This window comes from Petromyzon marinus, chromosome 9 (genome assembly GCF_048934315.1).
Source record: "Petromyzon marinus isolate PM22_M1 ecotype Great Lakes invasive population chromosome 9, UKy_Petmar_22M1.pri1.0, whole genome shotgun sequence".
Lineage (NCBI taxonomy): Eukaryota > Metazoa > Chordata > Hyperoartia > Petromyzontiformes > Petromyzontidae > Petromyzon > Petromyzon marinus.
The window spans coordinates 634,588-705,332 of NC_133675.1; the positions used below are offsets into that span (position 1 = coordinate 634,588).

The 70,745-nt window shown below is 53.9% G+C and overlaps 1 protein-coding gene across 1 annotated transcript; it reads left to right on the top strand.

The window, feature by feature from the left end:
• Positions 1-25,157: 25,157 nt before the first annotated feature.
• LOC142924132 (uncharacterized) lies at positions 25,158-48,296 on the top strand. Its single transcript, XM_076065777.1, has 12 exons — positions 25,158-29,550; positions 30,655-30,754; positions 32,365-32,522; positions 34,059-34,195; positions 35,436-35,582; positions 36,620-36,758; positions 41,250-41,331; positions 43,086-43,258; positions 44,187-44,247; positions 45,355-45,472; positions 45,868-47,241; positions 47,540-48,296. The coding sequence occupies exons 1-12, from the start codon at positions 29,548-29,550 to the stop codon at positions 47,886-47,888; spliced, it is 2,841 nt and encodes a 946-aa protein (XP_075921892.1). The 5' UTR covers positions 25,158-29,547; the 3' UTR covers positions 47,889-48,296.
• The last annotated feature ends 22,449 nt before the right edge of the window (positions 48,297-70,745 follow it).

The following is a 70,745-nucleotide window of genomic DNA, read 5'->3' on the forward strand; positions in this document are numbered from 1 at the left end:
CCTCCTCACCCATCACCTCACCTCGTCTGCCTTCTCACCCATCACCTCACTTCGTCTCTCCTCACCCATCAGCTCATCTCGTCTCTCCTCAACCATCACCTCACCTCGTCTGCCTTCTCACCCATCACCTGACCTCGTCTCTCCTCACCTATCACCTCACCTCTTCTGCCTCCTAATCACCCATAACCTCACCTCGTCTCTCCTCACCCATCAACTCACCTCGTATGCCTCCTCACCCCTCACTTCACCTCTTCTCCCTCCCATCAACTCACCTTGTCTCTCCTCACCCATCACCTCACCTCGTCTCTCCTCACCTATGAACTCACCTCTTCTGCCTCCTAATCACCCATCGCCACTCCTCAACTCTCCTCACCCATCACCTCACCTCCTCTACCTCACTCATCACCTCACCTCGTCCCCTTCTTCACCCACCAACTCACCTCGTCTGCCTCCTCACCCCTCACTTCACCTCGTCTCCCTCCCATCAACTCACCTTGTATCTCCTCGCCTATCAACTCATCACCTCACCTCGTCCCCTTCCTCACCCATCACCTCAGCTCATCTGCCTTCTCACCCATCACCTCACCTCGTCTCTCCACAGCCACCACCTCACCTCGTCTCCCTCCTCACCCATCACCTTACCTAGTCTCTCCTCACCCATTATTTCTTCTCCCACATCACCCATCACCTCACCTTGTCTCCCTCCTAACCCATCAACGTACCTCGTCCCCCCCCCAACCCATAAACGCCAACCCTTAAACACCAACCCTTAAACGCCAACCTTAAACACCAACCCATAAACGCCAACCTTAAACACCAACCCATAAACGCCAACCCTAAACACTAACCGTTAAAAGCCAACCCTTAAACGTCAACCTTCATTAAACGCCAACCCTTACACACCAACCCATAAACGCCAACCCTTATTAAACGCCAACTCTAAAAAGCCAACCCTTAAACCCCAACCCCTAAACATCAACCCTTAAACACCAACCCTTAAACGCCAACCCTTAAACACCAACCCTTAAACGCCAACCCTTAAACCCCAACACTTAAACATCATCCCATAAACACCAACCAATAAACACCAACCCTTAAACACCAACACTTAAACGCCGAAGCTTAAACGGCCAACCCAAAAAACACCATACCTTAAACGCAAACTCTAAAACGCCAACCCTTAAAGCCCAACCCTTAAACACCATCCGATAAACATCAACCCGTAAACGCCAACCATTAAACACCAACCCTGAAACGCGAACCTTTAAATAGCATCCCTTGAACGCCAACCCTGAAATACCAATCCTTTAACGCCAAAGATTAAACAACCAGGTAAAAACTTAACTGTTTAATGGTTCATCTTCTTTGGTTCTTTCGGTAAAGTCACGTAGAATGAGAATAAAATAATACATTGATAAAATAAAATAACACAATAATATTCTCACGACGTTTCGGCCACAACACAAGCGGCCTTCATAAGGTGAAGGGGGCGAGACTGTCTGGTAGGACAGCGCTGGAGCTTGTGTTGTGGCCGAAACGTCGTGAGAATATTATTGTGTTATTTTATTTTATCAATTTATTATTTTATTCTCATTCTACGTGACTTTACCGAAAGAACCAAAGAAGATGAATCATTGCAGTCACGAAAGCTTTAAATCGAAATGTTTAATGGTTATTCCATCATATCTGCCGGGTACTAGTCTATTTTTCCGAGTTAATTTCCCCCCGGATCCCCAGCGTTTGGCATTGTTGCTGCATTGGCATTGTTGCTGCATTGGCAGTGTTGCTGCATTGGCATTGCTGCTGCATTGGAATTGTTGCTGCATTGGCGTTGTTGCTGCATTGGCGTTGTTGCTGCATTGGCGTTGTTGCTGCATTGGCATTGTTGCTGCATTGGCGTTGTTGCTGCATTGGCGTTGTTGCTGCATTGGCATTGTTGCTGCATTGGCGTTGTTGCTGCATTGGCATTGTTGCTGCATTGGCGTTGTTGCTGCATTGGCGTTGTTGCTGCATTGGCGTTGTTGCTGCATTGGCATTGTTGCTGCATTGGCGTTGTTGCTGCATTGGCGTTGTTGCTGCATTGGCATTGTTGCTGCATTGGCGTTGTTGCTGCATTGGCGTTGTTGCTGCATTGGCATTGTTGCTGCATTGGCGTTGTTGCTGCATTGGCATTGTTGCTGCATTGGCGTTGTTGCTGCATTGGCGTTGCTGCTGCATTGGCATTGTTGCTGCATTGCACCGCTCGTGTGTCCCAGTTAACTTCCCCCCCGCATCCCAGCTCTCTCGCCCTCCCACTTCCAGCCCCACCTATTTCCTCCCTGTCCAGCTTCACGTCCCTCTCCGAGCGTCCACGCAACGCCCCCCCCTACCCCCCCCCCTCTCTCTCCCCTTGCCCCTCCCCAGTCTCTTACCTATATAACCTCTTACCACGGCATCTCTCTCCCACTTCAGCAAAAAAATTTCTTGCTGTGGTTTTTCCCACCTGATGATGATTGCTTGTGTTGCAATCGAAACGTCGCGATTTGTTTTATTTGATTTTGTTTCTAACTACGTGACTTTACCGAAAGAACCAAAGAGTATGGATTCCTGCAGTCACGAAAGCTTTAAATGAAGATTTAACCTTACCTTTATTATTTTTCTATCGACGCGACTCTACCAAAATAACCAAATAATTATTTCCGGCAGTCACGAAAGTCTAAGTCAAAACTTAGCCAGATCTTCAAACCTCAAGATATCAAAATACAACTCGTAAATAAAAAGCACGGATCACTGGATACAGACGGGGAACAAAGATTAATAAAACCCTAGGAATACATGTGGTAACAACTATGTCATCACAAAACCTTGGTTAAACATAGACCAAATAATACTTAGTAAGCATTAGACCGAGGGCCATCTAGAAGAAATACAATGCAAAACAGGTCAATCACACACAACCAAGATAATATGTATTCCATAGAATCAGTCTCCCAACCGCCTTTGTCTTCCAAACCACGACGGACGCACTGTAACACTGCTCAAAACATACCTTGAGTCACTTAAAGAGTCAACACCGCAAAAAGGGACACATTCTAAGATAAGGGGTGGAAAATCATGTTTATTGTTCTCGCAACTCACAACCCATCAGAGTGAACGGAAAACATGGTAACGGGAGGTCAAACTTCAAGAGACGGCGCCCCTCTTCGTGAGAGACAAGAAAATGTAACACCTCCAACCGGGAGGGAAGAGGAGGAGGTAGAACGCAGCCTGACAAAAGGAACCCCTCCTCCTTCCAGATTAATTATTGCAGAAAGTTGAAAAACTAGAAAAACACACTTAGGGGCAATTTGGAGCATCTGTTTCCATTGATCGCGGGGTGGATTGCGGAGGGGGACGGGAACCAGGCCTTGATGAGACTTAACAGTTACTTCAATAAATTAAAACAGACACACACACGTACACCGGACAAACAACTGCCCCCAAAAGCTGAGAGCGAAATCAAAGGAATTCCGGTCCTTTCTGAGAAGGCGAGCCGAGGGGAGGGAATTTCAGATATAAGCAGAGACACAACACACACAATTCAGTTCTGCAAGTGGCAGGCTCCGGCAATCTGTCTCTGTAACAGGCACATCGATAGGGAGCTGCATCGGCGCTAACCACTGCACCACCGCTCCCCCAACAGACACACACAGAGTGCGCTAACCAAAGAGTATGGATTCCTGCAGTCACGAAAGTTTCAAATGAAGATTTAACCTTACCTTGATTATTATTTTTCTATCGACGCGACTCCACCGCTCGCCACACACAGTGCGCTAACCACTGCACCACCGTTCCCCACACACAGCACGCTAACCACTGCACCACCGCTCCGCACACACACAGCGCACTAACCACTCCACTACCGCTCCCCACACACACAGTGCGCTAACCACTGCATCACCGCTCCCCACACACACAGTGCGCAAACCACTACACCACCGCTCCCCACACACACAGTGCGCTAACCACTGCACTACCGCTCTCCACACACACAGTGCGCTAACTACTACACCACCGTTCCCCACACACACAGCACGCTAACCACTGCACCACCACTCCCAACACACAGCGCACTAACCACTCCACTACTGCTCCCCACACACACACAGCACGCTAACCACTGCACCACCGCTCCCCACACACAGTGCGCTAACCACTGCACTACCGCTCCCCACACACACAGCGCACTAACCACTGCACCACCTCTCCCACACACACAGCACACTAACCACTGCACCACCACACAGAGACCCACAGACTCACCACAGAGACACACAGACTCACCACACAGACTCACCACACAGAGACTCACCACACAGAGACCCACAAACTCACCACAGAGACCCACAAACTCACCACACAGAGACCCACAGCCTCACCACACAGAGACTCACCACACAAAGTTCCACAGACTCACCACACACAAAAACCTACACTCACCACACAGATCCACAAACCACACAGAAACCCACAGACTCGCCACACAGAGACTCACCACACTGAGACACACAAACTCATCACATAGACCCACAGACTCACCACACATAGACCCACAGACTCGCCACAGAGATCCACAGACACGCCACACAGACTCACCACACAGAGACCCACAAACTCACCACAGAGACCCATAAACTCACCACACAGAGACCCACAGACTCACCACACAGAGACCCACAGACTCGCCACACAAACTCACCACAGAGACCCATAAACCACACAGAGGCCCACAGAGACCCACAGACTCATCACACTGAGACCCACACTCATCACACTGAGACCCACAGATTCACCACAGAGACCCACAGACTCACCACACAGAGACTCACCACACAAAGTTCCACAGACTCACCACACACAAAAACCTACTCTCACCACACAGAGATCCACAAACCACACAGAAACCCACAGACTCGCCACACAGAGACTCACCACACTGAGACCCACAAACTCATCACATAGACCCACAGACTCACCACACATAGACCCACAGACTCACCACAGAGACCCACAAACTCACCACAGAGACCCATAAACTCACCACACAGAGACCCACAGACTCATCACACTGAGTCCCGTGTAGGCACCTTCAGGCTGCGTCGACCTAGAGGAGGCCCAGATAGGGTTCAGATTTTCCCGCCGCCGCCTCCAATCTCCATAACCCGGAAGTAGACGCGGGGGTGGTGGGTGGTGCCCAGGGGAGGAGCTGTCGGTGGGCGTGGTCGCGTTGTAAGACGTCACTCGACGGGGCGTGGCTGCTATAACGTCTTTTCAGAATTTTAGACGGATGTGAAGGAGGCGGCTGCTGCTGGATCTACGGCTGCTTCATTTTCATCATCGACTTTCGAGCAGGTTCTGTCGAAGCCATCCACTCGAAAATCTTTACGAGGTGAGCTGTGTGTGTCCGTGTTGTGGATTCGTGGTGAGTGTGTGGGTCCGTGTTGTGGGTTCGTGGTGAGTGTATGGGTCCGTGTTGTGGGTTCGTGGTGAGTGTGTGGGTCCGTGTTGTGGGTTCGTGGTGAGTGTGTGGGTCCGTGTTGTGGTAAGAGTGTGTGGGTCCGTGTTGTGGGTTCGTGGTGAGTGTGTGGATCCATGTTGTGGGTTCGTGGTGAGTGTGTGGGTCCGTGGTGAGTGTGTGGGTCCGTGTTGTGGGTTCGTGGTGAGTGTGTGGGTCCGTGTTGTGGGTTCGTGGTGAATGTATTGGTCTGTGTTGTGGGTTCTTGATGAGTGGGTAGATCCGTGTTGTGGGTTCTGGTGAGTGTGGGTTTGTATTGTGGGTTCGTGGGGAGTGTGTGGGTCCATGTTGTGGGTTCGTGGTGAGTGTGTGGGTCCGTGTTGTGGGTTCGTGGTGAGTGTGTGGGCCCATGTTGCAGGTTCGTGGTGAGTGTGTGGGTCCGTGTTGTGGGTTCGTGGTGAGTGTGTGGGTCCGTGTTGTGGGTTCGTGGGAAGAGTGTGGGTCCGTGTTGTGGGTTCGTGTTGAGTGTGTGGGTCCGTGTTGTGGGTTCGTGGTGAGTGTGTTGGTCTGTGTTGTGGGTTCGTGGTGAGTGTGTGGGTCCGTGTTGTGGGTTCGTGTTGAGTGTGTGGGTCCATGTTGTGGGTTCGTGGTGAGTGTGTGGGTCCGTGTTGTGGGTTCGTGGTAAGTGTGTGGGTCCGTGTTGTGGGTTCGTGGTGAGCGTGTGGGTCCGTGTTGTGGGTTCGTGGTGAGAGTGTGGGTCCGTGTTGTGGGTTCGTGGTGAGTGTGTGGGTCCGTGTTGTGGGTTCGTGGTGAGTGTGTGGGTCCGTGTTGTGGGTTCGTGGTGAGTGTGTGGGTCCGTGTTGTGGGTTCGTGGTGAGTGTGTGGGTCCGTGTTGTTGGTTCGTGGTGAGTGTGTGGGCCCATGTTGCAGGTTCGTGGTGAGTGTGTGGGTCCGTGTTGTGGGTTCGTGGTGAGTGTGTGGGTCCGTGTTGTGGGTTCGTGGGAAGAGTGTGGGTCCGTGTTGTGGGTTCGTGTTGAGTGTGTGGGTCCGTGTTGTGGGTTCGTGGTGAGTGTGTTGGTCTGTGTTGTGGGTTCGTGGTGAGTGTGTGGGTCCGTGTTGTGGGTTCGTGTTGAGTGTGTGGGTCCGTGTTGTGGGTTCGTGGTGAGTGTGTGGGTCCGTGTTGTGGGTTCGTGGTAAGTGTGTGGGTCCGTGTTGTGGGTTCGTGGTGAGCGTGTGGGTCCGTGTTGTGGGTTCGTGGTGAGAGTGTGGGTCCGTGTTGTGGGTTCGTGGTGAGTGTGTGGGTCCGTGTTGTGGGTTCGTGGTGAGTGTGTGGGTCCGTGTTGTGGGTTCGTGGTGAGTGTGTGGGTCCGTGTTGTGGGTTCGTGGTGAGTGTGTGGGTCCGTGTTGTTGGTTCGTGGTGAGTGTGTGGGTCCGTGTTGTGGGTTCGTGGTGAGTGTGTGAGTCCATGTTGTGGGTTCGGGGTGAGTGTGTGGGTCCGTGTTGTGGGTTCGTGGTGAGTGTGTGGGTCCGTGTTGTGGGTTCGTGGTAAGAGTGTGTGGGTCCGTGTTGTGGGTTCGTGGTCTAGTGTGTGGGTCCGTGTTGTGGGTTCGTGGTGAGTGTGTGGGTCCGTGTTGTGGGTTCGTGGTGAGTGTGTGGGTCCGTGTTGTGGGTTCGTGGTGAGTGTGTGGGTCCGTGTTGTGGTAAGAGTGTGTGGGTCCATGTTGTGGGTTCGTGGTGTGTGTGTGGATCCGTGTTGTGGGTTCGTGGTGAGTGTATGGGTCCGTGTTGTGGGTTCGTGGTGAGTGTGTGGGTCCGTGTTGTGGGTTCGTGGTGAGTGTGTGGGTCCGTGTTGTGGGTTCGTGGTGAGTGTGTGCGTCCGTGTTGTGGTAAGAGTGTGTGGGTCCGTGTTGTGGGTTCGTGGTGAGTGTGTGGATCCATGTTGTGGGTTCGTGGTGAGTGTGTGGGTCCGTGGTGAGTGTGTGGGTCCGTGTTGTGGGTTCGTGGTGAGTGTGTGGGTCCGTGTTGTGGGTTCGTGGTGAATGTATTGGTCTGTGTTGTGGGTTCTTGATGAGTGGGTGGATCCGTGTTGTGGGTTCTGGTGAGTGTGGGTTTGTATTGTGGGTTCGTGGTGAGTGTGTGGGTCCATGTTGTGGGTTCGTGGTGAGTGTATGAGTCCGTGTTGTGGGTTTGTGGTGAGTGTGTGGGCCCATGTTGCAGGTTCGTGGTGAGTATGTGGGTCCGTGTTGTGGGTTCGTGGTGTGTGGGTCCGTGTTGTGGGTTCGTGGGAAGAGTGTGGGTCCGTGTTGTGGGTTCGTGTTGAGTGTGTGGGTCCGTGTTGTGGGTTCGTGGTGAGTGTGTTGGTCTGTGTTGTGGGTTCGTGGTGAGTGTGTGGGTCCGTGTTGTGGGTTCGTGTTGAGTGTGTGGGTCCGTGTTGTGGGTTCGTGGTGAGTGTGTGGGTCCGTGTTTTGGGTTCGTGGTAAGTGTGTGGGTCCGTGTTTTGGGTTCGTGGTGAGCGTGTGGGTCCGTGTTGTGGGTTCGTGGTGAGAGTGTGGGTCCGTGTTGTGGGTTCGTGGTGAGTGTGTGGGTCCGCGTTGTGGGTTCGTGGTGAGTGTGTGGGTCCGTGTTATGGGTTCGTGGTGAGTGTGTGGGTCCGTGTTCTGGGTTCGTGGTGAGTGTGTGGGTCCATGTTGTGGGTTCGTGGTGAGTGTGTGGGTCCGTGTTGTGGGTTCGTGGTGAGTGTGTGGGTCCGTGTTGTGGGTTCGTGGTGAGTGTGTGGGTCCGTGTTGTGGGTTCGTGGTGAGTGTGTGGGTCCGTGTTGTGGGTTCGTGGTGAGTGTGTGAGTCCATGTTGTGGGTTCGGGGTGAGTGTGTGGGTCCGTGTTGTGGGTTCGTGGTGAGTGTGTGGGTCCGTGTTGTGGGTTCGTGGTGAGTGTGTGGGTCCGTGTTGTGGGTTCGTGGTAAGAGTGTGTGGGTCCGTGTTGTGGGTTCGTGGTCTAGTGTGTGGGTCCGTGTTGTGGGTTCGTGGTGAGTGTGTGGGTCCGTGTTGTGGGTTCGTGGTAAGTGTGTGGGTCCGTGTTGTGGGTTCGTGGTGAGTGTGTGGGTCCATGTTGTGGGTTCGTGGTGAGTGTGTGGGTCCGTGGTGAGTGTGTGGGTCCGTGTTGTGGGTTCGTGGTGAGTGTGTGGGTCCGTGTTGTGGGTTCATGGTGAATGTATTGGTCTGTGTTGTGGGTTCTTGATGAGTGGGTGGATCCGTGTTGTGGGTTCTGGTGAGTGTGGGTTTGTATTGTGGGTTCGTGGTGAGTGTGTGGGTCCATGTTGTGGGTTCGTGGTGAGTGTATGAGTCCGTGTTGTGGGTTCGTGGTGAGTGTGTGGGCCCATCTTGCAGGTTCGTGGTGAGTATGTGGGTCCGTGTTGTGGGTTCGTGGTGAGTGTGTGGGTCCGTGTTGTGGGTTCGTGGGAAGAGTGTGGGTCCGTGTTGTGGGTTCGTGTTGAGTGTGTGGGTCCGTGTTGTGGGTTCGTGGTGAGTGTGTTGGTCTGTGTTGTGGGTTCGTGGTGAGTGTGCGGGTCCGTGTTGTGGGTTCGTGTTGAGTGTGTGGGTCCGTGTTGTGGGTTCGTGGTGAGTGTGTGGGTCCGTGTTGTGGGTTCGTGTTGAGTGTGTGGGTCCGTGTTGTGGGTTCGTGGTGAGTGTGTGGGTCCGTGTTGTGGTAAGAGTGTGTGGGTCCGTGTTGTGGGTTCGTGGTGAGTGTGTGGATCCGTGTTGTGGGTTCGCGGTGAGTGTATGGGTCCGTGTTGTGGGTTCGTGGTGAGTGTGTGGGTCCGTGTTGTGGGTTCGTGGTGAGTGTGTGGGTCCGTGTTGTGGGTTCGTGGTGAGTGTGTGCGTCCGTGTTGTGGTAAGAGTGTGTGGGTCCGTGTTGTGGGTTCGTGGTGAGTATGTGGATCCATGTTGTGGGTTCGTGGTGAGTGTGTGGGTCCGTGGTGAGTGTGTGGGTCCGTGTTGTGGGTTCGTGGTGAGTGTGTGGGTCCGTGTTGTGGGTTCGTGGTGAATGTATTGGTCTGTGTTGTGGGTTCTTGATGAGTGGGTGGATCCGTGTTGTGGGTTCTGGTGAGTGTGGGTTTGTATTGTGGGTTCGTGGTGAGTGTGTGGGTCCATGTTGTGGGTTCGTGGTGAGTGTATGAGTCCGTGTTGTGGGTTTGTGGTGAGTGTGTGGGCCCATGTTGCAGGTTCGTGGTGAGTATGTGGGTCCGTGTTGTGGGTTCGTGGTGTGTGGGTCCGTGTTGTGGGTTCGTGGGAAGAGTGTGGGTCCGTGTTGTGGGTTCGTGTTGAGTGTGTGGGTCCGTGTTGTGGGTTCGTGGTGAGTGTGTTGGTCTGTGTTGTGGGTTCGTGGTGAGTGTGTGGGTCCGTGTTGTGGGTTCGTGTTGAGTGTGTGGGTCCGTGTTGTGGGTTCGTGGTCAGTGTGTGGGTCCGTGTTGTGGGTTCGTGGTGAGTGTGTGGGTCCGTGTTGTGGGTTCGTGGTGAGCGTGTCGGTCCGTGTTGTGGGTTCGTGATGAGAGTGTGGGTCCGTGTTGTGGGTTCGTGGTGAGTGTGTGGGTCCGTGTTGTGGGTTCGTGGTGAGTGTGTGGGTCCGTGTTGTGGGTTCGTGGTGAGTGTGTGGGTCCGTGTTCTGGGTTCGTGGTGAGTGTGTGGGTCCATGTTGTGGGTTCGTGGTGAGTGTGTGGGTCCATGTTGTGGGTTCGTGGTGAGTGTGTGGGTCCGTGTTGTGGGTTCGTGGTGAGTGTGTGGGTCCGTGTTGTGGGTTCGTGGTGAGTGTGTGGGTCCGTGTTGTGGGTTCGTGGTGAGTGTGTGAGTCCATGTTGTGGGTTCGGGGTGAGTGTGTGGGTCCGTGTTGTGGGTACGTGGTGAGTGTGTGGGTCCGTGTTGTGGGTTCGTGGTAAGAGTGTGTGGGTCCGTGTTGTGGGTTCGTGGTCTAGTGTGTGGGTCCGTGTTGTGGGTTCGTGGTGAGTGTGTGGGTCCGTGTTGTGGGTTCGTGGTGAGTGTGTGGGTCCGTGTTGTGGGTTCGTGGTGAGTGTGTGGGTCCATGTTGTGGGTTCGTGGTGAGTGTGTGGGTCCGTGGTGAGTGTGTGGGTCCGTGTTGTGGGTTCGTGGTGAGTGTGTGGGTCCGTGTTGTGGGTTCGTGGTGAATGTATTGGTCTGTGTTGTGGGTTCTTGATGAGTGGGTGGATCCGTGTTGTGGGTTCTGGTGAGTGTGGGTTTGTATTGTGGGTTCGTGGTGAGTGTGTGGGTCCGTGTTGTGGGTTCGTGGGAAGAGTGTGGGTCCGTGTTGTGGGTTCGTGTTGAGTGTGTGGGTCCGTGTTGTGGGTTCGTGGTGAGTGTGTGGGTCCGTGTTCTGGGTTCGTGGTGAGTGTGTGGGTCCATGTTGTGGGTTCGTGGTGAGTGTGTGGGTCCATGTTGTGGGTTCGTGGTGAGTGTGTGGGTCCGTGTTGTGGGTTCGTGGTGAGTGTGTGGGTCCGTGTTGTGGGTTCGTGGTGAGTGTGTGGGTCCGTGTTGTGGGTTCGTGGTGAGTGTGTGAGTCCATGTTGTGGGTTCGGGGTGAGTGTGTGGGTCCGTGTTGTGGGTTCGTGGTGAGTGTGTGGGTCCGTGTTGTGGGTTCGTGGTGAGTGTGTGGGTCCGTGTTGTGGGTTCGTGGTAAGAGTGTGTGGGTCCGTGTTGTGGGTTCGTGGTCTAGTGTGTGGGTCCGTGTTGTGGGTTCGTGGTGAGTGTGTGGGTCCGTGTTGTGGGTTCGTGGTGAGTGTGTGGGTCCGTGTTGTGGGTTCGTGGTGAGTGTGTGGGTCCATGTTGTGGCTTCGTGGTGAGTGTGTGGGTCCGTGGTGAGTGTGTGGGTCCGTGTTGTGGGTTCGTGGTGAGTGTATGAGTCCGTGTTGTGGGTTTGTGGTGAGTGTGTGGGCCCATGTTGCAGGTTCGTGGTGAGTATGTGGGTCCGTGTTGTGGGTTCGTGGTGTGTGGGTCCGTGTTGTGGGTTCGTGGGAAGAGTGTGGGTCCGTGTTGTGGGTTCGTGTTGAGTGTGTGGGTCCGTGTTGTGGGTTCGTGGTGAGTGTGTTGGTCTGTGTTGTGGGTTCGTGGTGAGTGTGTGGGTCCGTGTTGTGGGTTCGTGTTGAGTGTGTGGGTCCGTGTTGTGGGTTCGTGGTGAGTGTGTGGGTCCGTGTTTTGGGTTCGTGGTAAGTGTGTGGGTCCGTGTTGTGGGTTCGTGGTGAGCGTGTGGGTCCGTGTTGTGGGTTCGTGGTGAGAGTGTGGGTCCGTGTTGTGGGTTCGTGGTGAGTGTGTGGGTCCGCGTTGTGGGTTCGTGGTGAGTGTGTGGGTCCGTGTTGTGGGTTCGTGGTGAGTGTGTGGGTCCGTGTTCTGGGTTCGTGGTGAGTGTGTGGGTCCATGTTGTGGGTTCGTGGTGAGTGTGTGGGTCCGTGTTGTGGGTTCGTGGTGAGTGTGTGGGTCCGTGTTGTGGGTTCGTGGTGAGTGTGTGGGTCCGTGTTGTGGGTTCGTGGTGAGTGTGTGGGTCCGTGTTGTGGGTTCGTGGTGAGTGTGTGAGTCCATGTTGTGGGTTCGGGGTGAGTGTGTGGGTCCGTGTTGTGGGTTCGTGGTGAGTGTGTGGGTCCGTGTTGTGGGTTCGTGGTGAGTGTGTGGGTCCGTGTTGTGGGTTCGTGGTAAGAGTGTGTGGGTCCGTGTTGTGGGTTCGTGGTCTAGTGTGTGGGTCCGTGTTGTGGGTTCGTGGTGAGTGTGTGGGTCCGTGTTGTGGGTTCGTGGTAAGTGTGTGGGTCCGTGTTGTGGGTTCGTGGTGAGTGTGTGGGTCCATGGTGTGGGTTCGTGGTGAGTGTGTGGGTCCGTGGTGAGTGTGTGGGTCCGTGTTGTGGGTTCGTGGTGAGTGTGTGGGTCCGTGTTGTGGGTTCATGGTGAATGTATTGGTCTGTGTTGTGGGTTCTTGATGAGTGGGTGGATCCGTGTTGTGGGTTCTGGTGAGTGTGGGTTTGTATTGTGGGTTCGTGGTGAGTGTGTGGGTCCATGTTGTGGGTTCGTGGTGAGTGTATGAGTCCGTGTTGTGGGTTCGTGGTGAGTGTGTGGGCCCATCTTGCAGGTTCGTGGTGAGTATGTGGGTCCGTGTTGTGGGTTCGTGGTGAGTGTGTGGGTCCGTGTTGTGGGTTCGTGGGAAGAGTGTGGGTCCGTGTTGTGGGTTCGTGTTGAGTGTGTGGGTCCGTGTTGTGGGTTCGTGGTGAGTGTGTTGGTCTGTGTTGTGGGTTCGTGGTGAGTGTGCGGGTCCGTGTTGTGGGTTCGTGTTGAGTGTGTGGGTCCGTGTTGTGGGTTCGTGGTGAGTGTGTGGGTCCGTGTTGTGGGTTCGTGGTGAGTGTGTGGGTCCGTGTTGTGGGTTCGTGGTGAGTGTGTGGGTCCGTGTTGTGGTAAGAGTGTGTGGGTCCGTGTTGTGGGTTCGTGGTGAGTGTGTGGATCCGTGTTGTGGGTTCGCGGTGAGTGTATGGGTCCGTGTTGTGGGTTCGTGGTGAGTGTGTGGGTCCGTGTTGTGGGTTCGTGGTGAGTGTGTGCGTCCGTGTTGTGGTAAGAGTGTGTGGGTCCGTGTTGTGGGTTCGTGGTGAGTATGTGGATCCATGTTGTGGGTTCGTGGTGAGTGTGTGGGTCTGTGGTGAGTGTGTGGGTCCGTGTTGTGGGTTCGTGGTGAGTGTGTGGGTCCGTGTTGTGGGTTCGTGGTGAATGTATTGGTCTGTGTTGTGGGTTCTTGATGAGTGGGTGGATCCGTGTTGTGGGTTCTGGTGAGTGTGGGTTTGTATTGTGGGTTCGTGGTGAGTGTGTGGGTCCATGTTGTGGGTTCGTGGTGAGTGTATGAGTCCGTGTTGTGGGTTTGTGGTGAGTGTGTGGGCCCATGTTGCAGGTTCGTGGTGAGTATGTGGGTCCGTGTTGTGGGTTCGTGGTGTGTGGGTCCGTGTTGTGGGTTCGTGGGAAGAGTGTGGGTCCGTGTTGTGGGTTCGTGTTGAGTGTGTGGGTCCGTGTTGTGGGTTCGTGGTGAGTGTGTTGGTCTGTGTTGTGGGTTCGTGGTGAGTGTGTGGGTCCGTGTTGTGGGTTCGTGTTGAGTGTGTGGGTCCGTGTTGTGGGTTCGTGGTGAGTGTGTGGGTCCGTGTTGTGGGTTCGTGGTGAGTGTGTGGGTCCGTGTTGTGGGTTCGTGGTGAGCGTGTGGGTCCGTGTTGTGGGTTCGTGGTGAGAGTGTGGGTCCGTGTTGTGGGTTCGTGGTGAGTGTGTGGGTCCGTGTTGTGGGTTCGTGGTGAGTGTGTGGGTCCGTGTTGTGGGTTCGTGGTGAGTGTGTGGGTCCGTGTTCTGGGTTCGTGGTGAGTGTGTGGGTCCATGTTGTGGGTTCGTGGTGAGTGTGTGGGTCCATGTTGTGGGTTCGTGGTGAGTGTGTGGGTCCGTGTTGTGGGTTCGTGGTGAGTGTGTGGGTCCGTGTTGTGGGTTCGTGGTGAGTGTGTGGGTCCGTGTTGTGGGTTCGTGGTGAGTGTGTGAGTCCATGTTGTGGGTTCGGGGTGAGTGTGTGGGTCCGTGTTGTGGGTACGTGGTGAGTGTGTGGGTCCGTGTTGTGGGTTCGTGGTGAGTGTGTGGGTCCGTGTTGTGGGTTCGTGGTAAGAGTGTGTGGGTCCGTGTTGTGGGTTCGTGGTCTAGTGTGTGGGTCCGTGTTGTGGGTTCGTGGTGAGTGTGTGGGTCCGTGTTGTGGGTTCGTGGTGAGTGTGTGGGTCCGTGTTGTGGGTTCGTGGTGAGTGTGTGGGTCCATGTTGTGGGTTCGTGGTGAGTGTGTGGGTCCGTGGTGAGTGTGTGGGTCCGTGTTGTGGGTTCGTGGTGAGTGTGTGGGTCCGTGTTGTGGGTTCGTGGTGAATGTATTGGTCTGTGTTGTGGGTTCTTGATGAGTGGGTGGATCCGTGTTGTGGGTTCTGGTGAGTGTGGGTTTGTATTGTGGGTTCGTGGTGAGTGTGTGGGTCCATGTTGTGGGTTCGTGGTGAGTGTATGAGTCCGTGTTGTGGGTTCGTGGTGAGTGTGTGGGCCCATCTTGCAGGTTCGTGGTGAGTATGTGGGTCCGTGTTGTGGGTTCGTGGTGAGTGTGTGGGTCCGTGTTGTGGGTTCGTGGGAAGAGTGTGGGTCCGTGTTGTGGGTTCGTGTTGAGTGTGTGGGTCCGTGTTGTGGGTTCGTGGTGAGTGTGTGGGTCCGTGTTCTGGGTTCGTGGTGAGTGTGTGGGTCCATGTTGTGGGTTCGTGGTGAGTGTGTGGGTCCATGTTGTGGGTTCGTGGTGAGTGTGTGGGTCCGTGTTGTGGGTTCGTGGTGAGTGTGTGGGTCCGTGTTGTGGGTTCGTGGTGAGTGTGTGGGTCCGTGTTGTGGGTTCGTGGTGAGTGTGTGGGTCCGTGTTGTGGGTTCGTGGTAAGAGTGTGTGGGTCCGTGTTGTGGGTTCGTGGTCTAGTGTGTGGGTCCGTGTTGTGGGTTCGTGGTGAGTGTGTGGGTCCGTGTTGTGGGTTCGTGGTGAGTGTGTGGGTCCGTGTTGTGGGTTCGTGGTGAGTGTGTGGGTCCATGTTGTGGCTTCGTGGTGAGTGTGTGGGTCCGTGGTGAGTGTGTGGGTCCGTGTTGTGGGTTCGTGGTGAGTGTGTGGGTCCGTGTTGTGGGTTCGTGGTGAATGTATTGGTCTGTGTTGTGGGTTCTTGATGAGTGGGTGGATCCGTGTTGTGGGTTCTGGTGAGTGTGGGTTTGTATTGTGGGTTCGTGGTGAGTGTGTGGGTCCATGTTGTGGGTTCGTGGTGAGTGTATGAGTCCGTGTTGTGGGTTCGTGGTGAGTGTGTGGGCCCATCTTGCAGGTTCGTGGTGAGTATGTGGGTCCGTGTTGTGGGTTCGTGGTGAGTGTGTGGGTCCGTGTTGTGGGTTCGTGGGAAGAGTGTGGGTCCGTGTTGTGGGTTCGTGTTGAGTGTGTGGGTCCGTGTTGTGGGTTCGTGGTGAGTGTGTTGGTCTGTGTTGTGGGTTCGTGGTGAGTGTGTGGGTCCGTGTTGTGGGTTCGTGTTGAGTGTGTGGGTCCGTGTTGTGGGTTCGTGGTGAGTGTGTGGGTCCGTGTTGTGGGTTCGTGGTAAGTGTGTGGGTCCGTGTTGTGGGTTCGTGGTGAGCGTGTGGGTCCGTGTTGTGGGTTCGTGGTGAGAGTGTGGGTCCGTGTTGTGGGTTCGTGGTGAGTGTGTGGGTCCGTGTTGTGGGTTCGTGGTGAGTGTGTGGGTCCGTGTTGTGGGTTCGTGGTGAGTGTGTGGGTCCGTGTTCTGGGTTCGTGGTGAGTGTGTGGGTCCATGTTGTGGGTTCGTGGTGAGTGTGTGGGTCCGTGTTGTGGGTTCGTGGTGAGTGTGTGGGTCCGTGTTGTGGGTTCGTGGTGAGTGTGTGGGTCCGTGTTGTGGTAAGAGTGTGTGGGTCCGTGTTGTGGGTTCGTGGTGAGTGTGTGGATCCATGTTGTGGGTTCGTGGTGAGTGTGTGGGTCCGTGGTGAGTGTGTGGGTCCGTGTTTTGGGTTCGTGGTGAGTGTGTGGGTCCGTGTTGTGGGTTCGTGGTGAATGTATTGGTCTGTGTTGTGGGTTCTTGATGAGTGGGTGGATCCGTGTTGTGGGTTCTGGTGAGTGTGGGTTTGTATTGTGGGTTCGTGGTGAGTGTGTGGATCCATGTTGTGTGTTCGTGGTGAGTGTATGAGTCCGTGTTGTGGGTTCGTGGTGAGTGTGTGGGCCCATGTTGCAGGTTCGTGGTGAGTATGTGGGTCCGTGTTGTGGGTTCGTGGTGAGTGTGTGGGTCCGTGTTGTGGGTTCGTGGGAAGAGTGTGGGTCCGTGTTGTGGGTTCGTGTTGAGTGTGTGGGTCCGTGTTGTGGGTTCGTGGTGAGTGTGTTGGTCTGTGTTGTGGGTTCGTGGTGAGTGTGTGGGTCCGTGTTGTGGGTTCGTGTTGAGTGTGTGGGTCCATGTTGTGGGTTCGTGATGAGTGTGTGGGTCCGTGTTGTGGGTTCGTGGTAAGTGTGTGGGTCCGTGTTGTGGGTTCGTGGTGAGCGTGTGGGTCCGTGTTGTGGGTTCGTGGTGAGAGTGTGGGTCCTTGTTGTGGGTTCGTGGTGAGTGTGTGGGTCCGTGTTGTGGGTTCGTGGTGAGTGTGTGAGTCCATGTTGTGGGTTCGGGGTGAGTGTGTGGGTCCGTGTTGTGGGTTCGTGGTGAGTGTATGGGTCCGTGTTGTGGGTTCGTGGTGAGTGTGTGGGTCCGTGTTGTGGGTTCGTGGTAAGTGTGTGGGTCCGTGTTGTGGGTTCGTGGTGAGCGTGTGGGTCCGTGTTGTGGGTTCGTGGTGAGAGTGTGGGTCCTTGTTGTGGGTTCGTGGTGAGTGTGTGGGTCCGTGTTGTGGGTTCGTGGTGAGTGTGTGAGTCCATGTTGTGGGTTCGGGGTGAGTGTGTGGGTCCGTGTTGTGGGTTCGTGGTGAGTGTATGGGTCCGTGTTGTGGGTTCGTGGTGAGTGTGTGGGTCCGTGTTGTGGGTTCGTGGTAAGAGTGTGTGGGTCCGTGTTGTGGGTTCGTGGTCTAGTGTGTGGGTCCGTGTTGTGGGTTCGTGGTGAGTGTGTGGGTCCGTGTTGTGGGTTCGTGGTGAGTGTGTGGGTCCGTGTTGTGGGTTCGTGGTGAGTGTGTGGGTCCATGTTGTGGGTTCGTGGTGAGTGTGTGGGTCCGTGGTGAGTGTGTGGGTGAGTGTGTGGGTCCGTGGTGAGTGTGTGGGTCCGTGTTGTGGGTTCGTGGTGAGTGTGTGGGTCCGTGTTGTGGGTTCGTGGTGAATGTATTGGTCTGTGTTGTGGGTTCTTGATGAGTGGGTGGATCCGTGTTGTGGGTTCTGGTGAGTGTGGGTTTGTATTGTGGGTTCGTGGTGAGTGTGTGGGTCCATGTTGTGGGTTCGTGGTGAGTGTATGAGTCCGTGTTGTGGGTTCGTGGTGAGTGTGTGGGCCCATCTTGCAGGTTCGTGGTGAGTATGTGGGTCCGTGTTGTGGGTTCGTGGTGAGTGTGTGGGTCCGTGTTGTGGGTTCGTGGGAAGAGTGTGGGTCCGTGTTGTGGGTTCGTGTTGAGTGTGTGGGTCCGTGTTGTGGGTTCGTGGTGAGTGTGTGGGTCCGTGTTGTGGGTTCGTGGTGAGTGTGTGGGTCCGTGTTGTGGGTTCGTGGTGAGTGTGTGGGTCCGTGTTGTGGTAAGAGTGTGTGGGTCCGTGTTGTGGGTTCGTGGTGAGTGTGTGGATCCATGTTGTGGGTTCGTGGTGAGTGTGTGGGTCCGTGGTGAGTGTGTGGGTCCGTGTTTTGGGTTCGTGGTGAGTGTGTGGGTCCGTGTTGTGGGTTCGTGGTGAATGTATTGGTCTGTGTTGTGGGTTCTTGATGAGTGGGTGGATCCGTGTTGTGGGTTCTGGTGAGTGTGGGTTTGTATTGTGGGTTCGTGGTGAGTGTGTGGATCCATGTTGTGTGTTCGTGGTGAGTGTATGCGTCCGTGTTGTGGGTTCGTGGTGAGTGTGTGGGCCCATGTTGCAGGTTCGTGGTGAGTATGTGGGTCCGTGTTGTGGGTTCGTGGTGAGTGTGTGGGTCCGTGTTGTGGGTTCGTGGGAAGAGTGTGGGTCCGTGTTGTGGGTTCGTGTTGAGTGTGTGGGTCCGTGTTGTGGGTTCGTGGTGAGTGTGTTGGTCTGTGTTGTGGGTTCGTGGTGAGTGTGTGGGTCCGTGTTGTGGGTTCGTGTTGAGTGTGTGGGTCCATGTTGTGGGTTCGTGATGAGTGTGTGGGTCCGTGTTGTGGGTTCGTGGTAAGTGTGTGGGTCCGTGTTGTGGGTTCGTGGTGAGCGTGTGGGTCCGTGTTGTGGGTTCGTGGTGAGAGTGTGGGTCCTTGTTGTGGGTTCGTGGTGAGTGTGTGGGTCCGTGTTGTGGGTTCGTGGTGAGTGTGTGAGTCCATGTTGTGGGTTCGGGGTGAGTGTGTGGGTCCGTGTTGTGGGTTCGTGGTGAGTGTATGGGTCCGTGTTGTGGGTTCGTGGTGAGTGTGTGGGTCCGTGTTGTGGGTTCGTGGTAAGTGTGTGGGTCCGTGTTGTGGGTTCGTGGTGAGCGTGTGGGTCCGTGTTGTGGGTTCGTGGTGAGAGTGTGGGTCCTTGTTGTGGGTTCGTGGTGAGTGTGTGGGTCCGTGTTGTGGGTTCGTGGTGAGTGTGTGAGTCCATGTTGTGGGTTCGGGGTGAGTGTGTGGGTCCGTGTTGTGGGTTCGTGGTGAGTGTATGGGTCCGTGTTGTGGGTTCGTGGTGAGTGTGTGGGTCCGTGTTGTGGGTTCGTGGTAAGAGTGTGTGGGTCCGTGTTGTGGGTTCGTGGTCTAGTGTGTGGGTCCGTGTTGTGGGTTCGTGGTGAGTGTGTGGGTCCGTGTTGTGGGTTCGTGGTGAGTGTGTGGGTCCGTGTTGTGGGTTCGTGGTGAGTGTGTGGGTCCATGTTGTGGGTTCGTGGTGAGTGTGTGGGTCCGTGGTGAGTGTGTGGGTCTGTGTTGTGGGTTCGTGGTGAGTGTGTGGGTCCGTGTTGTGGGTTCGTGGTGAATGTATTGGTCTGTGTTGTGGGTTCTTGATGAGTGGGTGGATCCGTGTTGTGGGTTCTGGTGAGTGTGGGTTTGTATTGTGGGTTCGTGGTGAGTGTGTGGGTCCATGTTGTGGGTTCGTGGTGAGTGTATGAGTCCGTGTTGTGGGTTCGTGGTGAGTGTGTGGGCCCATCTTGCAGGTTCGTGGTGAGTATGTGGGTCCGTGTTGTGGGTTCGTGGTGAGTGTGTGGGTCCGTGTTGTGGGTTCGTGGGAAGAGTGTGGGTCCGTGTTGTGGGTTCGTGTTGAGTGTGTGGGTCCGTGTTGTGGGTTCGTGGTGAGTGTGTGGGTCCGTGTTCTGGGTTCGTGGTGAGTGTGTGGGTCCATGTTGTGGGTTCGTGGTGAGTGTGTGGGTCCATGTTGTGGGTTCGTGGTGAGTGTGTGGGTCCGTGTTGTGGGTTCGTGGTGAGTGTGTGGGTCCGTGTTGTGGGTTCGTGGTGAGTGTGTGGGTCCGTGTTGTGGGTTCGTGGTGAGTGTGTGAGTCCATGTTGTGGGTTCGGGGTGAGTGTGTGGGTCCGTGTTGTGGATTCGTGGTGAGTGTGTGGGTCCGTGTTGTGGGTTCGTGGTGAGTGTGTGGGTCCGTGTTGTGGGTTCGTGGTAAGAGTGTGTGGGTCCGTGTTGTGGGTTCGTGGTCTAGTGTGTGGGTCCGTGTTGTGGGTTCGTGGTGAGTGTGTGGGTCCGTGTTGTGGGTTCGTGGTGAGTGTGTGGGTCCGTGTTGTGGGTTCGTGGTGAGTGTGTGGGTCCATGTTGTGGGTTCGTGGTGAGTGTGTGGGTCCGTGGTGAGTGTGTGGGTCCGTGTTGTGGGTTCGTGGTGAGTGTGTGGGTCCGTGTTGTGGGTTCGTGGTGAATGTATTGGTCTGTGTTGTGGGTTCTTGATGAGTGGGTGGATCCGTGTTGTGGGTTCTGGTGAGTGTGGGTTTGTATTGTGGGTTCGTGGTGAGTGTGTGGGTCCATGTTGTGGGTTCGTGGTGAGTGTATGAGTCCGTGTTGTGGGTTCGTGGTGAGTGTGTGGGCCCATCTTGCAGGTTCGTGGTGAGTATGTGGGTCCGTGTTGTGGGTTCGTGGTGAGTGTGTGGGTCCTTGTTGTGGGTTCGTGGGAAGAGTGTGGGTCCGTGTTGTGGGTTCGTGTTGAGTGTGTGGGTCCGTGTTGTGGGTTCGTGGTGAGTGTGTTGGTCTGTGTTGTGGGTTCGTGGTGAGTGTGTGGGTCCGTGTTGTGGGTTCGTGTTGAGTGTGTGGGTCCGTGTTGTGGGTTCGTGGTGAGTGTGTGGGTCCGTGTTGTGGGTTCGTGGTAAGTGTGTGGGTCCGTGTTGTGGGTTCGTGGTGAGCGTGTGGGTCCGTGTTGTGGGTTCGTGGTGAGAGTGTGGGTCCGTGTTGTGGGTTCGTGGTGAGTGTGTGGGTCCGTGTTGTGGGTTCGTGGTGAGTGTGTGGGTCCGTGTTGTGGGTTCGTGGTGAGTGTGTGGGTCCGTGTTCTGGGTTCGTGGTGAGTGTGTGGGTCCATGTTGTGGGTTCGTGGTGAGTGTGTGGGTCCGTGTTGTGGGTTTGTGGTGAGTGTGTGGGTCCGTGTTGTGGGTTCGTGGTGAGTGTGTGGGTCCGTGTTGTGGTAAGAGTGTGTGGGTCCGTGTTGTGGGTTCGTGGTGAGTGTGTGGATCCATGTTGTGGGTTCGTGGTGAGTGTGTGGGTCCGTGGTGAGTGTGTGGGTCCGTGTTTTGGGTTCGTGGTGAGTGTGTGGGTCCGTGTTGTGGGTTCGTGGTGAATGTATTGGTCTGTGTTGTGGGTTCTTGATGAGTGGGTGGATCCGTGTTGTGGGTTCTGGTGAGTGTGGGTTTGTATTGTGGGTTCGTGGTGAGTGTGTGGATCCATGTTGTGGGTTCGTGGTGAGTGTATGAGTCCGTGTTGTGGGTTCGTGGTGAGTGTGTGGGCCCATGTTGCAGGTTCGTGGTGAGTATGTGGGTCCGTGTTGTGGGTTCGTGGTGAGTGTGTGGGTCCGTGTTGTGGGTTCGTGGGAAGAGTGTGGGTCCGTGTTGTGGGTTCGTGTTGAGTGTGTGGGTCCGTGTTGTGGGTTCGTGGTGAGTGTGTTGGTCTGTGTTGTGGGTTCGTGGTGAGTGTGTGGGTCCGTGTTGTGGGTTCGTGTTGAGTGTGTGGGTCCATGTTGTGGGTTCGTGATGAGTGTGTGGGTCCGTGTTGTGGGTTCGTGGTAAGTGTGTGGGTCCGTGTTGTGGGTTCGTGGTGAGCGTGTGGGTCCGTGTTGTGGGTTCGTGGTGAGAGTGTGGGTCCTTGTTGTGGGTTCGTGGTGAGTGTGTGGGTCCGTGTTGTGGGTTCGTGGTGAGTGTGTGAGTCCATGTTGTGGGTTCGGGGTGAGTGTGTGGGTCCGTGTTGTGGGTTCGTGGTGAGTGTATGGGTCCGTGTTGTGGGTTCGTGGTGAGTGTGTGGGTCCGTGTTGTGGGTTCGTGGTAAGAGTGTGTGGGTCCGTGTTGTGGGTTCGTGGTCTAGTGTGTGGGTCCGTGTTGTGGGTTCGTGGTGAGTGTGTGGGTCCGTGTTGTGGGTTCGTGGTGAGTGTGTGGGTCCGTGTTGTGGGTTCGTGGTGAGTGTGTGGGTCCATGTTGTGGGTTCGTGGTGAGTGTGTGGGTCCGTGGTGAGTGTGTGGGTCCGTGTTGTGGGTTCGTGGTGAGTGTGTGGGTCCGTGTTGTGGGTTCGTGGTGAATGTATTGGTCTGTGTTGTGGGTTCTTGATGAGTGGGTGGATCCGTGTTGTGGGTTCTGGTGAGTGTGGGTTTGTATTGTGGGTTCGTGGTGAGTGTGTGGGTCCATGTTGTGGGTTCGTGGTGAGTGTATGAGTCCGTGTTGTGGGTTCGTGGTGAGTGTGTGGGCCCATCTTGCAGGTTCGTGGTGAGTATGTGGGTCCGTGTTGTGGGTTCGTGGTGAGTGTGTGGGTCCGTGTTGTGGGTTCGTGGGAAGAGTGTGGGTCCGTGTTGTGGGTTCGTGTTGAGTGTGTGGGTCCGTGTTGTGGGTTCGTGGTGAGTGTGTTGGTCTGTGTTGTGGGTTCGTGGTGAGTGTGTGGGTCCGTGTTGTGGGTCCGTGTTGTGGGTTCGTGGTGAGTGTGTGGGTCCGTGTTGTGGGTTCGTGGTAAGTGTGTGGGTCCGTGTTGTGGGTTCGTGGTGAGCGTGTGGGTCCGTGTTGTGGGTTCGTGGTGAGAGTGTGGGTCCGTGTTGTGGGTTCGTGGTGAGTGTGTGGGTCCGTGTTGTGGGTTCGTGGTGAGTGTGTGGGTCCGTGTTGTGGGTTCGTGGTGAGTGTGTGGGTCCGTGTTCTGGGTTCGTGGTGAGTGTGTGGGTCCGTGTTGTGGGTTCGTGGTGAGTGTGTGGGTCCGTGTTGTGGGTTCGTGGTGAGTGTGTGGGTCCGTGTTGTGGGTTCGTGGTGAGTGTGTGGGTCCGTGTTGTGGTAAGAGTGTGTGGGTCCGTGTTGTGGGTTCGTGGTGAGTGTGTGGATCCATGTTGTGGGTTCGTGGTGAGTGTGTGGGGCCGTGGTGAGTGTGTGGGTCCGTGTTGTGGGTTCGTGGTGAGTGTGTGGGTCCGTGTTGTGGGTTCGTGGTGAATGTATTGGTCTGTGTTGTGGGTTCTTGATGAGTGGGTGGATCCGTGTTGTGGGTTCTGGTGAGTGTGGGTTTGTATTGTGGGTTCGTGGTGAGTGTGTGGGTCCATGTTGTGGGTTCGTGGTGAGTGTATGAGTCCGTGTTGTGGGTTCGTGGTGAGTGTGTGGGCCCATGTTGCAGGTTCGTGGTGAGTATGTGGGTCCATGTTGTGGGTTCGTGGTGAGTGTGTGGGTCCGTGTTGTGGGTTCGTGGGAAGAGTGTGGGTCCGTGTTGTGGGTTCGTGTTGAGTGTGTGGGTCCGTGTTGTGGGTTCGTGGTGAGTGTGTTGGTCTGTGTTGTGGGTTCGTGGTGAGTGTGTGGGTCCGTGTTGTGGGTTCGTGTTGAGTGTGTGGGTCCGTGTTGTGGGTTCGTGGTGAGTGTGTGGGTCCGTGTTGTGGGTTCGTGGTAAGTGTGTGGGTCCGTGTTGTGGGTTCGTGGTGAGCGTGTGGGTCCGTGTTGTGGGTTCGTGGTGAGAGTGTGGGTCCGTGTTGTGGGTTCGTGGTGAGTGTGTGGGTCCGTGTTGTGGGTTCGTGGTGAGTGCGTGGGTCCGTGTTGTGGGTTCGTGGGAAGAGTGTTGGTCCGTATTGCGGGTTCCTGGTGAGTGTGTTGGTCTGTGTTGTGGGTTCGTGGTGAGTGTGTGGGTCCGTGTTGTGGGTTCGTGGTGAGTGTGTGGGTCCGTGTTGTGGGTTCGTGGTGAGTGTGTGGGTCCGTGTTCTGGGTTCGTGGTGAGTGTGTGGGTCCATGTTGTGGGATCGTGGTGAGTGTGTGGGTCCGTGTTGTGGGTTCGTGGTGAGTGTGTGGGTCCGTGTTGTGGGTTCGTGGTGAGTGTGTGGGTCCGTGTTGTGGTAAGAGTGTGTGGGTCCGTGTTGTGGGTTCGTGGTGAGTGTGTGGATCCATGTTGTGGGTTCGTGGTGAGTGTGTGGGTCCGTGGTGAGTGTGTGGGTCCGTGTTGTGGGTTCGTGGTGAGTGTGTGGGTCCGTGTTGTGGGTTCGTGGTGAATGTATTGGTCTGTGTTGTGGGTTCTTGATGAGTGGGTGGATCCGTGTTGTGGGTTCTGGTGAGTGTGGGTTTGTATTGTGGGTTCGTGGTGAGTGTGTGGGTCCATGTTGTGGGTTCGTGGTGAGTGTATGAGTCCGTGTTGTGGGTTCGTGGTGAGTGTGTGAGCCCATGTTGCAGGTTCGTGGTGAGTATGTGGGTCCGTGTTGTGGGTTCGTGGTGAGTGTGTGGGTCCGTGTTGTGGGTTCGTGGGAAGAGTGTGGGTCCGTGTTGTGGGTTCGTGTTGAGTGTGTGGGTCCGTGTTGTGGGTTCGTGGTGAGTGTGTTGGTCTGTGTTGTGGGTTCGTGGTGAGTGTGTGGGTCCGTGTTGTGGGTTCGTGTTGAGTGTGTGAGTCCGTGTTGTGGGTTCGTGGTGAGTGTGTGGGTCCGTGTTGTGGGTTCGTGGTAAGTGTGTGGGTCCGTGTTGTGGGTTCGTGGTGAGCGTGTGGGTCCGTGTTGTGGGTTCGTGGTGAGAGTGTGGGTCCGTGTTGTGGGTTCGTGGTGAGTGTGTGGGTCCGTGTTGTGGGTTCGTGGTGAGTGTGTGGGTCCGTGTTGTGGGTTCGTGGTGAGTGTGTGGGTCCGTGTTCTGGGTTCGTGGTGAGTGTGTGGGTCCATGTTGTGGGTTCGTGGTGAGTGTGTGGGTTCGTGTTGTGGGTTCGTGGTGAGTGTGTGGGTCCATGTTGTGGGTTCGTGGTGAGTGTGTGGGTCCGTGTTGTGGGTTCGTGATGAGTGTGTGGGTCCGTGTTGTGGGTTCGTGGTGAGTGTGTGGGTCCGTGTTGTGGGTTCGTGGTAAGAGTGTGTGGGTCCGTGTTGTGGGTTCGTGGTCTAGTGTGTGGGTCCGTGTTGTGGGTTCGTGGTGAGTGTGTGGGTCCGTGTTGTGGGTTCGTGGTGAATGTATTGGTCTGTGTTGTGGGTTCTTGGTGAGTGGGTGGATCCGTGTTGTGGGTTCTTGGTGAGTGTGGGTTTGTATTGTGGGTTCGTGGTGAGTGTGTGGGTCCGTGTTGTGGGTTCGTGGTGAGTGTATGAGTCCGTGTTGTGGGTTCGTGGTGAGTGTGTGGGCCCATGTTGCAGGTTCGTGGTAAGAGTGTGTGGGTCCGTGTTGTGGGTTCGTGGTCTAGTGTGTGGGTCCGTGTTGTGGGTTCGTGGTGAGTGTGTGAGTCCGTGTTGTGGGTTCGTGGTGAGTGTGTTGGTCTGTGTTGTGGGTTCGTGGTGAGTGTGTGGGTCCGTGTTGTGGGTTCGTGTTGAGTGTGTGGCTCCGTGTTGTGGGTTCGTGGTGAGTGTGTGGGTCCGTGTTGTGGGTTCGTGGTAAGTGTGTGGGTCCGTGTTGTGGGTTCGTGGTGAGCGTGTGGGTCCGTGTTGTGGGTTCCTGGTGAGAGTGTGGGTCCGTGTTGTGGGTCCGTGTTGTGGGTTCGTGGTGAGTGTGTGGGTCCGTGTTGTGGGTTCGTGGTGTGTGGGTCCGTGTTGTGGGTTCGTGGTGAGTGTGTGGGTCCGTGTTCTGGGTTCGTGGTGAGTGTGTGGGTCCATGTTGTGGGTTCGTGGTGAGTGTGTGGGTCCGTGTTGTGGGTTCGTGGTGCGTGTGTGGGTCCGTGTTGTGGGTTCGTGGTGAGTGTGTGGGTCCGTGTTGTGGGTTCGTGGTGAGTGTGTGGGTCCGTGTTGTGGGTTCGTGGTGAGTGTGTGAGTCCATGTTGTGGGTTCGGGGTGAGTGTGTGGGTCCGTGTTGTGGGTTCGTGTTGAGTGTGTGGGTCCGTGTTGTGGGTTCGTGGTAAGTGTGTGGGTCCGTGTTGTGGGTTCGCGGTGAGCGTGTGGGTCCGTGTTGTGGGTTCGCGGTGAGAGTGTGGGTCCGTGTTGTGGGTCCGTGTTGTGGGTTCGTGGTGAGTGTGTGGGTCCGTGTTGTGGGTTCGTGGTGAGTGTGTGGGTCCGTGTTGTGGGTTCGTGGTGAGTGTGTGGGTCCGTGTTCTGGGTTCGTGGTGAGTGTGTGGGTCCATGTTGTGGGTTCGTGGTGAGTGTGTGGGTCCGTGTTGTGGGTTCGTGGTGCGTGTGTGGGTCCGTGTTGTGGGTTCGTGGTGAGTGTGTGGGTCCGTGTTGTGGGTTCGTGGTGAGTGTGTGGGTCCGTGTTGTGGGTTCGTGGTGAGTGTGTGAGTCCACGTTGTGGGTTCGGGGTGAGTGTGTGGGTCCGTGTTGTGGGTTCGTGGTGATTGTGTGGGTCCGTGTTGTGGGTTCGTGGTGAATGTATTGGTCTGTGTTGTGGGTTCTTGGTGAGTGGGTGGATCCGTGTTGTGGGTTCTTGGTGAGTGTGGGTTTGTATTGTGGGTTCGTGGTGAGTGTGTGGGTCCGTGTTGTGGGTTCGTGGTGAGTGTATGAGTCCGTGTTGTGGGTTCGTGGTGAGTGTGTGGGCCCATGTTGCAGGTTCGTGGTAAGAGTGTGTGGGTCCGTGTTGTGGGTTCGTGGTCTAGTGTGTGGGTCCGTGTTGTGGGTTCGTGGTGAGTGTGTGGGTCCGTGTTGTGGGTTCGTGGTGAGTGTGTTGGTCTGTGTTGTGGGTTCGTGGTGAGTGTGTGGGTCCGTGTTGTGGGTTCGTGTTGAGTGTGTGGCTCCGTGTTGTGGGTTCGTGGTGAGTGTGTGGGTCCGTGTTGTGGGTTCGTGGTAAGTGTGTGGGTCCGTGTTGTGGGTTCGTGGTGAGCGTGTGGGTCCGTGTTGTGGGTTCGTGGTGAGAGTGTGGGTCCGTGTTGTGGGTCCGTGTTGTGGGTTCGTGGTGAGTGTGTGGGTCCGTGTTGTGGGTTCGTGGTGAGTGTGTGGGTCCGTGTTGTGGGTTCGTGGTGAGTGTGTGGGTCCGTGTTCTGGGTTCGTGGTGAGTGTGTGGGTCCATGTTGTGGGTTCGTGGTGAGTGTGTGGGTCCGTGTTGTGGGTTCGTGGTGCGTGTGTGGGTCCGTGTTGTGGGTTCGTGGTGAGTGTGTGGGTCCGTGTTGTGGGTTCGTGGTGAGTGTGTGGGTCCGTGTTGTGGGTTCGTGGTGAGTGTGTGAGTCCATGTTGTGGGTTCGGGGTGAGTGTGTGGGTCCGTGTTGTGGGTTCGTGGTGAGTGTGTGGGTCCGTGTTGTGGGTTCTTGGTGAGTGTGGGTTTGTATTGTGGGTTCGTGGTGAGTGTGTGGGTCCGTGTTGTGGGTTCTTGGTGAGTGTATGAGTCCGTGTTGTGGGTTCGTGGTGAGTGTGTGGGCCCATGTTGCAGGTTCGTGGTGAGTATATTGGTCTGTGTTGTGGGTTCGTGGTGAGTGCGTGGGTCCGTGTTGTGGGTTCGTGGGAAGAGTGTGGGTCCGTATTGCGGGTTCCTGGTGAGTGTGTTGGTCTGTATTGTGGGTTCGTGGTGAGTGTGTGGGTCCGTGTTGTGGGTTCGTGGTGAGTGCGTGGGTCCGTGTTGTGGGTTCGTGGTGAGTGTGTGGGTCCGTGTTGTGGGTTCGTGTTGAGTGTGTGGGTCCGTGTTGTGGGTTCGTGGGAAGTGTGTGGGTCCATGTTGTGGGTTTGTGGTGAGTGTGTGGGTCCGTGTTGTGGGTTCGTGGTGAGTGTGTGTGTCCGTGTTGCGGGTTCGTGGTGAATGTATTGGTCTGTGTTGTGGGTTTTTGGTGAGTGTGTGGGTCCGTGTTGTGGGTTCTTGGTGAGTGTGGGTTTGTATTGTGGGTTCGTGGTGAGAGTGTGGGTCCGTGTTGTGGGTTCGTGGTGAGTGTGTGGGTCGGTGTTGTGGGTTCGTGGTGAATGTATTGGTCTGTGTTGTGGGTTCGTGGTGAGTGTGTGAGTCCATGTTGTGGGTTCGGGGTGAGTGTGTGGGTCCGTGTTGTGGGTTCGTGGTGAGTGTGTGGGTCCGTGTTGTGGGTTCGTGGTGAGTGTGTGGGTCCGTGTTGTGGGTTCGTGGTAAGAGTGTGTGGGTCCGTGTTGTGGGTTCGTGGTCTAGTGTGTGGGTCCGTGTTGTGTGTTCGTGGTGAGTGTGTGGGTCCGTGTTGTGGGTTCGTGGTGAATGTATTGGTCTGTGTTGTGGGTTCTTGGTGAGTGGGTGGATCCGTGTTGTGGGTTCTTGGTGAGTGTGGGTTTGTATTGTGGGTTCGTGGTGAGTGTGTGGGTCCGTGTTGTGGGTTCGTGGTGAGTGTATGAGTCCGTGTTGTGGGTTCGTGGTGAGTGTGTGGGCCCATGTTGCAGGTTCGTGGTGAGTATGTTGGTCTGTGTTGTGGGTTCGTGGTGAGTGCGTGGGTCCGTGTTGTGGGTTCGTGGGAAGAGTGTGGGTCCGTATTGCGGGTTCCTGGTGAGTGTGTTGGTCTGTGTTGTGGGTTCGTGGTGAGTGTGTTGGTCCGTGTTGTGGGTTCGTGGTGAGTGCGTGGGTCCGTGTTGTGGGTTCGTGGTGAGTGTGTGGGTCCGTGTTGTGGGTTCGTGTTGAGTGTGTGGGTCCGTGTTGTGGGTTCGTGGGAAGTGTGTGGGTCCATGTTGTGGGTTCGTGGTGAGTGTGTGGGTCCGTGTTGTAGGTTCGTGGTGAGTGTGTGTGTCCGTGTTGCGGGTTCGTGGTGAATGTATTGGTCTGTGTTGTGGGTTTTTGGTGAGTGTGTGGGTCCGTGTTGTGGGTTCTTGGTGAGTGTGGGTTTGTATTGTGGGTTCGTGGTGAGAGTGTGGGTCCGTGTTGTGGGTTCGTGGTGAGTGTGTGGGTCCGTGTTGTGGGTTCGTGGTAAGAGTGTGGGTCCGTATTGCGGGTTCCTGGTGAGTGTGTTGGTCTGTGTTGTGGGTTCGTGGTGAGTGTGTGGGTCCATGTTGTGGGTTCGTGGTGAGTGTGTGGGTCCGTGTTGTGGGTTCGTGGTGAGTGTGTGGGTCCGTGTTGTGGGTTCGTGGTGAGTGTGTGGGTCCATGTTGTGGGTTCGGGGTGAGTGTGTGGGTCCGTGTTGTGGGTTCGTGGTGAGTGTGTGGGTCCGTGTTGTGGGTTCGTGGTGTGTGGGTCCGTGTTGTGGGTTCATGGTGAGTGTGTGGGTCCGTGTTGTGGGTTCGTGGTGAGTGTGTGGGTCCGTGTTGCGGGTTCGTGGTGAATGTATTGGTCTGTGTTGTGGGTTCTTGGTGAGTGTGTGGATCTGTGTTGTGGGTTCTTGGTGAGTGTGGGTTTGTATTGTGGGTTTGTATTGTGGGTTCGTGGTTAGAGTGTGGTTCCGTATTGCGGGTTCGTGGTAAGAGTGTGTTTGTCTGTGTTGTGGGTTCGTGGTGAGTGTGTGGGTCCGTGTCGTGGGTTCGTGGTAAGAGTGTGTTTGTCTGTGTTGTGGGTTCTTTGTGAGTGTGTGGGTCCGTGTTGTGGGTTCGTGGTAAGCGTGTGGGTTCGTGTTGTGGGTTCGTGGTGAGTGTGTGGGTCCGTGTTGTGGGTTCGTGGGAAGTGTGTGGGTCCGTGTTGCGGGTTCGTGGTGAGTGTGTGGGTCCGTGTTGTGGGTTCGTCGTGAGTGTGTGGGTCCGTGTTGTGGGCTCGTGGTAAGAGTGTGTTTGTCTGTTTTTTGGGTTCTTGGTGAGTGTGTGGATCCGTGTTGTGGGTTCTTGGTGAATGGGGTTTGTATTGTGGGTTATTGGTGAAGGTGTGAGTCCGAAGTGAGGATGCGGGTTCGTGGTGAGGATGTGAGTTTGTGATGAATGTGTGAGTCCGTGTTGACGATGTGAGTCCACTTGTGATCGCGGTGACCTCGCCCTCCACTGACTCTCTCCTCCGTCCCCCCCCTCCACTCTCCACGCAGAGACACCGAGATATTTACGGAGCACAACAACGCTACTCTCAGAATTAGCGCCATGGTATGCGTGACCCCTTTTGCTCGACATATGAACCACACCAGGACTTACAAAACACCACCCACACTGATGAACACCCTCACTTACAAACACCACACCAACACCCTCACTGACGAACACCCTCACTGACGAACATCCTCACTTACGAACACCACCCACACCTATGAACACCCACACTTACGAACACCACCCACACTTACAAAGATCCACACTTGCGAACACTACCCACCTACGAACACCCACACTTACGAACACCACCCACACTTACAAAGATCCACACTTACGAACACTACCCACCTACCAACACCCACAATTACGAACACCACCCACACTTATGAACACCCACACTTACAAACACCCACACCTTTGAACACAGTTTTGTTACAGCCTCAAGGGGACCGTTGTCTTTGTGTGTGTGTGTTGACGAGTCTACTGCACCTTTGTCTATGTGTGTGTGTATGTGTGTAGCGATAGTGTAGCGGTTAGCGCGCTGCGCTATGAACCTGGCGACCCGGGTTCGATTCCCGCTCACGGCCAACACCAGTGACGATTATCTGAACCGGTCCCGGGCCTCCCCTAGGTCGACTCAGCCTCAAATGAGTACCTGGTGCGGTGTGTAAACATCGCCACTAGGGAGAAAAAGGCGGTCGGGCGTGGTGCTGGCCACCCACCCCCTCGTGTACCGTTCCGGCCTTCATAGGTGCTCGCTAACAGCACTTGCCCCCTACAGTCTGTTAAGGCTATATGGGGGATCTTTATTTTTTATTTATGTGTATGTGGGGAGCGGTAGTGTAGCAGTTTGCGCACTGCCACGAACCTGGCAACCCGGGTTCGATTCCCGCTTATGGCCAACACCAGTGACGATTATTTGAACCGGTCCTGGGCCTCCCGTAGGTCGACTCAGCCTCAAATGAGTACCTGGTGTGGTGTGTAGACATCGCCACTGTGGAGACAAAGGCGGCCGGGCATGGTGCTGCCCACCTACCCCCTCGTGTGCCATGCTGGGCTTCATAGGGGCTCGCTATAAGCACTTTCCCCAACAGTCTGTTACAAGCTATACGGGGGATCTTTGTCTTTGTACGTGTGTGTGTTTATGTGTGTGTGTAGACAAGTCGAGCTGGACCGAGTGGGAGGCAGCCTCCGTCTATCACCACGTGGAGCGCGTTCACCTCCGGCACCGGATTAATCCGCAGCAAATCACCCAAAGGTTAGAGAGAGAGAGAGATGAGCAGGAAAATCATCAAAGTCTAAGAATGATAGCAGCTCAAATAGCAGCAGCTCAACCAAGTGGCCTGATATCATCAAATCATCATTGTCATCGCCTGGAAATGCACAGCAGCAGCGAAAAAACACTTTGATAAAAGCGTGACGATGGTGATTCCTCAAAATGTGAAGGGGAACAAATCCACGCAGTGACCACCACGGAGACCCACAGAGACACACATAGAGACCCACAGACACCCAGCCACCCACAGAGACACCCATAGAGACCCATAGACCCACAGAGACACCTATAGACACATAGAGACTCACAGATATACCCATAGACACATAGAGACACCCATAGAGACCCATAGACACACAGAGATACCCAAAGAGACTCCAAAGACACATAGAGACACCCATAGAGACCCATAAACACACAGATACACCCCACAAAGAACCATAGATCCACAGAGACACCCATAGACACCCACAGAGACCCATACCTTAGCACGGTTAGCTACGTGCAGTGCGAACGAAGTTCATCATCCGTACACGCACCCTGTACCGCTCCGTGGGTCTCTGAGTATCGGTCTCTGTGGGTCTATATGGTTCTATATGAGTATAGGTCTTTGTGGGTCTCTGGTTCTATATGAGTGGCAGTCTCTGTGGGTCTCTATGGTTCTATATGAGTATGGGTCTCTGTGGGTCTATGAGTGTATCTGTGCGTCTCTGTGGGGCTCTATGGTTCTATATAAGTATGGGTCTCTGTGGGTCTCTGGTTCTATATGAATATGGGTCTCAGTGGGTCTCTGAGGGTCTCTGCGTCTCTGTGGAGCTCTATGGGTATCCTTGGGTCTCTATGGTTCTATATGAGTATGGTTCTGTGTGGGTCTCTGTGGGTCTCCATGGTTCTATATGAATATGGGTCTCTGTGGGTCTCTGGTTCTATATGAGTATGGGTCTATGAGGGTCTCTATGCATCTCTGTGGGGCTCTATGGTCTATATGAGTGGGTCTCTGTGGGTCTCTGGTTCTATATGAGTATGGGTCTCTGTGGGTCTATGAGGGTCTCTGTGCATCTCTGTGGGGCTCTATGGGTCTCCTTGGGTCTCTATGGTTCTATATGAGTATGGTTCTTTGTGGGTCTCTGAGGATCTCTGTGGTTCTCTATGAGTCTCTATAAGTCTGTATCAACGTGCACTTAGAGCAAATTGCTCCCACATGGTGATGACGACGATGGTGACGATGATGATGATGGTGATGATGACGACGACGATGACGTTGATGACGATGTTGACGATGATGATGATGACGACGATGACGACGATGATGATGACGATGATGACGACGATGACAACGATGATGATGACGATGATGATAATGAAGATGACGACGATGATGATGACGATGATGACGACGATGATGACGATGACGACGATGATGACAATGATAATGATGACGACGACGATGATGACAATGATGATAATGATGATGACGATGATGACGACGATTAGGATGATGATACCAGTCACTTCGGTGGGGGGCTTAACCCGGTGTGTGCGTAAATAAAATTAGTTTATAGTTTAAGTTGTTATTGTTGTCACGTGTGCAGCGATCCTGAGTCTCTTCAAGCCTCACTTGACTGAGCGCCAGAAGCTGGAGCTGGCCACCATGCAGGAAGTTTGGTTCTTCACTCTGGACGGGGAAGGAAGCTCACGAGGGGGAGTGAAGAACGGAGAATTTGACGACGACGACAACAACTACATCCTTGTGAGACTCACAGACACACACAAAGACACAGACACAACAACAACAACCGCCATTCGCCACTAAGTGGCGGTGACGTCACCACAACGCTTGTGCCAGGCCAGGTGCACCTTGAGGCCACGTGAAGTGTTGAACGCCCGCTGCCAGGAGGTCACGCGGTAGACCCAGGTTCCACGGGACGACTGTCTGAGATGACTGGCTGATGCACCACCTGTGCCCCCTACTGTGCCATCCTGCTGTGCTTTAGCCACCCGGCGCTCCGCTCATTGTTGTGACCGTCGCTCCTCCGCCCTCCGTTGTTGTTGGAGGGCGGCTGCCTCCAACTTCCCAGTAGCGTCCTTCACGAGCCTCCTCCACAGAGGCTGATCTTGACACCGCATCCTCCTGTACCACATCACTCCATCTCTTCTCTAGCCCGTGCTGCGCCCGTTTAGCCCCCTTGATCCGGCCGAATAAAATCTGTTTTGGCATGCGTTGGCTGGGCATGCGGGCTACATGACCCATCCAACGCAGCCTTGCCTGCCGGAGGAGCTCACCGATGGGACCTTGCCCAGATCTTTCAATGATTTGTGAGCTCCTCACACAATCCAGCCTGGTTAAACCCATGATGGATCGTAGGCAGGCTAGCCTAAATGTTTCTAACCGGCGAAGATGTTCCATTTGGGGGGTCCACGTTTCGCAAGTGTAGAGAAGGGAGGGAATGACCGTGGCCGAGAAGACCTGAAGCTTAGTGCGGAGCGACAGACCAGGTAGCTTCCACACAGCGTTACACAACCGATGAAAATATATTGCCGCCCGACTGATTCTGAGTGAGACCTCTGCTGTTAAACTGTAGCCGGTCATAAGCACACTGCCCAGGTATGGGAAACTCTCCACTCTCTCCACAATTGCCCCATCACCGATTGGGAGTTGTGGGGGTGGAGTATCCAATGGTACAAAATACCCAGGCAGGTGCTTAGTTTTGGTGGGGCTGATGGTAAGGCCCCATCTCTTAGTGGCACACTCCAGTCTCAGCAGCAGCGTCTCCAACTCCTCCTCTGAATGAGCAGCTATTACCAAATCATCGGCATACATAACGTGGTTGAGCAATAGGGAGCCATCCGTTGACCGCACCCGGGCATCGATCAGCCTCCCATTATATCTGTACCAAATGGAGATTCCCCCGGTACAGCTATTGAAGGCTTCACGAACTATGTGGTCAAAATAGATGTTAAATAATGTGGGAGCCAGAGGACATCCCTGTCACACCCCAAGGTGTACAGGGAATGGCTCTGACTCCCGGCCACGTAGTTTTACCCGGGCCTGTTCACTATCATGAAGGCCCACACAGAGACACTGATACCCATAAAGCACCACAGATTAGCACGGTTGGCTACGTACAGTGCGAAAGAAGTTCAACATACACACATACAGAGACACCCAGACACATAGAGACGCACAGAGACACCCACAGACACCCACAGTGACCCACAGATTAGCACTGTTGGCTACATGTGACCTCCTCGTGACCCCCACCCTGACCTCCCGTGACCCCTGCAGGTCCAGAACGAGCACTTCTACTACCGCTTCCAGCTGGACAGGAAGATTGGGCAGGGTGGGCAGAGCGTGGTGGTGAGGTGTCTGGACCACAAGACTCGGACGATGGTGGCTCTCAAGATCCTCGCCTCGCCCTCCACGTGAGTGGGCCCTGGCGCAGCAGTGCAGTCAACAACAACAATAACACCACCAATAACAAGAACAATAAACAAACACACACTATGGGACTGCTGCTGGCTGTGAACCACAACAACAAACAATGACTGAACATCCTTTACTTGAATCTCCATCGCTCAACCACCACCTCCTCACCACCACCTCCACAGCGACACTCCCACCCCACCACCACCTCCCCACCACCCTCACCACCACCGCCACCACTGGTTGTGTGTTGGAGACGAACCCCACCACAACACTGACAATTGACTTTGACACTTTCCAACACAACAACCGGTTAAGTGCTGAGCAAGTAACGAGCTGGCCAAGCGTTTTGTGTTTAGGTGACAAACCACGTCAACCAATTGGGCGTGTGTCAGTGTGGCGGGTTTAATGACACAACATTTATATTTACGTCATATAACCCAAACTCACCTCTATTGTGGATAATATTGACAGCGACAGACCAACTACGCATTACCCATTACTACTACTCAGTGTTACACACACAGACCCACTACTACTAATCAGTGTTACACACATAGACCCACTACTACTACTCAGTGTTACACACACAGACACATTACTACTACTCACTGTTACACACACAGACCCACTACTACTACTCAGTGTTACACACACAGACCCACTACTACTACTCAGTGTTACACACACAGACCCATTACTACTACTCAGTGTTACACACACAGACCCACTACTACTCAGTGTTACACACACAGACCCACTACTACTACTCAGTGTTACACACATAGACCCACTACTACTACACAGTGTTACACACACAGATCCAATACGACTTCTACTCAGTGTTACACACACAGACCCACTACTACTATTCAGTGTTACACACACAGACCCACTACTACTACACAGTGTTACACACACAGATCCAATACGACTTCTACTCAGTGTTACACACACAGACCCACTACTACTACTCTGTGTTACACACACAGACCCACTACTACTACTCAGTGTTCCACACACAGACCCACTATTACTACTCAGTGTTCCACACACAGACCCACTACTACTACTCAGTGTTCCACACACAGACCCACTGTATATTAAAGTCTAAACTCTCTGTCTCTGTCTCTCTCTGTCTGTCTCTGTCTTGATCTCTGTTTCTTTATGTCTCTTTCTCTCTATCTGTCTCTCTTTCTTTCTCTCTCTCGTTCTGTGAACTTGCTCACTCGCTCGCAGCTCCAGGGAAGAAAAGCACCAGAGAACGGAGCTGCTAATGTCCATGGAGCTCCAGAGCGACCGTAGCAACGTGGACTACAATGTAGTCAGGGTCCTGGAGACTTTCTACTTTCGAGGCCACAAATGCCTTGTCATGGAGCTGTTGAAGTACGCACACCACCAGCACCACTACCACCACTCACTCACTCATTAACTCACCACCAACATTCACTCACCCACTCACTCGTTCACTCACTCACCCACCACCCACTCACTCACCACCACCACCGACTAACTCACCATCACCACCACCACCACTCACCCACCACCACCACCACTCACCCACTCACTCACCACCACCACTTACCCACTCACTCACTCACCACCACACCACTCACCCACTCACCCTCCACCACCCACCCACCATCACCACCACACCACCCACTCAACCACCCACCATCACCAGCACAACCCCTCACCCAACCACCCACCATAACCACCCACCCACCACCCATCCACCATCACCCACCAGCACCCACCACCACCAAACACCACCACCAAACACCACCACCACCAAACACCACCACCACAACACCACCACCCATACAGACCCATAGAGACACCCATACCCATACATTAGTACGGTTGGCTATGTATGGTGCAAAAGAAGTTCTGCATACATTCACACACAGAGACCCACAGACCCCCAGACCCACAGAGACCCATAGAGACCCACAGAGACACCCACACAGACACCCATAGAGACCCATACATTAGCATGCTTGGCTACGTACGGTGTGAATGAATTTCAACATACGCACACAAAGATCAAAGATCCCCCATATAGCCTTAACAGACTGTAGTGGCAAGTGCTGTTAGCGAGCACCTTTAAAGGCCGGCACGGCACACGAGGGGGTGGGTGGCCAACACCACGCGCGGCCGCCTTTGTCTCCCCAGTGGCGATGTTTACACATCGCACCAGGTACTCATTTGAGGCTGAGTCGACCTAGGGTAGACCCAGGACCGGTTCAGATAATCGTCAGCGGGTGTTGGCCATGAGCGGGAACCGAGCCCAGTTCGCCAGGTTCGCAGCGCAGCACGCTAACCGCTGATGTCACTGACGTCGTCGCTGACGTCGTCGCTGACGTCGTCGCTGACGTCGTCGCTGACGTGACTGACATGGTCGCTGTCTCTCCGCGTGGCAGGGCGAAACTCCATTGCGTGCTCAGACAGATGACGCTGTGGCAAAGTCACGAGGATGCGGTGAGGTCGTACACTAGGGCCATCCTCCACTTCCTGGCCCACACCAAGTCCCGGGGCATCGTACACGGTGACATCAAGCCCGTGAGTGGAGTGCATGCTGTGTAATGGTGTCTGTGTGTATGGGTGTCTGTGTGTGTGGGTGTCTGTGTGTGAGTGTGTGGGTGTCTGTGTGTGGGTGTGTCTGTGTGTGTGGGTGAGTACACGGCAAAACAACCCGATAACTCCTCGCAGTGCCGGATGGGCAACTCTGTCGTGGACAGTGCTGTGGGGGGAGGGCCAATTCCGATTGGCTACTCCCCTCATGGCGTCTGTGACCACCACAGTGGCTAAACGGGGGGCTCTGGATGGGTGCGAGGGGCTGGTAACCCCTCCACCTTCAAAATTTTACCACTAAACCACGACTGAAATATGTAACTAATAAGCTTGTGCCGGAGGCCCCGGGGGGACAGGCATTTATGACGTCTCCTGGCCAAACTCCAATTGGCGGAGCCAGGAGATTGAATCTCTACACTCGGGGCTCCTCCAGAAACAATGAAAAGCCACTTCGTGTGGCCACGTGGAATGTTCGAACGCTCACTGCGGAGGAGAAGCTGCCACTCCTCTGTCGGGAGCTGGACCGGTACCGCCTGGATCTCTGTGGCATTCAGGAGGTCCGGTGGACCGGTTCTGGCTCCTGCCACCATGAGGGGTGGACAGTCCTCTACTCGGGGCAACAGACTGCCAAACAACAGGATGTGGCTCTTCTTTTGAACAAAAGAATGAAGGGGGCGTGGGAGCGTGGCGGTGAGGTGTGGGAAGCTGTAAGCCCCAGGCTACTTTGGGCTCGCCTTCCCATCAACCGGAGGAGAGGAGTGGTGTTCGTGGTTATTTATGCCCCCTCCGAAGACGAACATCCGTGGAGGGATGCAGCAAAGCCGATGAGTCAGATGCCTTCTATGACCTCGTGCCACAGGTGCTGGCTAAAGTGGCCCCTCAGGATAGAGTCATCTTGTTGGGTGACTTCAATACCCGAGTTGGTCATGATGCTGGCACCTGGTCTGGAGTGATTGGAGGGCATGGGCCAGATCAGCTCAATAACAACGGTAGGAGGCTGCTAGATTTTTGTGCAGCCCATGGGCTTGTAATTACAAACACGCTGGTCCGGCATCGGCGCATCCACACAACATCATGGATGCATGCCGGGTCCAAGCAAGAACATCTGCTGGACTACATAGTGATGGACCAGCGGATGCGAGCCCATGTCCTTGACACCAGGACCTACCGTGGAGCTGATCTGCCCTCTGACCATCGACTAGTCATCTGTAAGATGCACCTGCCATTCTTCCACTCCGGTGGTGGGTGTACACCCAGGACCCCATTCCAACCTAAAGTGGCCTGGTCTCAGTTATCTGATGAAAGTTGCAAGTGAGAATTTCATCATTGCTTGCGGCTGGGGTTGGCATTGTCCCCCACTCCTCCTGATGTCGAGGGTAAATGGGCGAGGTTTAGGACTGTGACTCATGCAGCTGCAATGGCTGCTTTAGGTACGTGGTCCAGACCTCCCCAGAGACCCTGGCTGACAGAGGAGGTGTTGAGGTTGGTTGAGAAAAAGCGACAGGCCCACTGTCATCGGATACAGAATCCCACGTCAGAGAATGAGGAGGCTTACCACAGCCTTCGCTCGGAGGTTCGGAGAGCCGTGAGGCGCTGCAATGATGGGTGGTGGTCGCAGGTTGCTGAGGAGATGGAGTCTGCCTCAGTGGCCCGCGATCACAAATCTCTATTTAACTCCATCAAAAAAGTAACCTGCAGTGCCACACCTATTACCATCATTAGGGGAAAAAACGGTGATCCAATCTCTGACCCCCAGGAACAGGTTTGCAGATTTGCTGAGCATTTCTGTGAGGTCCTGGGGGAGGGGAAATCCATCAGCCAGGAAAACATCGTGGCACGAAGTGGGGATGATCCTGCTGAGGCTGCAGTGCCTCAAATATTGGAAGAAGTCACCCCCTGTGAGTGGCTGGCTGAGGTGCCATCTGTTGAGGAAGTACTGAAGGTGATCCTGAGTCTGAGACCAGGAAAGGCACCGGGTAGAGATGATCTCCCAAGCGAAATGCTGAGGGAGGGTGGCGTTTGTGCACAGACTGCCCTATATGACATCATAACAACAGTCTGGACCACTGGATGGGTTCTGCAGGATTGGCAGAAGAGGGACCGCAAAAACTGTAACAACTACAGGAGCATCTCACTCCTCAGTGTGCCGGGAAAGGTCCTGGCAAGGATTATTCAACATCGCCTTGCCAGGCACGCTGAGGAGAGGCTTGCGGAGCCCCAATGTGGTTTCAGGAAAGGGCGGTCCTGCACAGATGCCATATTTTCTGTCCGTCTGCTACAGCAGAGGTGTAGGGAATTCCAACAAGACCTACATCTCTGCTTTATTGACCTTGTTCTTCGTGCTTTTGGAGTCCCTGACCCTCTGCTCACGATCATTAAGGACCTTCATGATGGTGAGCCGGCCCGGGTAAAACTACGTGGCCGGGCGTCAGAGCCATTACCTGTACACCTTGGGGTGCGACAGGGATGTCCTCTGGCTCCCACATTATTTAACATCAATTTTGACTACGTAGTTCGTTAAGCCTTCAATAGCTGTACCGGGGGAATCTCCATTTGGTACAGATATAATGAGGGGCTGATCGATGCCCGGGTGCGGTCAAGGGATGGCTCCCTATTGCTCAACCACGTTATGTATGCCGATGATTTGGTATTAGCTGCTCATTCAGAGGAGGAGTTGGAGACGCTGCTGCTGAGACTGGAGCGTGCCACTAAGAGATGGGGCCTTACCATCAGCCCCACCAAAACTAAGCACCTGCCTGGGTATTTTGTACCATTGGACACTCCACCCCCACAACTCTCAATCGGTGATTGGGCAGTTGTGGAGAGAGTGGAGAGTTTCCCATACCTGGGCAGTGTGCTTATGACCGGCTCCAGTTTAACAGCAGAGGTCTCACTCCGAATCAGTCGAGTGGCAATATCTTTTCATCGGTTGCGTAACGCTGTGTGGAAGCTACCTGGTCTGTCGCTCCGCACTAAGCTTCAGGTCTTCTCGGCCACGGTTATTCCCTCCCTTCTCTACGCTTGCGAAACGTGGACCCCCCTAATGGAACATCTTTGCGGGTTAGAAACATATAGGCTAGCCTGCCTACGATCCATCCTGGGTTTAACCTGCTGGATTGTGTGAGGAGCTCACAAATCTTTGAAAGATCTGGGCACGGTTCCATCGGTGAGCTCCTCCGGCAGGCAAGGCTGCGTTGGCTGGGTCATGTAGCCTGCATGCCCAGCCACCGCATGCCGAAACAGCTTTTGTTCGGCCGGATCGAGGGAGCTAAATGGGCACGGCACGGGCTAGAGAAGAGATGGAGTGATGTGGCACAGAAGGACGTGGAGCTAAGTGGACTTGCCGATGACTGGTACCAGTGGTGTCAAGATCGGCCTCTGTGGAGGAGGCTCGTGAAGGACGCTGCTGGGCAGTTGGAGGCAGTTGCCCTCCAACAACAACGGAGGATGGAGGGGCGACGCTCACAACAACGAGCTGAGCACCGGGTGGCTAAAGCACAGAAGGTTGGCACAGTAGGGGGCACAGGTGGTGCATCAGCCAGTCATCTGAGTCAGTCGACCCGTGGCACTTGGGTCTGCCCCGTGACCTCCTGCCAGCGGGCGTTCGACACTTCACGTAGCCTCAAGGTGCACATGGCCTGGCACAAGCGTCGTGGTGACGTCACCGCCACTTAGTGGCGAATGGCGGTTGTTGTACACGCTGGGGCGCTGGTGCTCGCTCTGCAGATGTAAATGCCACTGATTATTCATGTTCTGCAGATGTAGATGTCACTGGTGTTCTTCATGTTCTGCAGATGTAGATACCACTGGTTCTTCACGTTCTGCAAATGTAGATGCCACTATGTCTTAACGTCCTGTAGATGTAGATGGCACTGGTATTTCACGTCCTGTAGATGTAGATGCCACTGGTTTTTACGTTCTGCAGATGCAGATGTCACTCGTTCTTCACGTTCTGCAGATGTAGATGCCACTCGTTCTTCATGTTCTGCAGATGTAGATGTAGATGCAAATAGTTCCTCATGTTCTGCGGATGTAGATGCCACTGGTTCTTCACGTTCTGCAGATGTAGATGCCACTGGCTCTTCACGTTCTGCAGATGTAGATACCACTGGTTCTTCACGTTCTGTAGATGTAGATGCCACTGGTTCCTCACGTTCTGTAAATATAGATGCCACTGTTCCGTCACGTTATGTAGATGAAGATGTCACTGGTTCTTCATGCTCTGTAGATCCCACTGGTTCTTCCCGTTCTGTAGGTGCCACAGGTTGTTCATGTTCTGTTGATGTAGATGCCACAGGTTCTTCACGTTCTGCAGATGTAGATGTCACTGTTTTTTTTGCACATATCTCTGAAACTTCGTAAGTTGAACGTCTGTGAGCGGAGGCAGTCCCCCTGCACAGACGCTCGGTCGTAAACGACGCTCACCGCCTTGACCATGCTGGGTGTGAATTCCCTCCCTGCGGCTCACTCCCCGTCCAGAGCAACGTTCTGTTGGCGAACATCGCGGATGGCATCGTCAGGGTCAGGAACTTCGCCTCAAGCTTCTTTGTGGATGGCAAAAGTGAGTGGAGACACCCACACACACCCACCTATCCACCCACTGACACCCCCACACACCCATCTACCCACCCATCCACCGACCTACACATCCATTCGCCATCAACCCATCCATTCCCCCACCCATCAAGCCACCCACCGACCCCCCCATCAATCCACCCACCCATCCACCCACCCACTGACCCATCCACCCACCCACCCATCCATCCACCCACCCATCCACCCACCCATCCACCCACCTACCCATTCATCCACCCAGCCACTGACCCATCCACCCACCCACTCACCCACCCATCCATATATCCATCCATGCACCTACCCACCCACCCAGCCATCCACCCATCCATCTACCCACCCAGCCATCCAGCCACCCACTCACCCACCACCCATCCACCCACCCACCCACCCATCCACCCACTAGCCCATCCACCCACCCGCTCACCCACCCACCCACACATCCATTCACCCATCCACCCATCAACCCATCAACCCATCAACCCACCGACCCATCCACCCACCCACCCACCCACCCACTCTCCCACCCACCCACCCATCCATCTATCCATCCATCTATCCATCCATGCACCCACCCACACAGCCATTCACCCACCCATCCACCCACCCAGTCATCCAGACACCCACCCACCCAGCCATCCAGCCACCAACTCACCTGCCCACTCACCGAGCGATCCACGCACCCACCCAGAGAGCCATCCACCCACTCACCCACCCACCCACTGATTCAGCTACCCAGCCACCCACTCACCCACCCACCCACTCACCCACCCACCTACTCACCCACCCACCCACTCACCCACCCACCCATCCATCTATCCATACATCCACCCACCCAGCCATCCACCCACCCACCCAGCCATCCATCTACCCACCCATCCACCCCTCCACCCAGCCATCCAGCCACCCACTCACCCAACCACCCACCCGGCCATCCACCCACCCACTCAGCCATCCAGCGACCTACTCACCCATCCACCCAGCCAGCCATCCACCCACTCACCCACCCACCCACTCACCCAGCCAGCCAGCCAGCCATCCACCCAATTACCCACCCACCCACTCACCCACCCGCCCATCCACCCACCCATCCGCCCATCCACCCACCCATCCACCCACCCACCCACCGTCCCCCCCCATCCAGCGACCCACCCACACACCCATCCACCCATACACCCATCCACCCACTCAACCACCCATCCATCTATATACCCACCTACCCAGCCATTTACCCACCCAGCCATCAAGCCACCCACCCACCCATCCACCCACCCAGCCGGATATCCACCCACTCACCCACCCACTCACCCACCCACTCACCCACTCACCCACCCAGCCATCCACCCACCCGCCCAGCCACTGACCCACCCATCCATCTATGCACCCACCCACCCACCGACCCATCCAGCCACCGACCCATCCAGCCACCTACCCACTCACCCACTGACCTGCCCATCCAGTCACCCACCCATGAATCCACCCACCCACCCACTCACCCACCTGCCCACCCACTCACCCATCCATCTATCCATCCACCCACCCAGCCATCCACCCACTCACCCATCCACCCAGCCAGCCATCCACCCACTCACCCGCCCAACCATCCACCCCCCACCCACCCAGCCACCGCCCCAGCCACCAAACCCAGCCACCCAACCCAGCCACCCAACCCACCCACCCACCTACACACACGTACCTAGTCTACAATCTTCATCATCATCGCTGCTGTTGTCGTCTGCACAGCCTCGCACGTGGGAGGAACCCTCGCCTACGTGGCCCCCGAGGTGCTTCTCGGCTACCCGGCGACCTGCGCTGTGGACACATGGTCGCTGGGCTGCACCGTCGCCAAGCTGGCCACCGACAGGGAACTCTTCCTCTCGTTCAGCCGCGACGACCACCTGGCATGCTGCATCGAGGTGACTGGGGAGCCTCCCTGGGGGGCCTCGAGCGACGACCTGGCCCACAGCCAGCCAGTCACCCAGCCAGTCACTCAGTCACCCAACCCTGTCAGCCAGTCACCCAACCAGCCACCCAACCACCCACCCACTCACCTACCCACCCACCTACCTACGCATCCTCTCACTCACCTACACATTTACCCACCCACCCATCTACCTACTTACCTGCCCACTCACCCACCTACTTACCCAGCCACCCACCTACCTACACACCCACGTAACCACCCACTCACCCACCTACCCACCTACCCACCCACTCACTCATCCACCTACCCACCCACTCGCCCACCCCCTCACCCACCCACCTACCCCCTCACCCACCCACCTACCCCCTCACCCACCCACCTACTCACTGACTCACCCATCCACTCACCCATTCACCCACTCACCCACCCACTTACCCACCAACCTACCCACCCATTCACCCACTCACCTACCTACCCACTCACCCACCCACCTACCTATCCACTAACCCACCCACTCACCCTCCCCCCACCCACCTACTCACCCATGATGCTAGATGCGCTGAGCAACAACGATAATGTCACGTTCAGGTCTTTCGTCGTACAGCCAATGAAAAACAGCCACGTAGCTCAGTGGGGCCTTCCCTGGTGAAATATTCAGTTTTAGTGTGGGCCTCTGAGTCTCAATGGTTTTATATGAGTCTCTGGACCTCTATGGGTCTATGTATGGGTCTCTGTCGGTCCGTATGGGTCTCTCTATGGGTCTCTGTGGATCCATATGGGTCTCTGTGAGTCCCTATGGTTTTATATAAGTCTCTGGATCTCTATGGGTCTCTGTATGGGTCCCCGTGTGTAACACGCGTGTAACATTCGTGTAACATGCGTGTGTCCCTCTGTGTGTCTGTCTTGAAATGGTTGCGCAGATCCTGGGCATGCCTCCAAAAGAAATGGTGGAGAAAGCTCGCAAAAGAGCGGCATACTTTGGTGAGTTGAAGGGTGGTGTGATGGTGGTGTGGTGGTGGTGAAGTGCTGGTGAGGTAGTGGTGAGGTGGTGGTGGTGAGGTGGTGGTGGTGTAACGCTAGCGGTGTGGTGGTGAGGTGGTGATGATGTGGTGGTGGTGGTGGTGGTGGTGAGGTGGTGGTGGTGAGGTGGTGGTGGTGAGGTGGTGGTGGTGGTGTAGAGGTGGTAGTGGAGGTGGTGAGGTGGTGGTGAGGTGGTGGTGTGGTGGTTGTGTGGCAGTGGATAGTGGTGAGGTGGTGGTGTGGTGGTAGTGAGGTGTAGTGGTGGTGAGGTGTTAGTGGTGGCGATAGTGGTGGTGTGGTGGTGGCAGTGTGGTGGTATGGTGGTAGTGGTGGTGTGGTGGTGTAGAGGTGGCAATAATGGTGGTGAAGTAGTGGTCATGTGGTGGTGGTATAGGGCTAGCGGTGTGGTGGTGAGGTGGTGATGGTGTGGTGGTGGTGGTGGTGGTGAGGTGGTGGTGGTATGGTGGTGTAGATGGGGTAGTGGAGGTGGTGTGGTGGTGTTGGTGAGGTGGTGGTATGGCAATGGATAGTGGTGGTGTGGTGGTGGTGGTGAGGTGGTGTTGTAGGGGTAGCGGTGTGGTGGTGAGGTGGTGGTGGTGTGGTGGTGAGGTGGTGGTGTGGTTGTGGTGTGGTTGTGGTGAGGTAGTGGTGAGGTAGTGGTGGTGAGGCGTTGGTGGTGGTGATGGTGGTGGTGTGGTGGTGTTCTAGGGGTAGCGGTGTGGTGGTATGGTGGTAGTGGTGGTGTGGTCAGGTGGTGGTGGTGTGGTGGTGAGGTGGTGGTCGTGCTTTGGTGGTGGCGTAGAGGTGGTAGTGGAGGTGGTGTGGTGGTGAGGTGGTGGTGAGGTGGTAGTGTTGTAGGGGTAGCGGTGTGGTGGTGAGTGGGTGGGTAGGTGGGTGGTTGGTGACACTGTGCGTGCCTCTCTCTGTGTGTCTCTCTTTCCATCTCTCTGTCTGTGTATGTGTCTCTCTCTCTGTCTCTCTTCCTCTTTCTTTGTCTCTCTGTGTATCTCTCTGTCTCTATCTCCCTCTCTGTGTGTATGTATATCTCTCTCTGTCTCTGTCCTACAGACGAGGCCGGACAGCCTCACTGCCCGGCCAGGAAACGACTCCCGGCAAGTGTCCCCCTGCATTTGGTGCTGCGGAGATGTGGAGCTCAGCTTGTGGCCTTCATTAGCAGCTGCCTGCAGTAAGAACACAGACACATACCGCCCGTGTAGCCTCAAGCCGACTGTAGGGGCAAGTGCTGTTAGTAGTAGCGAGTAGCAGCACCGCCTATGAAGGCCTCCGGCACTGTGGCACACACAGAGGAGGTGGGTGGCTAGCACCACCACGTCCGGCCACCTTTGTCTCCCCAGTGGCGATGTTTACACTAGGTACTCATTTGAGGCTGAGTCGACCTAGGGGAGGCCTAGGACCAGTTCAGATAATATAATCGCTGTCACTGGTGTTGGCCGTGTGCAGGAATCTAACTCGGGTTTCTGCCGGGTTCATAACACCACCGCTGTCCATTACACACACACACATACAGATGGGAACGTCAAATCCTCACCTCCCCTGTCTCCATCCCCCCCGCCCCCCCAGGTGGGATCCAGAACTCCGCATGACACCGGAGCAGGCGCTGAGTCACGGCTGGCTCCAGAACGAGACCACCACCATCGAGGCCACCCCCACCACCATCGAGGCCACCCCCACCACCATCGAGTCCACCCCCACCACCATCGAGGCCACTCCCACCACCATCGAGGCCACCCCAACCACCATGGAGGCCACCCCAACCACCATGGAGGCCACCCCCACTACCATGGAGGCCACCCCCACTACCATTGAGGCCACCCCCACTACCATGGAGGCCACCCCCACCACCATGGAGGCCACCCCCACCACCATGGAGGCCACCCCAACCACCATGGAGGCCACCCCCACCACCATTGAGGCCACCCCCACTACCATTGAGGCCACCCCAACCACCATGGAGGCCACCCCCACCACCATGGAGGCCACCCCAACCACCATGGAGGCCACCCCCACCACCATGGAGGCCACCCCCACCACCATTGAGGCCACCCCCACCACCATCGAGGCCACCTCCACCACCATGAAGGCCACCCCCACCACCATGAAGGCCACCCCCACCACCATGGAGGCCACCCCCACCACCATCGAGGCCACCCCCACCACCATCGAGGCCACCACCACCATCGAGGCCACCCCCACCACCATCGAGGCCACCCCCACCACCATCGAGGCCACCCCCACCACCATCGAGGCTAGCCCCACCACCATCGAGGCCACCCCCACCACCATCGAGGCCACCCCCACCACCATCGAGGTCACCCCCACCACCATCGAGGCCACCCCCACCACCATCGAGGCCACCCCCACCACCATCGAGGCCACCCCCACCACCATCGAGGCCACCCCCACCACCATCGAGGCCACCCCCACCACCATCGAGGCCACCCCCACCACCATCGAGGCCACCCCCACCACCATCGAGGCCACCCCCACCACCATCGAGGCCACCCCCATCACCATCGAGGCCACCCCCACCACCATCGAGGCCACCCCCACCACCATCGAGGCCACCCCCACCACCATCGAGGCTACCCCCACCACCGTCGAGGCCACCCCCACCACCGTCGAGGCCACCCCCACCACCGTCGAGGCCACCCCCACCACCGTCGAGGCCACCCCCACCACCGTCGAGGCCACCCCCACCACCATCGAGGCCACCCCCACCACCATCGAGGCCACCCCCATCACCAGCGAGGCCACAACCGCCTCCAGCGAGGCCACCCCCACCACCATCGAGGCCACCACCAGCGAGGCCACCCCCACCACCAGCGAGGCCACCCCCATCACCAGCGAGGCCACAACCGTCACCAGCGAGGCCACCCCCGCCACCATCGAGGCCACCCCCATCACCAGCGAGGCCTTTGGAGCTGCGGATCTACGGTGAGACTCCCTCTGTATGCTCAGTGCAGGGTCTCTGAGTATGGGTCGTTGTGAGTCTGTATGGGTCTCTATGAGTATGGGTCTCGAAGCATCTATATGAATTTAGTATTTGGGCTGCCGCTATGAATCCGCACGTGACGATGATGATGATATCAGCCACTTGGTTGAGCTGCTTTCATTTGTGATGGCCAGGTCCACTTCTGGCCGTGGGGACCGATCGCGACCTCTGGCTGTAGTACCAGCATGACGATGATTATGATGATGCGCTGCTGTGGTGCTGCTGCCTCTCTCTCCACAGAGCTGAGTCGGAGAAAAAGCCCCCATCATCATCATCCTTGTCATCATCGCTGGATGAGGATGAGACAGAGGAGGTGGAGGAGGAGGAGAACGAGGATCAGACGGAGGAGGAGAATGAGACAGAGGAAGAGGAGAAGATGGAAGTGGAGGAGAAGACAGAAGAGGAGGAGCAGATGGAAGTGGACGAGAAGACAGAAGAGGATGAGCAGATGGAAGAGGAGGAGGAGGTGCAACAGCAGCAGGAGAAGAAGAAGAAAAAGAAGCAAAGGGGTCTGGCCCATATGGGCAGGGCACTCTCCTCGATCTTCCGCCGCCTGCTGCTGTGTGGTGGGCAGCCCACGGCAGAGTAGCGGGGGGGTGGTGGTGGTGGTGGAGTCGGTGCCAACCACCACCACCACGAGCAGCAGCACCGCACCACCCACCCACACACCCACACACACAGTCACCCCACACACACCCAGCCACCCACACTCACTCACCCCACACACACACACCCACTCACCACACTCACTATCGTGGAGACCAGCTGTGGAAGACGACTGAAGAGCGGCCGCCAGACATGGACTGGACACAGCCACTCACTGCACTCACCACACGCTCACCCCACCACACACTCACCAGTAGCTTACCCAGGGCCCCCCTTATCTCAGGCTACAACCCTAACACGTGGTGTGTGTTAAAATAGCATTGTACGTGTGTAGTTTTGTATATTATTATTGTAAATATGATTGTTATAATTATATATGAAGTCACCAGTATGTGAAAAACGTTGCAGACGATTTTTTTCGTGGGGTTTGGTACCTTCGATCGTCAGTGCCGTGTGGGGGTCTGGGTTCATAATGTCCAGGTAGGGTGGGGTTATAATGGCCAGGTAAGGTGGGTTATAATGGTCAGGAAGGGTGGGTTCATAATGCCCAGCTAGGGTGGGCATAATGGCGGTTGGGCGCCTTCCCCACGTAAAATGGCGGTTGTGCGGCTTCCCCACAGAAGATGGTGGTTGGGCAAAGTCCCTACCTAAGATGGCGGTTGGCCATCTTCCCAACGTAAATGGCGGTTGGGCACCTTCCCCACGCACAATGGCGGTTTGCCGTCTTCCTTACCTAAGAGGGCGTTTGTGCGCCTTTCCTACGTAAGATGGCGGTTGTACGCCTTCCACGTGAAATAATGGTGGGTAGCCGCCTGGTGGTTGGGCGCCTTCCCCACACAAGATGGCGGCTTAGCACCGTATATACGCTAGAAATGGCTAGATGGTGTTTGAGGGCTGATGCCCCCCTCCTCCTCTCCCCTTTGGACCTCCTCTCCTTCATGCCGGGCTGCCGCCGATCGAGTCATCGGCCTCCCCGCACCAGCATCCTCTCTGTGGGACATGGCTCGTTGCTGGCTCTCCACCGCCTCACGTTATTCTGCCTCCCACCCCCCACGTAAACCACCACTCACGCTGCGGGGGCTGCGGGCGCACGCACAACCGGACCTGCTGCCCACCACGTGCACGCGCTAAAAATAGCGCGGCTGCTGCGCGAGCGCTGGCGCAGGTAATGAGTTAGTGCGCAGCGCAGCCTTACTTGCACACACGCCAGAATTACGCACCACGCCGAACCCTTAATGCGATCGCCGCCACGTAAACCCCCTGCGTAAAACGCGCTCGGTAAATACGCACGCGACCGCAAACACCGGGTGGGTGTGAGAATGAGTGTTGAGTGTGTGTGAGGATGAGTGGCGGGTGGGTGAGCGGGCGTGAGAGTGGGTGGGTGTGAGAATGAGTGGTGAGTGTTTGGTGGCTGGGTGTGAGAGTGAGTGGTGAGTGTTTGGTGGCTGGGTGTGAGAGTGAGTGGTGAGTGAGTGGTGAGCGAGTAGGCGGGCGTGAGAGTGGGTGGGTGTGAGAGTGAGTGGTGGGTGGGTTGTGAGAGTGAGTGGTGGGTGGGCGTGAGAGTGGGTGGGTGGGTGGGAGAGTGTTAGAGTGAGTGGTGGGTGGGTGTGGGTGAGTGTGAGGGTTAGTGGGTGGCATGAGAGTCGTGAATTAGTGGTGAGTGGGTGTGAGTGAGTGATTCGTGAGAGTGGTGGGTGGGCGTGAGAGTGAATGGTGGGTGGGTCGGTGTGAGTGGTGTGTGTGAGAGTGGGTATATGCGTGTGAGAGTGAGTGGTGGGTGCGTGTGAGAGTGAGTGGTGGGTGGGTGGGTGTGAGAGTCAGTGGGTGGGTAGGCAGGCGTGAGAGTGATTGGTGAGTGGGTGTTGAGCAGATTACAACAACAAAACAAAACCAAAAGGAGTGCAAAGTGTAAGGAAGTCACACAAAAAAATAAAGCATATAAATACAAATTGTATAAATCAAATCCTGTCAGTTTTTCAATACTCAAAGCAAGCTTGGGCAAGGCAAAAAAAAACTGAATAAAAAACTGCCCCAGACCACACCAAGACAACACAAAGTCCATCAATAAAATTGCACATTAAAATTTCACTTCCATTCCTTTGGGTTTGGCAATGGAAGCCTCACACACACGCTGTGCAACAAGTGTTGGATGGACATCCCCGCCAGTGTTGGAAATTTAATCTTCAAATCACTCAATTCGGATCACACAGCAGCAGTAGCAGTAAATGTGTTCTGTACTGCAAACAACTTGGCAGGACCCTCTGAAAAAGAGTCTTGAGACTGAGTGAGGCTCGTGCTGGCTAAATAAGCGTAGTCGTAGTAATAAAAAGAAATCGATACTAAACACACATACAGGAGCAGAGTCGTTCCCCAGGTACGGTGTATGGGGGCAACTACACCGGGCCCCATGCTTTGGGGGGTCCTGCGCTTCGGTGTCACAGTGTCAGACATTACTTACGTTTAACACGTAGGCTATCGCACCGGAATATCTCACAAGTAATGACATCACATGCATCATTCTAATTAAGACCGAAAGAGGATTTATCCGCGATTCGAAGGCCCACATGTTGTGATTAGCCCCAGGCCCCGCACGCCCCTATAGACTTCCTTGACCACGAGACAAGCAGGTAGTGGCTTACCGTGGCTCAGCAGCTCCAGAGCTCTTCACACTGCCAGCAGCAGCAGCAGTGGTGGTGGTGGCTTTGCTGGTGGTGGTGCTGGTGGCCACGGTCCCGAGCCAGCTATGAGCCAGCACCTGCGCTGGCGTCATGCAACAATTCGGATCCCATCTGTTGAGATACACATGGGGGACACACGCAGCCACGTGGTTAGAGAGTCATGGTGAGAGCTTTGATGTTCCTTCCCTTCTCCCAAGAGGTCCAGGAACGCACAGCAGCAGGGGAAGCAGCAGTAGCAGTGGCAGTCCTCTGATGCCCAGCAGCGTCTTGCACAGACCTCCCACTCCTCCACAGAGGGCTAACTTCACGCCGGTGGTACCGCTTATTGGCAGGTCCACTCGGCTCCACATCTTCCTGGTGATTGGTGGAGAGCAGTCGCGATCACATGGAGGGGAGCAAACTTCGTGGGGAGGTGGTGGGAGTAGTAGGTGGTTCTTACAGCAGCCAGGAGCTGATGAATTCGACAAACTCCGGGTCATCGCTTTTGAGCACCCTGTGAAGTGGGAAGCACCCCGGTACCCTTTTCTTGCCTGGGCAGAACATCTTCCCCCGATGGTCTGCAGGAGCCATGCACAGCGGGAGAGACCAAGTCACCAACCACCACGTCACCCACCTACCCACTTACTGACCGATCCATCAACCCACGCATTCACATTACCCACCCACCCATCCACTCTTCCACCTTCCCAATCACCTATCCGCCTATCCACACACCGACCCACCCACTCACCAACCTATTCGCCTACTCACCCACATAACCACCCACTTTCCCACATACTAATTTACCCACCCACACACCCAAATAATTTAAAATACAAAGAGGCTCCCTCCAAAAAAATATAACAGCCCGAGGCCACTCCCTAAAACAGAATCCGGTCCGTCACTCGCCCCACCCTTCAACTCACCAAAGAACTGCGTTCTGTTGGGAGCTGCATCCACCATGTACCTTGGAGGCATCCCCAGAATCTGCACACGGTTTATATGAAGACAAAGGTCACCCGTATAGCTTCGGCACACTGTATGGAGCAAGTGCTGTTAGTATTGAATAGCAAAAGCAGCAACACACAAAGACAGGGGTGGCGGGCCACGTTGACCAAGGTACTTCACACACTCCACCAGGTACTCAGTTGAGACTGACTCGAACTAGGGGAGGCCCAGGACCACTTCAGATCATCGTCACTGGTGTTGGCCATGAGCTGGACTCGAACTCAGTTTCTAGCACAGCAGGCTAACCGCTACACTACCGCTCCCCCACACATACAAGATGCACACGTGTACACACAACCACACGCAACATACGACGGCCATTATTCAGAGATCACAAAGTGGCCACCCACCCACCTGCCCCCCCCCGCCCCCCCATGGCCCACGACTCCAAGGAAAGAGAGGGGGATCACGTGGCTGTCGGACCAGAAAAATTCCCTGCCCGTCGCCAACTCCGCCACCGTGCAGCCCAGTGCCCACATATCCTTTCCACAGGCCAAGCTATAGCCCTGCAACAGTTTCGGAGCCAAGTATTCCAGGGTCCCATGAACATCCATAGCTGCACAATGATCACAAGAACAACATACATATGTGCATGTATACACTGTCTTAAACAGCATCAGCATCACACACATAAACAGTCACAAGTACAGACACTCAGATACACAGAGACACTCAGACAGACACTTAGAGACGAATACTTGCACACAGCCACAGAGACTGTGGTGCCGCCGCAGCGGAGCCGCTCCATCGGGGCCGTGCCCACCGCCGTGACACCGCCACCGGGGAGTGACAGCGCCGACGCGACGCGCCTCTCGCCACCCCTTCCCCCCCCGCCCCACATGAATGCACGCATACCCCACGTAGAGCCGGGAGGGAAGGTCACCTGGCCGACAGGTTTTTATCCAGAAGCCCCTAATGGGATCAAGTTTCATGGTTTCCTGCGGGCGGGCAATTGGGCGATCTACCCCCGAGGCTGACATGCACCGCAGCGCCGTGACCTGATATTAAAGTTACGTGGTCACGGCAGAGGCCGTTGAGCCACCGTGAGTGAAACCGCACACACACAAGCACGAGTACGGATCGAAATGCCTTTGTTAGGATTAGGGATCTAGATAACAAAGGGACAAGAATAGCCAGGCCTCTGAATGGACAGGGCCGCACGGGTGCGGAAGCATCTGAATGCCTTTTGTTATAAAGTTGAGATTACGGATCCAAATAACAACGGGACAGGAGCATTCCGACATCTGAATGGACAGGGCGGCACGAGGTGTGGGAACAGCGCAACGCCTTTGTTATAGGCAGGATTAGGGATCTAGATAACAAAGGGACAAGAATAACCAGGCATCTGAATGGACAAAAGGGCACGGGCAAGCAAGGTCCGCGGAAATGCCTTTTGTGATAGGTAGGATAAAAGGCAGGTGATTGAGACAGTAGGAGAGTTCTTCTTCAAGAGATCGAGAGCAGCGAGGTGTTAGGGTCAGCCGTTCGAGACGTCCGTGTGACGAGCTTCAATGCAGCCAGGCTCAACCCTCTATGGAGACGACCCACAGCATCGCCCTTCTACAGCTTCCAGCGCAGCAGAGTGGACGTAGGCATAAGTCAGTGAGCGGTGAGTTTGAGCTATTTAATCGAGGGTAGAGAGCGGAACGATAGGCAGGATAAATTGAGCCTAGGAGCCCAGGGGGAATAGGCTGGCATCCACTGACTCACACAATCACGCGTAGTTTAACGGGTTACTCGCGGTAAATAAAATAGCTAGCAGGGGGATCAGCTGTGTCGTGTGGTCTTTGGGAGTGTGAAGAGGAGGGTAGAGCATGCTTGGTGTTCGCGTGCATGCGCGGTTGTTTACCATGAGGCGGAGCGTTCAGCGTGCGCGTGCCTACGCGACTGTTTACGGTGGTGTTTAGCGCTCGCGTACCTGTGCGATTGTTTACAGTAGTGCTTAGCACTCACGTCCCTGTGTGACTGTGTTGCGGTCGCGTGCCTGCGCGATTGTTTATAGCGAGGTAGCGAGCTAGGCGCCTGGCGTGCGCGTTTTTGCGCGGCTGTTTAAACGACCCTTTAAATCGGAGCGAAGTGACCCCCTCCAATCAGCAGCCCGCGCACGGCAGACGCCCCTGGCCTCCCACCCCCGACCCCCCACTCCCTCGCGTGGGATTGGTGCACGGGGCTCGGCAGGTAGCAGCGTCGTGTTTGTTATTGCCTGAGCGCGTAGAGCGTGTGTGTGAGGGAATCACGCGTCGGCACACCGTACCTGTTTGTTCACGTGCGGGACGGGGTTTTACTTTGCGAGCGCGCTCACCGCGGCACGCCGCCACTGAACAACATAGCGCGTTGTAAGCGTAGAGCAGGCGGCCCCACTAATTGAGCCATGCCTACGCGGTTGGCAACAAAGTCAGGGGCCCCGGGGGGTGAGGAGGTGGAGGTCGCTAACCCGAACCCCACAGAACAACCGGGGGGTAGTGGTATGAATGGAACGGGGGAGTCGGGGGGCAACGGCCCCGACAATTCGGTGATGGCAGGGGACGGTAGCCCCCACAGTTTGGCGTCAGAAGCGGTACGAACCCCCGCGTGACCCCACGTAAAAATAAGGCATATATTTACCGGCCAGGGGACCCCGTCATGGAAGGTATTTGCCCACAACGTTTAAGGGGCTAAAAAAAATAATGGGTGGATAGACGCACAGGCGTTAGAGCAACTAACCATACACTTAGATGGACGGGCGGCTGACTTCATAAAAGCCCTACCCGCGAGCACACAAACCCAGCTAGCAGAGCTAATGCGCCAACTTGACTTGGGTTCGGCGTGAGTAATGAGGAGGAGGCAAAGATCGCCTTAGAGGCACGCCGCCGCCAACCCAACGAGGATTTGTGTGACTATGTCGAGGACGTGCGTACGCTAACGCAGCTTGCACGCCCAGGGTACACGGCGGAGGCAGTTGAGGACCTCGCCTCCGAGAAAATCCTACGATACTTGACTCGTACCTCATGGTGGCACCCCGATCTAAGCTGCACCCGCCTTTCCTTTAACGCCCTTGTTGAGCGCGCGCGTAAGTGTGAAAGACTTTCCAGCCAACGCGCGCAGCTCCGGGGCCCGGGACGAGAGCGAGCCATCGCGAGCCTGGGCCAAGAGGAAGAGGAAGAGGAGGAGGAAGAGGGACTCACCCGCACGATAAAGGGTCGAGCAAGAGAGTCTACGGGGCCCCACGAGACAACCCCGGGCTGGGTAGTGGGGATACAGACGGGTATAAAAGATATACGGGACGAAGCGAACAAAAATGTAAAGACCATTCAATCCGAAATGGGTGAGCTATGCCCCACAGTGGGGGGACTGGCCGGACGGGTGACCCAGTTAGCAGCCGACCTTGGGCAGCTACGTACGGGAAGGGGGAGAGGGGGTGGACAGGGGACCTCCTACGGAACAGCCCCCCGGGCATGTTACCTGTGCGACCACCGGGGACATCTAGTGAGAGACTGTCCTCAGATCGCCCGCGCTAGAAACGCGCCAGGGTTAAACGCCAACGCCCCCTAGAGAGTGGACCACCTAGGGGTGCAATCAATGAGGTCCCGAAACAAAACGACGATAATATTAATGGTGAGCGAGTGACCCCCACGCAGATTCCGACCCCAACACCCAAGGATGCGGTGAGGACGGGCGACTGGCTACGGGATCTGGTGGCAGGAATCACGGGGGCCACATCGCTGGTGGAAAGACAGGTGAACGGGCAGCGCACCCGAATCCTATTGGACACGGGAGCCATAGCCTCACTCGTGAGCGCCGCACACTGCAGCGTGCTCGGGGTTGACGTGAGCCGCCTGCAGGCCCCGGATCGCACGCTGCACACAGCGAGCGGAGCCGGGATGGGGTTGCTGGGAAGGATCTCCCTCGAGGTCCGTCTCGGACACCAGGTGTGCAGCCAGGAATTCTACGTCTCGAGTGTGTTATGCCACGAGTGTATTGCAGGTACGGACCTCCTGGAAAAGCTGGGGCTCAACGTGCAGCCCCGCCAGCGATGCGCCACCGTGGAGGGCAGCGGGGAGCGGATCCCGTTCCTGGGACCCAAGCCGAATCGCCCTCGCTTCACACCCATAGCCGCTATGCTGGTGTCGGCCGTCACCATCGGGCCGCTCGCCGAAATGCTGGTGCGAGTGGCATGTTCTCTCCGTGGTCACTTGGATTTTTCTGTGGGTCCACTGGTTTTCCCCTCCACATTTAAAATCAACATGCTACTTTGTTAAGCTTTAATTTGTGGCCAGGTCACTTTAAAAATATTATGAAAGTTTGTTAAGTTAGTTAACCACGTTATAGGCGGGTGGGGGGGGGGGCGGCGGCAGCAGCACACAGTACATACTTCAGCTTCAGAACGATACAGCGGTGTTCTCTGAAATAAAATCTGTTCAGGACTTTTATGATGTTGAAATCTTCATCACTGCCCTCGCCCTGAAGTTCCAGAGCTATCTGCAGCTTGTTGTATATGTGGGTGTGTGAAAATTGATGAAAAATAATTAAAATGAAATGAAATTCGAAATTTGCATAATTAATCCGAAATTATGCTAATTCGTGTAATTATGCGTGTAACTATGCTAATTAGAGAGGTAATCGTATTCATTTATACGAGTGGGTGTGGTTGTGTTAATGATAGCCTTTATGATAATCAGGCCCCGCCTCGTTGACGAGGTGGGGTTATCAATCAGGATAACGCAATCAATCGTGTGCAGTTACGCTAGTGTCAATTCGGCCTCGTTGTCTAACTTCGTATTATTGATCAGCATAATACAATGATTCTCGCTTTAACACTCCCCGAGTGTTCATATTTTAGGTCCCAAGTTCATATCATTCGCTTTAAAGTTTAATGAGTGTGGATTGGTGTGTTTATAGTTTAGGTTCCCGAGTTCATATCTCGTCGCAGGATACAGATCTTATGCAAAAATTTCAGGAAAGAATCACACGACCACTTCTGTATTAATCAATTTATTTTCTAATTAAACCTTAACTATAATATGTATGTGAACTCTCAATCTCGGAACTTCAACACGGTATCCACACGGTATCAAGACAGTATCATCAACGACTGTACGATTTCACTTTGATAACACATGGACCCCGCATAAAGCGATGGTTGTTAGAGAAGGAGAGAGTTATTAGAACATGCAAATGCTATCTAAACAAAAACCGTAACTTATAATGAATGATTATACTAGAATTATTCCCGCAGTATCGCACTCGTTATTGATCATCGATCATATGCAACCCTTATCACGTTGTTAGCACACTGGGTCTCAGAACAGGTGATTATTCTGTAGAGTACGCGAGTACGTGCGGCGATTACGAATGAAAGGTACTTTAAAGATTATACGACGATAAGAAAAACAATAAAACAGTTATTATTCTTAAAGGCACAAATCTCAACAGATACATCGGCAGATTATCTGACTACATAATGGCTTGGAGTAAGGGCATGCGATGGGGTGCTCCTTTCTCCTGAGGACCTCACCTGATACCAAGTTTTAATTAATTGTGGACCAGATCGCCTGATGAGGATCTGGTGGGACACACCCTTCCCCACAAGAGCGTGGCTCTACGGGAGAAGGTGTCAAAAGTAAATTCGTATTGATGGATCTGTTGAATATTTATGCGATTAAGAGTACAGCCCACTAAATAGTAAAGAGGACAACTATGGATACGCTTATAACGACATATGTATGAACACTCGGTCTCGTTGTGACACCTTCACGGCCACTGATGACCGATAGACTTGAGTGTTGGCTTCTGGTTTAAGGACCCGTGTATGTTTGAGTGACATGAATTGTTTGAATAGTCAGTGTTCGGGGTCGAACTTGTGTCAAACAGACGCCTGCTTGTCGTGTGGTGAGGGGGCGGTGCGCGTCATACGTATCAGTCGATTCGGCGGTCACCGTGTTGAACGGATTCAGATGTCGTCGATACGCTGCTGCAGGTCAGGACGCGGTCGGTAGATGGCGCCACAGCTCGCTCGCAGCGTGCACGGTGGTTGAGTGTTGACTCGGGGTGCGCACTCGGCTGGCGATGCACGGTGTGCACGCAGCCTCGTCGCCAAACAGCGACCCTCACCACCCCGGCGGCAGCAGAGACCTCCGCGTCGGCAGAGGCTGACCCACGCAGGGGCGAGTTGAGCTGTCAAGCGGGTCTTGCCCGCGTGCAGATGAGATGGGGAGCTGCTCCGATGAGTCGAACCCCCGATGGCCGGCTCCGGTGAGCCGATCGAACTCAGCTGAGTTCCGATGAACTGCGGACGAGTCGAGCCGACCCGCTGGTCGCAGCTCGCTCCTGAGTCGACCCCCCTGGTCGAACTGAGGTTTCAATGTTCAGGATCCTCTTTTTATGCCCAAAAATCCCTTCACTCGGATCCTGCCCACAAGGCGGGGTTTCTTTCGATTTTTGCTGTGTCAGGATTTGTCCGTATGTATCTGTGTCCGTGTGTGTCCGTACGTGTGTCAGTGTGTGTCCTTGTGCATCACCCACGGTATATTCCGTTGTCATACTCCTACCATAAAACCCACAAGTAAAACAATCAAATGTTATAAATTGTCTCGAAGGCGCCTCTCTGTCTGGGTGCACAACCTGGAGGGAGGGGCGATATTCCCTCCGACTTTCACCGACGCACAATGAAATGGTTAAAACGTTTTAAGTTAACATTTCATTTCATCAGAGTTCCACAGTTATGATTCTGTATTAATCCAAGGTCTGGGTTAGCTTCCCGTTGTGGTGTTTGACTCGTGTTTCCCCGAGCGTATACACACTCCTACCCCGTGCTGCAGGGATACAAAGACGGCCGGGATTTCCCTTTCTTTCCCACCTTGGGTTTAACACTGCCCAAGTCATTATGTAGTTCATGTTTTGTGTAAGCCTCGGTGAATGGTGCCAACACGAATGTTAAGTAGGAAATAATGCACTGATTTTTATCAGCCTGTTATTTTCGCTGAAATGCGTTGACACTCTAAGGTCCCGCCCTTATTCTCTTTTCAGTCTCTCTACACTCTTTGGCCCTCACTCTCTCTAGCGTGTGGTGACCGCTGTTTTCGCTGACGCCGCCAATTCAAGGCCTCATTAATTTCCGTCACTCCGTGTAGGTGAGGGCGAGTTAACCCTGAAGTCAGTTCTGGTTTTCGTCTGCCTCTCAGCCCTTGGTCTGTGACCTCTGACCCCGGGATTTATCTAATTCGATGGCCTGTCTAGCCCCGGCTTGCTGTTGTTAGGTTGGTTGGTTGTTCCTGGCTTTTTGCCGACGTTTGCAGTTTGCTGCGCTTATTTTCCTTTCTTCTCCAACCTTATATCTACTCTGCTCATTATTCGCTCATGTCTGGGTTAGAACATGCATGTTGACTTCGGAAAACCTGATTGTTATAGGCTTTGGGTCCAGTCGTATAAAAATTATTAAAATATGACAATAGATTTAATGTTAAACCAATAGACGGTTGATGGTTACATTGATGTAGCTATTGGCAGGGTTCAATTGAAGTTGGTGTGAAGATCAATAACTTTAGCCTACCCTGTCGTTGAATTCCGATTTTAAGTTACTTTAATAGTAATGTAGAACCAATCAGCTTTTTGACTGAACTATATCTAGGCTAACGCAAACTCCCAGTGACCCTGGCTTGGTGTGTTTACGTCAGCCCCTGGCAATTCGCTGTGCTCTGCTCTCTATCTGCTCCCTCTGACCCTGGGAGGGCTCTTAATGTCAAAATCGTGTTAGTGGGTCATGGTAAAGATAACCTCCACATGCCATGCGGAGGCCTGGTTTGGTGTTTTTATTCATTATTATAAAAAAAAAACAATAGAAACATGTATCTATATGTATCGGAAAATTACTTGTTAACATTAAGATGGAAAAGGGGCCTAGATACAACAAGCTCCATCTTGGGAATGTTTCCTGCTTAGAGCTGCACAAAGGAAATCGCAAAAAGTGAGGAGCCTACACATGTTTCAGGAATATCCAGAGATAAATCATGTTCATAATGAAATAATTAAATATCATTTCACCAGGTCTAATAGCACCGTGAGTTCCAGTAGTACACTTCACTCTCATTGGTGAGGAGCTACCACAGAAGAAGCAGGAGCCGACGTAGGGCGCCCAATAGGATTTGAAGATATTCAAATCGGATTGGTCATTTGAGAAATCTAAATGCAATCGCATGTTAACATTTGTTTTCGCTTTAACATGGCTCTTCCATTAGGACACACTTTTCGCACAACGCGGAATGTGCCCGCAATAACACGAACGCGCCCATTGCAACACAGAACGCTTCTCGTTTTAAAACGAAACGCACTTGTTATAATGTGGAACACGCCTGTTAAAGCGCGGAACCTGCCCGTTATAACGCGATTTTTGAGGAGCCGACAACGAACTACTTTCTTGAGCTACAATGATACATTACTCGCAATGATAAAGTAACGTGACGGCATACCCTCAGTTATTGGTCTCGCCATCTTAAATTGTATGTGTACATTGTATCTCGCCAAACATTATTATTATATTATTTATGAGGAAATTATTTTCGCTCAATACTTTTTTGTTGAACGCGGAACTTTTCAGTAATGTATCTATAGCATTAAATGAGGAACTACCGTAATGTGCAGGTAATCTTTCAGCAATGGGATGTTTTGCCCCAATACCAGTTTACACTGTCTTTGTGTATTTTAAGCTTTAGGGAGGAAAAAATATGAAAACACAGAAGGAACTGATGCAGAACAGAGGTAGAACATGCAAACTCCATACAAGACGGCACCTGAATCAGGAGTCGAACTCAGGCCCCCCTCCTCGCTGCGAGGCATGAGTGTCACCACTGCATTGCACGGCCGCCCGTGGAAACGGACTTAACACAAACGTCGGCCTCAAAGGGTGTTCCTTTTGTGATAAAGGCACTGGATCACCTGGCCTTGACCTCCAATCGTTTTCAGCACGTCATGTGCAGTATTGCAGGGGATTCTGAAGTGCGTTGGTGTGTGCGTGTGTGATAGCCCTGGTTGGTACTTCAGGTGCAATAATAAGAGGCCACAAGCCCTGCTACCGATGGGCCCTGTGACCACGCCCACAGCCGGTGTTTTGTGGCAAGCTTCACCAGAGTGGAATTTTGTCCGTAGTCGTCATATCTATCATTGTTGACACCCTCGGATTTGTAGTAGAGTGCAAAGTACCACACTTGCTGCATGGCTGCAAGTTCCCGCTTCTCACAGTTGGTTAAGTGAGGGCCAAAGAGAGCCAGGATTTGTGCAGACATGAGAATAACAGCTGTTTGATCCAAAATTGAAGCAATTTGTAGGCAAAATATTTCAGGATTGGGATGTTTTGGCCAATACCAGTTATGTCTGTATATATGTTGAACTTCTTTTGCACCGTACATAGCCAATTGTGCTAAATGGATATGTGGGGAAAGGACAATAATCCTAATATCGGAAGTGCATCTGAAAGCGTGATGTCCTAAGGCAAGAGCACAGATAATGATCCCCATACAACATGGCCACCATGATGCAGTCCCTCATGCAACATGGTTAACATTAAGTCCCCCATGCAACTTGGCCACTGTGACTTCCCCATGTAACATGGCCATCGTGATGTTCCACCATTCACCATGGCCCTCTGTGATATCCCACATGACTGTTCTTACCTTGCTGCAATTTGATGCAGATGGAGGCGGTGCCCTCTGAGGACAGCGCACTCCACGTGGTGCAAGATTCACCCTTACTCCTCGCCTCTCCAGCTCGGCTAATCTACACACACACAAAGACAAAGGTCCACCACATAGGCTTTAGCAATATGTTGGGGAAAGTGCAGGAGGCTGGCACTGAGCCAGGATCTCTGAGATCCTGGGCTCGACTTCCAGGATGGTTCTTCCGAGATTTCGTCAGTTCTCAGCGTTGGGATATTTGGCCAATATCAGATGTCACACTTGGATTTACAATGAGACACGTGTGGATTTAGAGGACACACGCAGGTTATTGGATCCTTCAAACTGTTAAGAGGAGTGGGGCTGGGCCAGGACGTGCCACGGCCAGGAGGAACAACGATGGCCAATGGTTAAGAACAATAACGGAGATGCAGCCAAGTATCGGAACACGCCTGAGAGGACAGCTGCCAGAAAAATGGAGCGACGAAATCAGTGCTTGGTGGATTATTACATCACAGGATTGTGCGGGGTAGCAGGGTCTCAGGGATGGAGGCCCTCATTCAGTGGTGGATAAATAAAAGTACTGTAGAACATTCACGTGTAGACAGGCAGGTACACAGACAGGATCTCGGGGAGATGCTCTGATAGATGCACACACACTCTGGCGGGCAAGCAAATGCACACTCAGGTATATGGATAGATGACAGGTAGGTAAACGGAAAGTGGAGAGCACACGTCCATCCATAATTCACCACACGAGTGGAGGAGCCACACGTACCTCCATTGTGGCAACTTGCAGAGCAGGTTGCACAGAACTTCAAGCGTCTCTGCATGCGGAGCAGGAGACGAAGGCGAGGATCACACAGAGTCGAGGGGGCGTGACAGCACCGCGTCTCAACACGAGTCAAGTCACAACGCGGATTCACATTCACACCATGAACCTACATCATCAACACAGACTCACATCATCACCACTTACCCAAAACACTAAACAAAAAAACAACAACCGACATTCGCCACTAATTAGCGGGGATGTTACCACGGCGCCTGTGCTAGGCCAGGTGCACTTTGTGACCACGTGAAGTGTCGAAGGCTCGCTAACAAGACATCACAGGACAGACCCAGGGTTTCAAAGGTTGGCCAACTGAGATGACTGGTAGATACACCAGCTGCACCCCTAACGGTGCCTACTTGCTGAATTTTATCCACCCGGTGCTCCACTCATTGTGAATGTCGCTCCTCTGCCCTCAGTTTTTGTTGGAGGGCGACTGCCTCCAACTGCCCAGTAGCATCCTTCACGAGCTTCCTCTACAGATACCGATATTTACACCGCTGGTACCAGTCTTCTGCAAGTCCACTCAGCTCCACAACCTCCCGTACTTCATGAGTCCATCTACTCTACAGCCCATGTCATACCCGTTTAGCCCTCTTTATGCGGCCCAAGAAAAAACTGCTTGGGTATGCGGGTTACAAGACCCAGCCAACACAGCCTTGTCTGCCGGAGGAGCTTACTGGTGGAAATGTGTCCAGATCTTTCAAGGATCTGTGACCTCCTCATACAATCCAGCTAGGTTAAACCCAGGATGGATCGTAGGAACCACCACCAACACCACCAACAACACCACCCACAACACCACCGCTACCAACACTACCACCAACATCACTACCACCAGCAACACCAGCACCAACAACGCCACCACCAACAACGCCACCACCAACACCACCGCCAACAACATCACCATCAACACCAACACCACCACGAACACCAGTAACATCACCACCAGCTCGACGAGCAACATCAACACCACCACTATCAACACCACTAACACCACCACCAACTCGACCACCAACACCACCATTAACACCATCAACATCACCACCCACACAGAATCTTATCTGAAACCTGATTCTCACCACCATCAAGCACAGAAGAATTCCCTCATCAAAACACTACACCATAGGGCCCACTGCATTTCCGACCAACACCAACTAGCCAGTGAACTGGAACACGTACACCAGGCCCTCAAAATGAACGGGTACTCGGACCGCATTATTCGCAAAGCTGTTTCTCCAACCATGGAGAAACAATCCCTTGAGAAGCCATTTAAAACCATCAACTCTACCATACATCGCAAGAGTTACCAAAAAGATTTCTAAAAACTTAAACAAACACAAGATCCAGGTCAGATTCAAAACCGTACTAAAAATCCGTGATCTAATCCCATATGTGAAGGAGGTCATTCCTGACATGCAATATCCTGGAGTCTACAAACTGAGTTGGACCTGTGGTGGCTGTTACATTGGGGAAACGAAACTACATATCTCGGACAGTGTTCGTGAACACAAGGCAGATCTGAAACAAGGCAAAACCAATACCTCTGCCGTGGCTGACCATTGTTATAACGCTGTGGGCTCTGATGATGTTGTTTTTTCTGAGACCAAGGTACTCTGCAAACCTTCTGGCTACTATCAAAGGTTTGTTCATGAAGCCATCCAGATATATAAACATAGACATAACTTCAACCGAGAAGATGGATACAAATTGAGCAATCATTGGAAGGATGTTATTAACCAGTTAAAGCCTTAACTGGTTGTGGTTGTTTCCATCAAACCTGCTGGGTACTAGTAGATTTTTCTGAGTTACTTTCCCCACGTGTCTCACACTCAGCTTCCCACTTCTAGCCCCGCCTACTTCCCCCCCAGCCTCACTGCTTCTCCCCCTAGCGCTCATGCAGCCCCCCTTCCCCTGCTCCACCCCCCCCCCCCCCTCTCTCTCTCCCCTTGCCCTTCCCCCCTTTCTTACCTATATAACCTCTTGCCACGGCAGCTCTCTCGCCTATTTCAGCATTTTTCTTGATGTGGTTGTTCCACCTCATGAAGATTGCTTCTGTTGCGATCGAAACGTCGTGATTTATTTTATTTTATTTCTACCTACGTGACTTTACCGAAAAACCAAAGAGTATGGATTCCTGCAGTCATAAAAGCTTCAAATCAAGATTGAACCACCTCTACGGAGAGGTTTTCCACACGTCTGTTAGAGCCTTTAACAGACTGTGAGACAAGAAGGCTCACATGATCGAGTCTCTCACCTTTCTGAAGAAATTCCACGACAACAAGGTAATACCGACCACATTTACACCCACATCTCCTTCTGTTACTTCTCCTAACTTTAACCGGATCTTATTCAGAGCTAGCCTTTCTCTAATCTCAGAGAGGATACGACTATTCAGTCTTGAACTTGATAATTTAGACAAATGTCTCTTACAATCACACTTAACATTGACAGATAAAATGTCCACATCTGATTGGAACCTTGTAGATAACATGACTGCTTCTGCCGCAACAGTTTTCCAAATATAAGGTTAACCTTATTCCTATATTCAATAACTTGTCAAAAAATAAACCAGATCCACACATTATAAAGCTAGATGTTAACAAGACTGTTATCAGTCAGAGTAACAGCACAATCTCCGATAGCCAAAAAATCGGTACAAGCTCGAGGGCTGAATTTTGCTCTCACCCCCAAACACATCCCAGTGGATGATATAATTGAACAACGTAGATGTAGCCCTCAAAGGCTTGGGACACATCACAACAGACATGGTAAGATATGAAATGCCACCATCCTTAAAAATGCTAAGAACCCCATTAATAACATCAGCAAAGACGAGCGTTCTGAACTCGCCAAATTGAAAAAGAGAGAGGACATAGTCATCCTCGCAGCCGACTAGTGCAATGCTACTGTCATCATGGATAAAACCACGTACAAGAAGAAAATCCAGGACCTTCATAATGATGGCAGTTACACCAAAAACAACAAAGACCCTATCAACCACCTGGCTACAAAACCAACATAATTACCAATTCGACTTATGTAATCTAACCATTCAAGCGGCTCTCCCTAAAACGTTCTCCTACTAGACCACCCAGATTCTATGGTCTTCCAAAAGTCCATAAAGAAGGTACTCTACTTCGGCCCATCGTTTCCACTATCAACTCACCTACTTGTCCGAGACCTTGCTTCCATTCACGGGCAAGATTACCTCAGCAGTACGTAACTCAGCTCACTTGGTTTCTCTAATCAAGGGCATTTCACTATTTCCAGATGATTTGCTTGTCAGCTTTGATGTATTTTTTTTATTTAAAGCTTTCGTGACTGCAGTAATTCATATTCTTAGCTCTTTCGGTAAAGTCACATTGAAGGGAAACAATACAATAATAAAATATATATAAAACAATAAAAATTCTCACGAAGTTTCGACCATAACACCTGATGATGACCGTTTGTGTTATGGTCGAAACATCGTGAGAATTTTTATAATTTTATATATATATTTTATATATTTTTTTATTATTTATTGTTTCCCTTCAACGTGACTTTACCGAAAGAGCTAAGAATAAGCTTTGATGTAGTCTGTTCACCAAGGCTCTTGTACCTGACACTTGAGCATTAATTGAAAACTTGGTCCAAGATGGACTGAATCCTGATGTACCAACTGTGGTTAGACACTGCCTTACCAACACTTTCTTCACCTGGAATGGTACTTTCTACAAACAAAATGAAGGTACCCCCATGGGTTCCCCCTCAACACCAGTGATAGCGAATGTTTTCATGGACAAAAAATTCACCATGGAAGTGGAGAAGGATGGTAAGCTACCATTCCTGGATGTTTTGTTTGAGAAGAGACCTGATGGCTCGTTGGGACACTCTGTCCACAGGAAAGCCACCCACACATTCCTATCTGAAACCTGTTTCACACCACCACTCGGCACAGAAGAATTCCCTCATCAAAACACTACACCATAGGGTCCACTGCATTTCCGACCAACACCACCTAGCCATTGAACTGGAACACGTACACCAGGCATTATTCGCAAAGCTGTTTCTCCAATCATAGAGAATCAATCCCGTTAGAAGCCAATCAAAACCATCACTTTACCATACATAACAGGTGTTACCAAAAATATTTCTAAAATCTGATACAAACACAAGATCCATGTCCGATTCAATACAGTATACAAAATCCGTGATCTAATCCCATATGTGAAGGAGGTAATCCCTGACATGCAATATCCTGGAGTCTACAAACTGAGTTGTACCTGCGGTAGCAGATACATTGGGGAAATGAAACGACATGTCTCGGACCATGTTTGCGAACACAAGGCAGATCTGAAACACGGCAGAACCAATACCTCTGCCGTGGCTGACCATTTTTATAATGCTACGGGCTCACATGATATTGTTTTTTCCGAGACTAAGGTGATCTGCAAACCTTCTGGCAACTATCAGAGGTTTGTTCATGAAGCCATCCAGATAAATAAACATAGACATAACTTGAACCGAGAAGATGGATACAAATTGAGCAATCATTGGAAGAATCCTATTAACCAGATAAAGCTTTAACTGGTTGTGGTTGTTTCCATCATACGTGCCGGGTACTAGTGTTGAGGCGTAAATGATGACTCCGAGGCAGATCTTCGTGTAGGGGCTCACGCCAGTTTTATTAAGGGCTTACGCCAGTTGTTTTATTAAAGACCTCTCCGACACTCCACACCCCAGGGGAAAGGTACTGGGGAGGTCCCTAGCACACCCGCGGCTACCCTAGCCTGGTGCCAATTTCCCCCTATCCCGGGGTCCCATCGCTCTCCCAGGGGAAGGGTCCTGGTTAGGTCCCTAGCACACCCACGGCTACCCTAGCCTGGTGCCAATTTCCCCCTACCCCAGGTCCCGACTGTGCAGTACACGTTCCCGGACTTTCCAGACGACCCTGAACCCGTGACGGGTTCCGGCTTAAATCCCCCAGGGGGACATGATGTCACCGTCCCGCACCCTGTGCATGACGTCACCATCCGTGACATCATCGTACCAGAGGGCGAGCGTGACATGACGTCACTAACTCCTACTCTACATCACCCCCCCGCCCCGTGAAAAAAATCAGCCGACCCGGCTGCAACCATTACGAGAGCAGAGCCCGGCAACCCGAATGGGAAGACAACTCCCCACAGGGGACACCGGAACGTGTCCGACGAAGGCAGGGGATGAAGAAACGGCCCCACTGTCCATCACCGTATCCGCTTGCCCCGCGAGCATGTGCGTGACGCTGGCCGGCTCTTCCGTGCTGCGTCGGCGTCAGAATCGGCGGTGTGCTGGCAGGTGTCCAGTCTGCCGGCCAATCCGCCAGGTGAGGCGCCGCTGGTGGAATTATTGGCGGGGCTTCTGCAGGCGCACACAAAGGCACGGCATCGCTCGCGCCATCACAACTCGTGCGGCCCGGCTCAGCGGACACAACAGACACCCGGCCCCCTGTGTAGTTGAGATGAGGGGATTCCGGCCGGCGCGAGAGAGGAGAAGAACAAAATAACACAAATTCAGACGCCTTGGATGCACAACCAACGCCGCGATGAACCCAAATACAGTAGAACCTCGGAGATGGAATGCACCAGAACCCGAACTAATTGGTGTTGGAACAAATCGGTGTTGGAACGAATCAAGTTTGATCTCCGGGGTACAACTGTACGTTCACCTTCACCCACACAACACGGGTGGCAGGGTTCCCCGACCCCCAGCCCCCGTTCCATCCACCAGATTGTGATAGAGCGAAGATGGAAGAATCGTCTAGCGCTCACTTACTGCACGACATGCACCCTAACAACGGAGGGATACAGTCTCAACGCAACTGGACAACAACGCCCGAACACCACGAATCACCAGCCCTCTGTTGCAACGCGCCTCGGAGTGTCTCGATCTCCAGGCTGGAAGGGCGAGCCTCCAGCTCCAGATGCACCACGGAGGGTCTCAACCTCCGGGCCGCCAGGTCAAGCCGTCAGCCGTAGCATGACGGGACCACAACTGACATGTTAGGCACGCAACACACCCTGGACCCTCCTGGTCAGGATCTGCGCCCCAAGAAATTTGACAGCCAGCACAACAATTCCAACCACCGGCAGCATGTCACCATCTCAATTTAAATGCTCCATACCAATGACGGCAGAGCCACAAACCAAGGCAATCATCCCCCGCACAATCGCAATCTCACACCCTCACAAACACGTACAATTTGAACCTTGCATTTCAAAACCCCCCTCAACATTTACCATGGGACTCAGGCATTCCAATTTGAGGACCAATTTTTTTTTTAATACACAAAATGCCTAATAATCGCCGAATGGGGTAATACAGTATATGCAGTCTATGCAGTCTGCATACAGCTAACCATCTCGAGCAATGCTTCATACAGTCTATAAACTGTTAACAATCACAGCACAGCTATACATTAACAATGATGAACAGAGTTTTCCACAGTCACACGTTGACAACACTCACAAGCGAAGCTCCATACTGTATACCCAAAACAATCGCGACTACGCAACGGTAACCAACAAGTGTCAACAAATCATAAACCCGGCAATCCACTGGATCTTAACGGAGCCCGAGACCCCCCACCTAGCCAAATTAATCATTAACTGGCTCCTTAACATAACGATCCCGACGCCGTAATGAACAAAAATGGTATATGCGGACACCCGACATGAACGCCACGGACAGACGCAAATTATTAAAAGCGATTGGACACCCGGCATCCCGGCGGGAAAACAATAAAAAATAACATTAACTCACAACCAGGCGCACGCAAGATGGATGAGGTGTCAACAGGGGCCGGTGTGTGGCGCGTCACACCTCGCCTGACAAGCTGTGACGAGCGGAGGACGGCAGGGTGGAGCGCTGGGAAGAATCTTGCACGCCGACCAGCCCTCCGAAGCGACGACGGCGTCCTCTGCTCGCGGCTCCTTCCCGTGCCACAGCTGCTTCAGCAGCAGGCTGCGCACCACGTGACACCTCCAAAATGGCCGGTCCCGCCCGCTTCTCCACCGCGATGGTCAAGATGGCGGCGGCCTGCCACGTGGTCGCTAGAGGACCTGTAATGGCGTCTCCCCAGCGCGCCCGATGTCCTTCACTGGTGCTGTAGACACACCAGCCGTGGCCGCAATAACCGGGGCCACGGAGCCCGGGATCGTCCGGTCCCGGGTTGCCGCCTCTGCGTCGTTGGAAGACGCAACAAGTGGGTTCCGCTTTTTCAAGAGCATCGCCTTGAAAAAGTCCACTCCTGACGTCAGTTGGTGAGGCGTAAATGATGACTCCGAGGCAGATCTTCGTGTAGGGGCTCACGCCAGTTTTATTAAGGGCTTACGCCAGTTGTTTTATTAAAGACTTCTCCGCACACGACTCCGTGTACTGCACACTCAGTGCCTACACTCCACACCCCAGGGGAAAGGTACTGGGGAGGTCCCTAGCACACCCGCAGGCTACCCTAGCCTGGTGCCAATTCCCCCCCCCCCCCCCCCCCCGGGTCCCGACTGTGCAGTACACGTTCCCGGACTCTCCAGACGACCCTGAACCCGTGACGGGTTCCGGCTTAAATCCCCGAGGGGGGACATGACGTCAACGTCCCGCCCCCTGTGCATGACGTCACCATCCGTGACGTCATCGTACCAGAGGGCGAGCGTGACATGACGTCACTAACTCCTACTCTACACTAGTATAATTTTTCCGAGTTACTTTCCCCCCGTGTCCCACACTCAGCTTCCCACTTCTAGCCCCGCCTACTTCCCCCCCCAGCCTCACTTCTTCTCCCCCTAGCACTCACACAGCCCCCCTTCCCCTGCTCCACACCCCTCCCCCCTCTCTCTATCTCCCCTTGCCCTTCCCGCCTTTCTTACTGATAAAACCTCTTGCCACGGCAGCTCTCTCGCCTACTTCAGCATTTTTCTTGCTGTGGTTGTTCCACCTCATGAAGATTGCTTCTGTTGCGATCGAAACATCATGATTTGTTTGATTTTATTTCTACCTGCGTGACTTTACCGAAATAATCAAAGAGTATAGATTCCCGCAGTCACAAAAGCTTCAAATCAAGATTGTATCACCACCTACATAAGTGTGTTAACATTAGAGTGTTCCTGGATATAAAAGTTGCTTACACAGAAGATCGTGAGTGTTTCCTTCCTAAGTTCATGCGTAATTATCTTAATTGTAAGATCCTGTGGCGAGATCTCAGTCCTGAGACCAGACATAAATACACAAAATCATGATCAGTAAATGTTTAAGCGAGAATCATAATCAGTAAAAGTTAAAATGAAAATTATTGTATTATCAAAATTGTGAATACACCCCTAAACAACGATGGTAAGCATTACACATAGATACACAGGTTAATCACACACACACAATACGCCCCTAGACAATGAAGCCTAGCCCCACCCTCACAATCACACATCAATTACAAATAACGACACACATAATACACCCCCAAGACAACGAAAGAGCCAATAATAATAATACATGTAACTACACACACCTATTGATCGTAATACAAACTAACACACCGCCATTCGCCACTAAGTGGCGGTGACGTCAACACGAGACCTTTGCCAGGCTATGTACACGTTGAGGCCACGTGAAGTGTCGAACACCTGCTGCCAGGAGGTTGCGGGGCAGACCCAGGTGCCAGGGGTCGACTGACTGAGATGACTGGC

Coding starts and splice junctions, on each gene's coding strand:
- LOC142924132 (XM_076065777.1), top strand. Junction 45,473..45,867: donor TTCATTAGCAGCTGCCTGCA/GTAAGAACACAG, acceptor CCGCCCCCCCAG/GTGGGATCCAGAACTCCGCA. Junction 47,242..47,539: donor TTTGGAGCTGCGGATCTACG/GTGAGACTCCCT, acceptor CTCTCTCCACAG/AGCTGAGTCGGAGAAAAAGC.